This window comes from Numida meleagris, chromosome 19 (assembly GCF_002078875.1).
Source record: "Numida meleagris isolate 19003 breed g44 Domestic line chromosome 19, NumMel1.0, whole genome shotgun sequence".
Classification (NCBI taxonomy): Eukaryota; Metazoa; Chordata; class Aves; order Galliformes; family Numididae; genus Numida; species Numida meleagris.
The window spans coordinates 3063514-3135602 of record NC_034427.1 but is presented as its reverse complement, the minus strand read 5'-3'; the positions used below and the strand labels follow the sequence as shown (position 1 = coordinate 3135602).

General features: G+C 43.6%; 3 long non-coding RNA genes across 5 annotated transcripts in view; all 3 read right to left on the bottom strand.

Moving 5' to 3' along the window:
• The window catches only part of LOC110408433, a 15961-nt gene extending 9082 nt beyond the window's left edge, over positions 1-6879 (bottom strand). The window contains exon 1 of the long non-coding RNA XR_002444339.1: positions 6802-6879. This is a non-coding gene — a long non-coding RNA (uncharacterized LOC110408433). The remainder of the gene's footprint in view (positions 1-6801) is intronic.
• On the bottom strand, positions 15352-22711 carry LOC110408246. 2 transcript variants are annotated; one of them, XR_002444237.1, is made up of 5 exons: positions 22627-22711; positions 20399-20535; positions 18316-18356; positions 17136-17227; positions 15352-16768 (listed from the first exon to the last, which is right to left on the bottom strand). It is a non-coding gene; the product is annotated as an uncharacterized LOC110408246 (long non-coding RNA). The 2 variants fall into 2 exon arrangements; XR_002444238.1 differs by lacking the exons at positions 20399-20535; positions 22627-22711 and adding an exon at positions 18582-18724.
• Positions 33665-64472, bottom strand: LOC110408476. 2 transcript variants are annotated; one of them, XR_002444360.1, is made up of 5 exons: positions 64285-64472; positions 62927-63073; positions 62061-62248; positions 53132-53327; positions 33665-33890 (listed from the first exon to the last, which is right to left on the bottom strand). It is a non-coding gene; the product is annotated as an uncharacterized LOC110408476 (long non-coding RNA). The 2 variants fall into 2 exon arrangements; XR_002444361.1 differs by lacking the exons at positions 33665-33890; positions 53132-53327 and adding an exon at positions 60303-61021.

Genomic DNA, 72089 nt, shown 5'->3' with positions numbered 1-72089 from the left:
TAACTTGATTAGGCTCAGCAAGTGCAAGACAAACTCCAGAGCACGCTCGCCCCAAATTTTACTTTCCGCTGATGAATCCAACCTGACATAACTTGAAAACTCATAGAATAGTTTTGGTCCTACATGCACAGCACTGTTGCAAGCTAGCAAAAAATACATTAACTTTCCTTGTGGGCTTTTATAAGTAAGTGCTATCCACAGAGCCAACATTATGGCAGGGAAAAGCCCTGCAGCAGGGAGCTCTGGTCTTAAATCCAAAACTGAGGTTGTGCCCCTTTGTGCACCACGGTAATGCGGAATGGCCCTCCGAGCACTCATTAAAGTAAAGCCCAGTGGATAACGGAGAGAACGAGGCAATAAATCCCCTCTGGAGCCTGTGGAGCCCAGTGAAAAGGAAAGAGTGAGTCAGAAAATGATGCTCCCTCCTGACAACATTTCCTGAGGTTCAGAGCCAGCTCAGAGGTGTCACTGCGTGTGCGTCCCTTCGCAGAGTGCAAATGGGAGGAAAGCAAAGCCCCAAACATGAGCTGACTCTTCTTCGCTGAGATTTATTGCATGCAGGGAGTGGGAATGAGGATGAACCAAGGGGTGCTGAAAAGAGAGATGGATGTAAATAAGGCTGTTCTCAGCCAGGCTGGGCTGTCACAACCCAAAGGGGAGGGAAAAAAAGTTGTTTTCACATCCTCCCTGTAAACCCCAACTGGCTTCATCTGAAGGCTCACACCTGGCAGCATTTTCCACCCACTTTCCCATCAATTTGCACTGAGGCGAGCGGAACATGATAGAGATACACTGGGCTGCTCCCTGAGAAGTGCAACAGCTTGAGAAACATTTTTCTCGAGTTTAACAGAGTGGGGACATTATTTTCACCTAACTTGCATCGACTTCATGGGACAAGCAGTCATTGCTTCTGCTGCAGAGTCCCGGGGCACCTGGCCAGCAGCAGAGGGACTGAGCAGCAGAAGGCTGTGCGACTGCAGAGTGCAGTGCTAGCAGTGCCTTGCAGCAGATGCCGTGGCCTGTCACTACATATTAGCATGAGGAAACAAGACTTCATAAGGTGCAAATTGGCTGCAATAAGCAAAGTGCTCTCTGACTTTTCTGCAGCCTGAAATATCCCAAGTATACACAAGGGAGAGCAGGAAGATATAGAAAAGCAACTGAAATGCAGTGGCTTATTTGAATTGAATTACTGTACTAAATCACCTGTTTACACCTACAGCTACTCTCCAATGGAACCAACAACCCCAGCCCATGGGAAAGCCCCCTGATGAATGAAATCCCACGTGTCCCAGCATGAAAGTCTGGTCACTGGTGCCCTGTGGACTCACCTGGGTGGTTGGTTTCTCCAACAGCGATGGGGATAAAGGCAGTTCTCCTCTAATGCTATTTTACATTAAAAAACACTGGTGTGAGGTACAATCTTTATCCCTTTTACAGGTGTCTGTAAGTACCATATTTCTAAAACTAAGTGGGCTCTGGAGGGAGGTTCAGCTTTGGCTGTGAGGTGTGGCTCACAGTTGTCTCTACAAGATCAAGGAACAAACAAAACACAAAAAAAATGAAATTTAATCTGTTTTCTATCTTGTGCTTTGCTGACAGCTCCATAGGGGACCTCAGGAGCAGAGTAGCAGAGATATTGCAGGTACAGCTGTGAGTGTAATGGATTTTTTAGTTCATTTGGAAAATAAACCAGAGCTGGTCTGTGTTGACCTGAAACATTTTTCCACTATAATGATGGAAAAGGAGCGAAAATTCACCTTCAATCAACTGCAACATCCCATTTGACCCAAAATGAAAGCTTTCATTTTGTTTTTGTGGCACTCAACCATTTCTTAATTCAAGTTAAATTCAAAAAAACTTGTCAAGCAAAATGTTTTGCCTTTATCTAAGTAGATTTCCTTACCCCTCCCTCCCACTCAGAGCACTCTGCACTAAATGCAAGTTGAGTTGGTGAACTATTCTGATTTCCTTTTGAGCTACGTGGAAAGTGAAGGGAAGTTGTACTGCAGATCATACCTCGGTTGGAGCTAGCGGAGCATCAATGGCACTGCAGGTTCCTCCTTGTGCAACGCCTGCTGTCCTCACCAGGGATGCAATAACAGGAGCAGCTCCCACAAATAATCAGTTTTAGCCTCCTTTCCTGCTCCATCCAACTACGTGTAATGAAGCCAATTCTCAGCTCAAGAAAGGTGCACTCTCCTTCCCACTGATGGCTACCTGCTAATCAACTGCAGGAGTGCCCCTGATCTGCATCTTAAAATGTGTTATTAATGGGTTGGTGTCCCCTGGAGAACAGCGGGAGGACTGAAAGTAAACCATCAGGATATGTCAGGATTTGAGGCGCAGAGCAGTTCTAATTGAAATCTTCTCCGTCATTTGCTCATCAGGAATGTAGAGCTTCTTCTTTGAATGAAACATTAGACACTGGCCTGACAGCTCCAGGTGGAAGATTATTCGGCAGCTTAATCGCTCCCTGACAGCCCCAGTTACTCCCACATCAGCATCTATTAACCTCCGTTTTATTCAGTCCCATTTATGCCTTTTTAATTTGTGGCTCCGGATGCTTTGGAGCGAGAGCTGGCTGAACCCCACCTTGGATGGGCTCGTGAAGCACCGCTATGGTGCCTGTCAGGTCAGCTCCTCTGGGATGGAGGAAATTGGATGGAGGATTCAGGAAAGAAGTTGCCTTGTGAAACCATTAATCTGATTGAGAAGTGGTAATGTTATCAAAACGATTCGCATTTTGGGGGTGTACAGTTTAAAGCCCCAACTTGCAGATGAACAAGTCACTGTGAAAAATTCAGCTTTAATTTAATTTAGTTTTTGTGATAAGATGGTAGTGAGCCTTTATGTTTGCAGAGAAAACCTCAAAGCCAGATGTGAGCGCACCCCCAAGGCTCAGACATTGGAAGACAGATAAAAAGAACCCAAAGTTTATCCTCTCTAAATCAAGAGTGGATGTCTCTTGAAAATTGATGCTATAACTCAAAGAAAAGTTATGGGCTTGATGCAGAAATTATTAGCTGAGGTCTCCTAAGCTGTATTATGCAGGAAGTCAGACTAGATGATGATAATAGGCCCTCCTGGTCCTCAGCTCCATGAATCCTTCTCCTGAGTGCTTTGCAATTGTCCCCGAACCGTCCTTCACTGTGTTATATGCTTGGCTCAAGATCTTCTGTGGTGCTCAGATGTCTAGCAGCAGGCAGGGATGCTCCAGGAGGAATTCAAGGCAACTGAGCCCCTCTGTAACTTCTTCCTCACCTGCTTGGGTTCTTATTGTTCCCTCTGAGCCCCCGGGGAGGGCTAAGGCAGCAAGCGAGCCAGGGCACTGAAGCACCAACCCAGCGACACTGGTGATTGGCACCATTGCGCTGCTCAGCCCCTCCTCACTGATCCCCAACTCCTGCCGGCTTCTCCACAGAGGTCCCCGAGCAGAGGGGCAGCAGAGCAGCCATTGGGAGCTCTACAAAACGGCTCTTCCTTCTGGCGGCCATCTTGGTCCCTGCAGGCCCTACACTCCTCCCTCGGTGCTGCCCCACCAAGCAGCTACACACCCGCTACTCCTCTCGGCCCTGCCTGAGCTGTGTCCCCACACCATCCCTGTGCCCAGATGCCCAGAGATTCAATGCTCCTTTCTCATGCCATTCTGGCACGTTTCGCTTCAGCCTTGGCCCAGATTGCCATTGCTGGCTCCAGTTTGGTTCAGTAATGCAACAGTGGAACAATCTCCACAGTAAATCTCTCTCTTGTGGAGGGACAGGCTCAGACCTCCCCTGCTCACATGTGTGCTATGCTGTGCTGTTTTCCCCAGGACTCAGTACCGATGAAATGCACCTGAAGTCATCTGGATGGGGAGAAGACATAGCCTTCAAGCAGTGACGCTGTACTTCCGCAAGGCAGCGCTGGAAACGTGGAATTCAGCCTCCCACCAGGGGTTCCCAGCCCCATTAATAATCTGAAATAAGATTGAGCCTGTGCCCAGCAGAGCCTCCAGCAAAGACAGATGAGCCAAAGCAGAATGTAGATAATAGTTGAGTGTTGGAAGGGGTGAGGAGGCCTGGGTAAAGGGAAAGAGATGGAAAGGATGGCTGGAGGGAATGTGTGGAAGCTGGATCTGATGGAGGAGAGAAAAGGCTGCCTGATGACAAGGAGAGGGATGTACAAAGAAGGGGCAGCACGACTGGGGGTCTAACAGCAAGAATGATGAAAGTGAGGGAATAGGAGAACAAAAGGGCTGTGAATTATAATAAGTAGACAGAGGAACAGCAAAGATGTGAAAGCTCTGTTTTGGAAAGCAGATTGAACTAACTGAGTATAAGAAGCACACAAAAAAACAACGATGACTGCATTCAGGAATGATATAGTTAAAGGAAAATTAAAACAGATAATTTTGTGGCTTATAAGCTTTTTCATACTGAAGACAGGTAAAAGAGATGTGAATATGACTAATGAGAGGCAAGTTTGAGCTTCAGTACATACATATGTGTGTCTAGATATAAAGGTATTCTACTGCCAAGACAAAAGAAAGAATACTCCCTCCACAAAGAAGGTGATACCTTTCTGCTGTGCTGAGGATCCATCACTGTCCATCCAGGCACTGAGATACCTGAGCTCTTTGATGACCCAGTGTCAGGTGAGGGAGAAGAGAAGGGCAGCAAGATGCAGAAATGAGACTGCGACATGCAAACAGCAAAGTTAACCCTTAATCCAACTCTTCACAAAAAGATTTTGAAGATTTTTTGTCTTCCAGACTTGTATATTTATTAGGTAGAGGTTATAGAGTGCAATTTAAGCAGGACAGTATGGGATAGAAAGCAAATACATTGCTTTATGGATTGCAGATATGTTTCTTGTGGTACACAATTGCCACTTCCCCTTTCATCTCCCATTTCCCTAAAGGGAAGAAGCTAAATATAAAAAAAAGCATTAAGCTATTCCTTTTTAGACACCACCATATCAGATATCTATATATCTATATATGAGTTGTTTCATGGGAAATTTGCAGATCTTTCACTGTTAAAATGTCTCAGTAAGTTCATGAACGGCACTGGAAGATTTTAATCATTGGCTTTGTCTTCATTTAATAGAGTTTATTTAATGATGTCTGCGAATCTGCTGAAATCAAAGTCTTCCAGCTTGTAAAACAGCACAAAGGAAACTGGGCTTTCTTATGCCAATTAAACATCCATAACCCTGGATTTGGAGGTCTTCTCCCACGCTGCAAGACACAGTTGGATTTTGGCTATGCAGCTAGTGAATAATCGCACCAACTCAGTCGCACCCCCAAACAAAGAAGCTCTGCTTCACCAATAAACCAAACTGCACAAGATACCACAATCAAGTAGAGCCCCACATTTTCCCAAATGTCAGTGGTGCTTATCAGTTTGAATTTAATCCCAGCTGACTCCTAATAAAAAAAGAAAGGATATTGAGAGTACACGCCTGGGTTTAGGAGGGATGGCAGCATACTTGTTGTTGGAGGAGGGTGGAGATCCTCCTGAGAACTACGAAGGGCATGTGTTAAGCATGTGCATCAGGCACATGCTGACTGCAGAGGATTATTTCCCTGCTTTCAGTGATGGTGATCCTGGCTCTGCCTCCTTCATATGTTTAGAGAAAGGATGAATATGTTCGCTGGCTATCGATGCGGAGTTCTGAATCATGGGAATTTGACATGCTAGGACCCTCTGCTGAATAGTAAACCTAGAAACAGGTCAGGAGTGCTTACTGCCAGGTGACTTTATCACTGCTGATTCTGTCTGCATAGTAAGCATTAAGTTTATAATCATTATTTATAGTCCCCACAACACAGCTCACCTGAGGAATGCAAGTAAAGAAAAAGCTTGGAAAGACAACTATTGCAGCTTATTTACAATGGCTCCATTGGATCACAGCACTCTCCAGATGCATGTTAAAATGGCAATAAAGAAAGCAAAAGCATTTTTAAAATCTGCCGTTACAGCTTTGCATTGGTGACATGTATTTAAATCATCTGCATGCCATCAAACTCTGGTTCCAATTTAAATGTCACTGTGGAAGCTTTTTCTCATCCCTTCACGAAGTCATTTGTCACCTTCCAGTTCATGGCAATGAAAGGAAGTGAACAGAAGATTAGATAAACAAATGAAAAATCTTTGTTTTTAATGTAAAACGCAACCTTTGAAACCTCTTATCACCATTCAGCAATAGAAAGAAAACAAACCAAACCAAAAGGAACCACTACTACCATTAGAGGAAACAACAGACAAAGCAAAAACCTTTCTTTTTGTTTAAATGCTGGAACTAATAATCAAATGAAACAGCCATTGAAGTTGATCACCTGGCTGCCCAAATGCATATTTACCTTTCCATTTATCACCATATTGTGATTAATTTGAATAAGTTATGAGGGAAAAAAAAAATCAGTGATAGAGGTTTTTCCATACTCTTTAATATTAACATCAAGAAAACAGCCTCCTTCTCCCAAGTACAGAAATGCATCCTTACTTTCTGGTAATCTGAAAAAGTATCTCATTCAGTCCAACATTTTTTCCAACAATTCCCAGTCTATGCTGCCCCAAATTAGAACATTCCTCTAAATATGAAAATCTTTGACACCCTAACGCTTCTACGAACAGTAATCTTATTTTTGTCTTAGGCAAAATATTATGAGCATAATCTGTAAGTAATACAATATGGTCTCCATAACAGAAGACACTATTAAACCATTATTTCATTTTTACTTTGCAATGACAACGACAGTACACCCATACAACCATGGACTATATGATAGCAATGATAAAAATCATGGTTACTTACAGTCATGGGCGAAATGTAGGAGTCCTAAGTCGTCCAATATTGCTCCTGATGTCAGAATATAAGCTTTTCCCTTTTTATCTATGGAGTGAAGATATTTCAAGTCAAAATAATTTTAAGACTGGTTTCTGGTAGACACAACATTTCTGATTACAGTCCATCAAATGTATATTTGGTTTGCCTTAGCGGAGTGAAAGTTTTGAATTTTTCCACAAAAGCCCAGCTTCTGCAGTCTTGTGATTGATATGAGAGTCACTATTCTTGCATAAGAATAATCAAAACTGCAAGCTGGACCCAGAGAAAATGCCTTGAAAATGTACAGCTCAGATTATAATACCAAAAGATGCATTAAAAGGACTCAGAATGTTCTTTTCAGGAGTCTCATCACTTGATGCCAAACTCAGGCTTGGACAGAATTTGAATCATGGGCATACTCACAAAGTCTGGTCATTTGAGTCAAATTACTTATGAGCTTGAATTCAAAATTCACTCAAACTAGGACGTTTTTATTCTACTGATGTTTCCAGGCTTTGGGTCAAAACTAATTTGCAGACAAAGTAAAACACACATTTCACCACCAGAATAAATCATGAAGTCAAAGTCAGTACTGGAAAGGGGATGGGGACCATCCCACCCAGCAAATGAATTCTGACACTGGCACAAAGGCAGAAGGTGCAGAACTGTCCTTACACTGATTATTAAACTGCACCCAAACACTTCGTTTTACAGTATTTCATCTAGACTTGTTAGCACATGCTTATAGCTCAATCTGCCCAAAGCTGTTTATCTCAATTTACAGTCTCCAGGGCACACCTCAATAGTGACAGCATCCATACCCACTGACTTCAGCCTTGCTTTGCTTTCCTACTCCTAGCACTGAGGTAGCTGCTACTTTAGTACCTGCATGAGACATGTTAAAAGTATATTCAGTGTCACCTTGATAATTTCTGCAGGTCTACCTTTAATTTTTTTCAGTGCAGCTCTTGGGTTTGGTTTGGTTTGCTGTTTTTTTTTGTTTGGTTGGTTGGGTTTTTTTTTGTTGTTGTTTTTTGCATCAAGGAACTACATTTTAACACTTAAATGAAGAAATCAGTTGCTTAAATGTACAATTGCCAAGTTGGCATATCTGTCTTTTGTCATTTCTGCACCAGTTACAGTTTGTAACAACAGAATAGCAAATGGCACTGACATTAGAATATATTTTTTCTACAGTCCATAAATTAAAAATTCTCACCAGTAACCTGAATGTATGTGAACACACTGGTTAGCTTAAGAATACAGTTTTAGTTCTTTGCAATCTGCTAACATACTTATAGGTGAATTTGGCATTCATAGAAACAAAAGATTACATGCTCTAGATCAAAGCCTATCATGAGCAGGTCCCATTCAGAAATCCCAACAGAGCTGGATGAATAATCTGCTCTGTGAATTTGGCCTCTTGTTCTGCTCCCCAATTATCCACGGGCAGATGGTGATTTTGTAGTACTTACTATTTAAATTATTTGCTGGATAACCACAGTGAACAATTCTCTCTTAGCTCGTTGCCATTAAGCAGCTTCCAAAGGATGCTCAGTACTCACTCTGGTTCAGTAGGAGGCGAAGATCACCTGAAATGACTGCAGTCTCTGCTGGATGAGCAGAAGCCTTAGAGCATGGCTGTCCAACCTTTTGGCTTGCCTGGGCTGTATTGAGTGAAGAAGAATAGTTTTGGGCCACATAGACATTGGTCGCTCCAAAATGCCTCCTATCTATTTTCATGGAGACTACAACTGATGCAAAGAGCACAATAACATTATTTGATAGAGCAAATTCTCAGCTACAAAACACTCTTTTTCAGCATCATCACCACCATTCGCTGCACATTTTTGCTGGAGATGAACATGAGCCTGCGTATCGTGCTCATAAAAATCTGCACCAGCAGAGGTGACTCACTGTCGCCACTGTTGATAAGCACCACCCAATGCCTCACAGGGCTCACATCCACTGTTTGGTCTCCTTAAACACCCAGCAAGTGCCAATGAATGTCAGTGGGTGACATTTTTTCCACATGGAGGAATTCAGTTCCACCTCTTTGCTTCATCTGCACTTCAGTGTCAGATGCCATTCTGTCAGACTGCCCCTCTGCTGCTATCTGTCACATGGCAACAGAATGGAACAGGATATTGGTGGGAACGTTCAACCTCTTCTGTCATCCCACCAACATCTGTCTATGATGTTGTGGGCCAACATCATAAAATAGGAGGCATTACTTTCAGAGCGACTCTTATCAAATATATAGTACAGTTAATAAATAAGTAACAAAAGATTTTAATATTTGATATTTTTATCAAAACATTTTTTAAAAGCGAGAGAAAACCAAAACTAACAGGCTATTTGACCTTGTTTTTGCGAAACTAACGCATCAGTCTGGTTCAGTGGCAGTGGCTGCCATTCTCAGTGAGCTCTCAAGGTGTTCATCAGTGATTTTTGATGGAATTTTACTCTTCCTGTGCTTCATCACTGAGAATAGTCGTTCACAAATGTACGTACGGCCAAAAAGCGATGACATGAATAAGGCATGACTGTGAAGCGAGGGATCTCTTTCTCTTGTAAGAGAGGGCTTATAACAGCCTGATAAAGAGACACGATCACATTTGTAGTTGCACATCTGCAACTTTGTACATTCCATTTGAAAATTTGCAGGTAATGTATTTATGTTGACTGAAGAAGGAGTTGCAAACATAAATTATTTTTTTTTTTACAATCTTGAAACCTATTCTCAAATTCCTGAATTAAAACAGAAGGCAAGGCTGCACATTTGTCACTATTCTCAGGTCTGTGTATAGGCAACATATCATAACCAAAACGTTTCATCAAAACGCATACAATGATTTGCCATAACTTGAGTCAGCGTTGCCTTCCCCGTGTCCTGGTTTCAGCCCAGACAGTGCTGATCGCACACCCGTGTTTGGCTGCGGTGAGCAATGGGAGCACGCCCAGGACCCGGCTGGGCTGCTCGGTGGGGCAGAGCTGCTGCCAAGGAGCAGGCCGCACTGCGAGCTGTGCTGGGCCGCGTGCAGCCCGCAAGTCACACATTGGACATGCCTGCCGTAGAGACTGGTTTACAATGCAAAAGGCTGTGATTTGAATTTCCTTTCTAGGAATATTTTGTAAAATGGACTTTTTCTCAAGAGCGTGGATGCTCCTTTGACCTCTAGGTTCTCCACTTCAGAAAGCCCACACTTGCTACTTACGGCTTCCCAGGATTAAAAGGCAGATGCAGCTCCATGAATCTGGAAGGTTATCCATTGTCTGTCAAGCAGATGGCTGAATAGATAATATTTGAGAAGCTGTTTAGTTTCACGCTTGAATTCCACTGCATCTGAGTATCTGCAAAACATTATAAATACTCCAGTGCTGCAAGATAAGCTAAATCAATAAAGTCATAGAAAAATTCCCATTGGGTGTAACAGCTCATATAATAACTGTAGCTGTCTAACCAGGCAACCTAAAATATCCATAAAATTACTTTATTTGTACATTTTGGGATTATTTACCTAACCTGGAAGACTCTGCTGATCACAAGGATTCTTTGAAAATGTGCACACCTACTAATAAAAATATTTTACAGTTTGATTTCATACTATGTAAGCTCCCCAGTGCCTGCCAATGAATTCTGAGTCTACCCACCTTTTCCAGATATGGATTTCCATCAGGAAGAAAAAAAGTAAAAAATGGTATTAGAGCAGGTTTTTCTTATTTTATGGGCCATGAGAAAAATCACTGATCTCAGGTCTTAAATGCTGGCCAGGAAAGCAAATGACCATTCAAAGCAGAATTATAGAAGTGGAAAGCATCGCCAGTAAATAACGCCAATACTGAAAGCACAGAGATATACCAAGTACATCAGAGGAAAAAACATTCTTACCACTGAGATCCTAAACAACCCTGGCAGCATCGTCTAAGAGGACAAAACTATATATTCCAGTGACTCTGAGAAGGGCATTCAGGCTCCTTCATGAATAGCCTTGAAATCATCATACATATACAAGTGTGGAAACCTCGGATGAAGCCAGGAGCTGAGACGGAGCTTGTTGAGGGTGCTTGTTGAGCTCCAAAGGAACAAAGAGGTGGGCTGTACTGGAACTTTCCAGTGTAGTGCAGGACAAGAACTGGACTGGTTGAACTGGTGGAAATTCAGGATTTGCAGCTCTGTGTTGCTTAAGTGTGGGTGTTGAGTGGGAACAACAAAGTTACTTCTCCTGAAAGTCTTGGATCCTCTCATGCTTGTGCCTGGCGTAGCGAGCTGCAGAGGAAGGTGGCATATATTATGGAAGGAGGACTTGACTGAAGTCTGTTCTCATTTTGATGCTAAAGGTAAGTATATGAAAGCAGGAATTCACACTGCCCGTTTTTAGATGACTAACTAGTCTAATTTGACTTTCTCTGTAATTAAAGGAGAAACAGCCTGCTATGAAGCAGCATTTCAAACAGGTACCTGATTTAGCTGCTCTAAGCCACAACATAGAGCAGCTCTCTCCCTGCTACCCACTGATTATAGAGGGAACCAGAGGAGATCAGGTAGCTAACTTAATTGAATAAATTAGATGCCTGAAGATGTGTGATACAAATGCCTTGCAGAAAGCCCAAGAACAGAAAGGTTAGCAAGACTTCTAGTACCACGTGGAAGACCTTGAATTGTATCCAGCACAAATTGCACAACCTTTCCAACAACTCCTGCTCTTTGATTGCTGATGCTGACAACGATTCACTGCATGAAATATTGTTTAAGTGCTGTAGAATGGCTTTGTATTGAAGCAAAATACGACGTCACAATTAACTTTGAAATCTTGGATAAAGTTTTTTTTTTTCTTAGTGGTACTAGAATCACCAGAGAGTGACAGAGCAGCCTAACAGATGTGCAATAAGGGAGAACTTCTCCTGGTAAGTGTTTGCAATGGAAAATTTGACTTTAGAAGAAAACTTTCTAACTCCGTTGGAAGACGAATTCCTCTTTCAAGGATAACAGACTTGATGAAACAAAGAGTAAATAAATACAATTCTAAATAAAAATAATAAGCACAATGATTAAGCTTTCAGCTTCTATCGCAGCCTGACAACTGATCTGACAAGTAAACACATGGGTTGGAAAACAAAAAACTTGGGTTTTTTTTTCTTAAAGGAAGAGGGGGAAAAAAATCCTGATTTTGAAAAAAAGCTGATTTTGAAAACACTGATAAGACTCCTATTGATTTCAGTGGTACTAGCTCACATGCAGCCTTTGGGTAAGAACTTCTGGATGTAGCTTTATGATTTTAAAGTTTATCACTCCTTCAGAAGATGTAAAATCAACGGATGTTTCCTTCCATAAGTAGATGCCATATAGCAGCCCTCCTCTTTTTATTTGGTGTAAACAGCTGAGGCAATAGTTCCAGGTTCAGCTTGATGAGTTCCTACAGATAAAAGTCCTGGATTCTTATGCATTTTGAGACATGTACCAGCCTGCATTAGAGCAGAGACTCTTTAGATGAAATGCTTTAGCTGTTTGGGCTAATCGAGGTCCCTTGGCACTGCAGGGACTCCATGTCCTAGAAAAATCATCCCAAGACAGCCTTGCATTCATGGCTCTTCTGTTCTTGTTCCATCCCCGTAGAGCAGCAGCTTACAGAGATTCATTTTATAAAACAACTCTCAGTTGACATCTGTGGCCACCACATCGTCCCTGATCACCGGAGCAGAAGCATTTTGCTGCCTTCTCCCAGTCCTCCAAGTCCTGTTATTGGAAATGAAGTTTAGATGTCTGAGGCACTGAAGCAATCGCTCCTGCCCATGGAAGATGGAAGCACTAAACTGTTAAATTAACAGCTGCAAACAGCTCATGGAATTGGGATAAAAACAAATGAATGTGACTCCAGTTCATTCCCTCTGAGCAAGGCACAGCCTGGGGCAGATCCATGTGCTCAGAGCACTCAGCCTGGCGGGGGCTGCAGCTCCATGCAAACACAGCCTCCGCTTCTGCCGCCAATCAGTTTGGATAAAAACACTTAAAAGGAGAAAAAAACATCCTGCAACTGATGGAGAAACCTTAAAAAAGCACAGGGAAGTGAGATTTTTAAGCCCCACATTGCTGCTCAGCTGGGGGCATTTTTTTCTGGACTGTTTCACCCATCCCTACGCGGTGATATAAAAGTCAGTGCTTCACTGAACTTTCTAATAGCCAGGACATATTTCCTGCGCAGCCCCAATGCTCACTCTCACTATGAGCTTTCTTCTAAGCAGCATGACACAACATATTGTAAAGGGAAAATGATAATTAGAAGGAACATTCGAGCAGAGGAACTTGTCTGGAAAAATGCTTTAGTTAAATGAAGCGATAAAGATTGTTTTTAACTTAATCCGTTAAACACACACACTCACGCACTCAGACACAGATCTATCCCAGTATGACAGGGTCTGTTCCCCACAGAATCGGGGATCGGAGATGGAGGACAAACGCAGCAGAGGACAGCAAAGAATTCATGGTTTGATTTTACAGAGGTTAAATGGAGGTGCAGGGACACAAAGGCGCACCAAGCACCCATGCTCAGGAGCAACACTTTGCATAAGATGCACATGTCCCCACGGTGTCCCCAGCACTGTCACACAGTCTTAGTGCCCAAGTCGCCAGCCCAGGAAGCTCTGCAGGCTGTACAGCTGCACACAGCTCCCCCAGGGAAACCTGCATCACCAGGAGCTCAGCGCAGCTCAGATGTTGGAATCTCATCTACATCACAAAGCTCTCCTCCTCTAGGGCTACTGTTAAAACTTTCAGCATTTTCAGACTAGGAATGGAAGATGAAGAAACGTCCAAAATAAATTACAAATACTGGAGAGATAAATAAATATAAAATAGTGTGCTGAAGGGAAGAAAAACAATCTATTGCCCTGACAGTCAATTTCTGTTTGAGTCTTTGGCTAATGGGAGGGATGGCAGGAGATAACAGCAATCAGAAATATCCCATTTTTCAATTAAAAAACATTTCCAATCATATTCTTATTTCTCCCCACAACATGTTGTGAAAATGCATAGAAAGATAATAAAATTTTACATAAATTTGTGTCTAAGTAGGAAAGCAGGAAAAACTTCTTCTCTGAAAGAGTGGTGAGGCAACGGCACAGGCTGCCCAGGGAGGCAGTGCAGTTTCCATCCCTGGAGTTGTTCAAGAACCATGGAGGGGCATGATTAGTGGGTGTGGTGGGGATGGGTTGGGGTTGGACTAGATGATCTTAGAGGTCTTTTCCAACCTTAAAGCTTCTATGATTCTATGCTTCTATGCATACATAGCCTGTCAAGATAATGCCAGGGCCTTAAAAATCTTCAGCCCAACCATAACAGCCTCTGAGTCACAAAAATATATATTTGGTTCTTGATATGCATGTAGAATCACCTGTTTGCTCTCTCCACCACACTCTGTGCTGACAGCTGAGCATCATTTGTGCTGGGGCTGCCCAAATCTGCCTCTGTGGCATAGCCTCAAGCAGGACAAGCCCTCTCTTCCTGCTGCATACTATCAGCAGTCGCAGGGCCAAGCTGCTCCCCCCAAAAAACCCTGGCATTTGGTCAAAGCTTCTTGAAACAAAGACAAGAAGAGCTTGCTGCTGAAAGACCATCTTTGTTCAAGAGCTTGTTCAAGAGCACTCTCAAATGACAGAATCATCTAGATTGGAAAAGACTTTCAAGATCAAGTTCAAGCACCAACTGGACCTACTGGGTCACATCACTGAGTCATGTTCCTTAGTGCCACATCCATACATCCCTTAAGTTTTACGCCTCCTTGGACGGAGAATTCACCACTGCTCTGGGCAGCCCCTTCCAAAGCTTGACCACCCTCTACATGAAGAAATTCTTCCTGATACCCAATCCAAACCTCTGCTGGTGAAACTTAACATCATTTCTTCACATCTTATTGTTTGTCACCCAAGAAAAGACCAACACCCTCCTAACTGTACGAGTCAGGAAGGTTCTCACTGTGGAGCCTCAGGAGTAAGACAGTGGGGCAATTCATGAGAGATCACAATGAACAAAAGCTAGCAAGTAGAATGGAAATTGAAGTGAGAGGGCACGGGAGAGGGAGTTTTCCTGCTGCCTATAGCTCTTCTTGAGCCTGCAAGCGTAGCGCAAGAAGGGATTTATACAGCCACATACACATCTCTCCAGAATAGAGATTTTTTTTTTTTTCTCTTTTCTGCATGAATGTAAGATTTCTGGTGGCTGTCTGCTTTCCTCTTTCAGCCCTTGGTTTCCTTTCGTCTTCAGAAAGACAGAAAAAAGAATGGAAAGCAGAACTGGATTGCAGCCCTTTGCTGGGAGGCACGGGGCAGAGCAGTACAGCTTGTCTGTACTCAGGCTCCTTTCAGTAATGCTGAAAGTCAAGCTGGGACAGGACAGCTGTGGGGCAGTGTTGCCGTTGCTCTGTCTCTCATCAGTAGTCCAAGTCTTTCTGACTAACATTAAAATTGCCAGCATGAAGAAGAGCCGGTGACCATTTAACCTAGTGACTTATCTCAGAAAATGATCAAAGCAGCAGCTTCCTGGGAAAATACAAAAAGCTACCACCCAGGAAAATAATTTAACAAATCCTTAGTGTAATATGAAATAAGTCTAAAGAGGAATCGTGAAACTCTTAACACATTCAGAAGCGCTCTTAATGACTGTTACCATTTTGGATATTTTAACGGTCCTCTTTGAGTCTGTCTCAAAACCACGTCCAGGAGATGAAATGAACCTGGTGTCCTGGCCAAACCTTGCCTGAGATTGGGTATTGTCCACTTACCATAATGCAAGAGGACAACATGGCCGCGTGGGTATGGACCCTGATTAACCAGTCTTTCTGGATGGGAAGAGTAGAGGTGATCCCGCACGAGGAGGAAACGAGTGATGAGAGGTAATTTTCCCAGCAGAATCTCTGTAGTAGACTATCAGCACAAATGATACATTTCTCCTTGTTGGATTTTATGTTTCCAGTAAATTTTGTGCAGGTGGAAAGTGCCACCCCCACAGCCCTGGAGGCCCAGGCATTGTTGCGGAGGTTATTTCTTTTCCTGACACCGCCTATAAACAAGTGTTTGTTTTTCCTCCTTTTTTTCCCCTCTCCATTCTTTTACAGGCTTTCCCATCACAGAGGTGCCCAACATCTCTCTTTATGCAGGCAAAGCATGTTCATATGTGACAGGGAGAAACACTGCCTCTGTTCAATGACAAATTCCAGGTATCTTCAGTTATTCAATAATTCTGTGAGTTGCGGTCCCACTTACATGGGTTTAGTTGTTATAGGGCATGAATATCCAAGTTAAAAAAATATATACTTCCCCACAAATGGAGCATCTGGTTACTGCTGGTTGCTTGATTATGGTATTCTTTGTCCTTCCCAAATGAACTTTTTTCCTAGAAGAATCAGTTGCAGGAGGTGCTGTAGCTGCACCCACTGCCAGCATTGCACAGCCCTCGTTTTTCAGGGCAGTGTATCAGCCAGGCAGGCTGAGTAAAACACTATTCTGAAAATGTGTCTAGTAGTGTGGATACCAGGTTGCCTCTGAAGGCTGAGAAAGTCCATTTTCTGCATCAGTGACAAAAAGACAGAGCACGGAATGGTCTCTGACTTTAATAGCAGCAGGACAGGCTGTAGCTTAAAAGGAACCTGCTCCAGATGATCAGTCTCAGCTTGTGATTTATTATTACTTCTGCAACACCGGTGTTGTCGCAGATACTGCTTTTGGGTGAAAGTCTGTGGGCTGTCAGAGAGTTGTTTCTTGTGTGCATTCTCTTACATAACTGAAGTAAACAATCTGACATGCTCTACCTGAGAATATTTACTGCTGCAGCCATGGAGAACAGTAAATCTGCATTTTGCAACAAAGGTAAGCTTCCTCCTGTCCTGTTACAGCATTACAGGCTTGCTCTACCACACTTACAGAAGTTCAGGCTCTCAGTGTTCATTGTTAGTTTGGATTTCTGGGTAAAAAAGATAAAAATAAAATTCAAGTTCAATAACCATTCTCCTTGCAAAACATGTGTCACCTATAAATATCCATCACATATGGCTATGTGCTAAAGCTCTCTCGTTTACACTTTGTCTGCAGGTGGCAAACTAAACCCAGGAAATAAATATACTCCAACAGAAAAGTTAAATGTTAAAGAAAAATTAAAAGTTAGAAACGCATTTTCACATCAGAGGAAATTTGACTTTACTATCTTTTTACTACTATCTCCTCCGCCAGACTACCATACAGAGAATCTTCAAAAGGATTTCAGCCCACAATGATCCCAGTCAGCTGACCATGAAATTTCATCCTACTCTTCAAAATATCTTTTCCCCTACCTCTATCTCCACGATGCCAGTGTAAGTAACTGCATTGCTATCTGTATTTCTGCTTGTGCGAGAGTCCTGGCTGCTCTTTCTACTTCCTACTCCTTGAAAGACAGGAATGGCAAACAGAAAAACAGAGTGCGTTAATTTGAGATGTGCTTTCCTGAGAACATCACTCATCTTAAATTTAAAGGATGTTGACTACCCTCTTCCATCCCATTCTTTCTCTTTTATTAAGGAAATAATTGTCTGTACTGGAAGATTTATAGAAGGATAATGTAGGAAAGAAAAAGTAGGTGTGTGAATAAATGGAATGAGTCAACATAGCTTTTGTTGAGTCAAGTTGTGATCACAAATCTACTGGAGTTCTTTGAGAGTGTTTATGACCTTGTATATAGAAAGGCTTTGTCAATGTAGTGTAGCTGGATTTCAAGGAAGATTTCATTGAAGTTGCTCACCAGGGGTCTTAAAGAAGCAAGACCATCCTGGCATAGGAGAACTTCTCCTTTTGTAGATTAAAGACTGATTATACAATAAAAAACAAAAGGGTAAGGATGGCTTTCACTGGTTACCAGCGAGATCTTAAAATGATGCCTGCTGGAGCTTGTTTTGTTCAGCAACGCTACGTAACTTCAACATGGGGAAGAACAATAATAAGGCAAACTGATGATGACAGAAAAAGATTTGCAATAACTAAAACTGAAGTTCATTTCAAAGAGATTTAAAAGCCTCCCATGACACTGCATGATAAAAATGGCAGGAGAAATTTTCTGGGAGGGAATCTATGACTTCATAGGTTCTGGAAATTTGGTATTCTAGGTGAAATAGACTAGGCTTATTCAGCTGGGGTGGATGAAGAAGGGTAGAAGGTGAGATAAACCTGTAAAATTATCGATTATGTGGAGAAGGTGAACAAAGAGTGATTATTTACAGTTTCTTAAAAAATGAAATCAGAGAAGTACCTAATGAAACGTGTTGGCAACAGGGTCAAAACAAATGAAAATGCTTAGTACGTATTAAATAACTGAGGCACTCACTGTCACAGGATATTTTAGAGGCTGAAACCAAGAACACATTGGAACAAGAATCATTGAGATAAGTTGCTATTGTATATCATCATTGCATATACTACACATCAACTTTAGAAAGTACTGAAATCCAGAAACTGGGTAAAAGATAAATTTATATTTACCTGTTTTCTTGTAAATCCTTTCCCTGTTGGCCAAATGCTGGCTGCAAAGAAAGGTTAAGAATGCTACTTTAATAAGATTGCCCGTCTGATTATCTATATATATCTATCCTTATTTTAGTAGTGCTGTTGGTGTGAGCTAGATAGTTGTTCTTAGCTGTAAGGAAGACACTGTGGTAAGGTCAAACATGGGAGAATAAGGAAGGTTGCCTATACAGAGGTGTGGAGCAAAAGAAAAGAAAATGAACGAAGGAGTCCATGCAGTCTACCTTTTTCTGATCTTGTAAGAGCATTAGGAGTTTAGGGAAAGATGCTGGGCTGTGAAAGGCATCCAGAAAATGTCCATCTCCTATTCAAAGACCTCTGAAGCCAAAGTGGCTCTGTTCTGTAGCATTTGGGTTTGGGCTTCAATTCCCAGAATAGATCATCCACAGAAGATAACTACCAGTGAAGCAGTGCCGTGCTCTCTTTCTCAGCTGTTAATTGCAGATCAGAATCAGCTGCTCAGATACCAAAGACAAGAAGCACTTGACATTCTCTGGGGCTGGGTTAGTCCTTGCACTGAAATCTGCACACAGCCACGTGATGCCCTCCTCCCTGCCACCCCCTCAGCACAGCCAAGCCGATCAAACTCAGGCCAGTTCTTCAAAGTTTCAAATTTCCTGGTATCTGCTGAAACCCACTCCCCTGATGGCTGTCACTTGTACATTATTAACGAACAAAGATACCATTGTTATGCATGCTAGCTATCCACTTCATCCCATAGAGGCTTTTATTTTTTCTGGAGTTATTTAGGAGTGTGTGGGTTGCTTTGTCACATTGGTTGGGTAATGAAAGGGTATAGGAAACAGCCTGAGACCTGGTAGTACTGGAGAAATGTAATTATTTCTGATATCAAGAGATATTTCAAGTTGGATTTTTTTTTTTATTATTACTTCTGCTATGACAATTGCATCTGAGTGTTTACCTTTCAGCCTTATCCCATATTTAACAAGCTAAAAAGAAGGATGCATTAGCAGGGTTTATAAAGGGAAAAGAGCATAATAAGGTTTTTAGATCCCTTTGCAGCTATGGGAATGATTCTAAAAGCATAGGACACAGATGCTTGCAGTTAGCCTGAGTGACTGCTGAAGCTTGTTTCTATCCTGTTGGTTTTTTTCTTTTTTTTTTTTTTGTGGTGCTGAATATCATGTAACAAGCACATTGTGGCACAAGGCTATGGTCTGACAGGGCCCTTTTTATGCAGCAGATTCAATTCTATATTAATGGCTAACGTGGCTTATGTAGGAACATACACCTTTAAATTCCAAATACATCTCCACTTTCATTTAACCATAGCAAAACAGAAGATCAGATAACTCTCAAGCCAGACAAGAGCACTCCAGGTACCAGAGGCCATGTGTTTCCCACCAGATAATTGAAATCCTCACTGTGGGCTGGGGTGAGAGCCAACCTCTCTGCTAGGAATTATTAGGAGCAAGATATCAGTGTTGATCTACAAATGTACATTAGAAATAACAGTGATTTCTACAATACAGATAATACTACTCCATATATCCACTTAAAGGGAAGAGCTGAGTAAAGCTTTAAGCTTTACCCTGCGTCCCCATAAGCCTAGCTGGTGTTCATTTTGGATTTCAAGGGAAACATCGCAACAGCATCAATCAGAAAATGTTTCCTGCAGCGTGAAACCCAAGGAAGAACTCAAGACTTTCTTTTTTCTTCATGAGTTTCCTATACCTTGAGACAGACCCAAGTTATTAAACATAGAAATGTACTTATGCACTGTTACCAAAACACAGTCTGACTTCCATTCTTAAGAAAAAAGAAAAAAAGACATGTGATGCTGGGAAATTGATGCATTGTGAAGGCATACGGCTTTTTAATTTGCGGGAAAATACAGCAGAGCACGGGGCTGATCACTCAGATTTTGTTACTGAAGAGCAGAAGCTATTCCAGACATTGACCAGTAGGAAGCAAAGGGTGAAGAAGGCCTCCGAGTAGAGAAAAAAGCAGATTATGTGACTAAACAGGGGTGAAAATGAGCTGTGATCCATCGGGAGCGAGAGTCTGGCACTTGCCTCACCTACACCGTGCTGTTTCCTCTCCTGCTGCTTGAAGATAGCCAAGAGCTTCCTTTTTAATCAAGGACCATTGGAAAGTACCAGCGGGCTCCCACTCACAACGCGTTGATTGGCTTCCAACTGCAGTGACAATTGCATCCTGTAATCAAAATAGCAATCATTAATGGCACAATTATTCCCCCCTAACACGCATGCACGCACTCTTGTACCACTGAGTAATGACTCCAAAATGCAGACTACAAACAATGTAAAATGCCTGGCTCTGGGAAAGCTGCGCATCCCTGGCCTCACAATGGGCAGCCTGGGGTTTCTGGAGTGCCAGGCGCTGCAGGAGAGCAGGTGTTGATGGCAGTCTGCGGATCCAGGGCGTGACTGGAAATCTAAAGGAATGGAGATGGGAATCCAAGCTGATGGAACTGTTGTTTTCAGGCAGCATCCTGCCCTGCATACACACGAGCATCCCTTCTCAGGTGTCGTTCCCTCTGGCAGCTTCCCTTCTCCTGCTGATGGTGCCCTGTGGCCATTGGAAAGAAATCCTTTTGTAGGTGAATGATTTTCTGACTGTTCTGATCACAGAGTTGGGGCAGTTTATTCTGGAGATGCCTCCCTGTGCTCTCAGCTTTTCCTTTTTGTTTTAATTCCTGACCTTCTTTCTGCTCCCTGATACTTCGCTGGTGGCCAGCAGGGTGGCCATGAGCCAGCAGTGTGTCCTTGTGGCCAAGAAGGCCAGTGGTATCCTGGGTGCATTAAAAAGAGAGTGGCCAGCAGGGTGAGGGAGGTGATCCACCCCCTCTACGCTGCCTTGGTCAGGCCACATCTGGAGTACTATGTCCAGTTCTGCATTCCCCGTTTCAAAAAAGACAGGGATCTCCTAGAAGGAATCCAGCGGAGGGCAACAAAGATGATCAAGGGCCTGGAGCATCTCATATCAGGAAAGGCTGAGAGCTAGGACTGTTCAGCATAGAGAAGAGAAGGCTGAGAGAAGATCTTATCAACCTTTATAAACATCTGAAGGGTGGGAATCAAGTGGATGGGGCCAAGCTCTTTCCATTGGAGTGCAGTGACAGGACAAGGACACCACTTCTAGTATGGGCACATACGGGAATACTGGAAGTTCCATGTGCACAAACTTCTTAATTTTGGGGTGACAGAGCACTGAAACAGGGTGTCCAGACAGACTGTAGAGTTTCCTTCTCTGGAGATATTCAAAACCTGCCTGGATGTTTTCCAATGTAATCTACTGTAGAGAACCTGCTTTAGCAGGTGGGTTGAACTTGATAATCTCCAAAGATCCCTTCCAATCCCTATGATTCTGTGATTCCATGATCACTACATAGACTCCTCCCTATTTACATCTACACACAGGCAGGGTCTCTTCTCCCACTCTGGACCATGTGCTATCTTCTTTGGATATCTTTCTCCATCAGTGGCTCAGGACTCTGCTATTTTAGCCTATTCCCCACCTTTTGAGAGTGAAACACATTTCTGCAGAAGCATATTCAACTGAATGATGAATTCTTTTAACTTTAATACTTGCAAACTAGAAGAAAAAAAGAGGTATTAAAGAATCAATTAAATGTCACCTTCCCTTTTCAATTTCAATTTGAATTTGTGCTGGGTGCACAACGTACTTCACAGTTTACTAATAAAGACAGTTTTTTTTTGTTGTTGTTAAAAAGATGTAGATGAAATGTATATGGATTTTACAGTGGGTTGTATTTGATGAAATACAATTTCAAAAGAACTTTATTGCCAGCCAATATCTAACATTTCTTTTGAAATGTATTTTCATTTCACTCTTGGATTATTTTACTTTAATAATATTTACAATGAAGGTTAATTTTCAGAAGTTGCTATTTTAACACAAAGAGGTTGCAAAGTAACACTGTGAAATGTCAAAACAGAAAACGACAGTCTCAAAATCCCCTTCTAGCTTCTTTCTCCCCAACTAAAATGAGCACTGAGCTGAAGCCTATTTTGTGCATAATCTCACCCCTATAATTTTCAGCTTAGATTTTCAGTTTTACTCCTTAGAACCGCCATTCATTCCTAGCACGCCATTTTTTCTCCCTTTGTAAGCATCCTTAAACAGCCTTGAGCAAATCAAAGTTAGTTGGAGTCCAGCTTAGAGCAATTAATATATTTTCTATAAATACAAATTGGATCTGTTTGTGCTGTAGAGAAGTTCCCACAAGTAAAAGATACCATTTCCAGTAGACATGGGTCTTACCACTTAAGGTCTTCCACATAAGTTTGGTGCTTTTGTTGAGAACATGAGAGCAGCTGACCAGGTGTTGAGTCAACGGACCTTCTTTGCTGACCTGTGAAGAAGCTGGAATTGGGACATACAGATAGGCAATGTGTAGGTAACTAGAGGACATGAATCTATGGCCACAACATTTAACCAGCACTGAACCAGCTTTATACGCACCTTTATAGAAAAATAGGAAGAAATACATCTTCATTTTCCTTTTCTCAGAAATAATGAAGCACATCCCAGATCTGGAGTGAGATGGAGAGTTTATGAAATGTTACCCATGAATAAATCTTTGAACAATAAATTCATGGATTCTGTTAGTTTTCTGCAAAGCATTCTGTGGAAATGCTCACAAGCATCATATTTTGGTTCTCTCTTCCCCTACTCACCTGATTTGTAGATGCCTACTGGTAAAGAAGATACTTCGTAAAGTAATCAGTACAAGATGCAAACACGGGTCCCTCATGTTGGGAAATGTATTTTTTGTCAGCCTGCATCAGTCTGACTTATTAGCAAATCATTAGCAACAAGTAAATCTCAAGAGTTAGGAATTTCATTCCTTTCATTCCAGATAAATATTTAAATGTGTTTGTCTTTAGTACTTTTCTCTGGGTATATTTGATCTGGAAATCAGACTGGGAGTCTGAATCAGCTTGACAGATCCCACAAACAAAACGTGGAATAATTCAGTGATGCCCAGTGGCCGCACTGGGCAGGTTGTCAATGCATGGTAGGATTGGATTTAGGACCTACAGTGGCAAAAAGTAGGAAGAGAGAACTTGTTTGTACCAACAGTAACAGCACATACAGGCTCATTAGGTCCAATTACATTTTGCTTGAGGTTCATTTGCACCTCATGGTCATTTGAAGTCAGTTTGAGGGTTGTTTTTATTGCCAGAGAGAGGCAAAGCAGCCCTGGTGCTAAGAAGTAGCCCCATGGCTCACCCATAACTGCACAGGGACAGTGAGGCAGGGTTCAGTGCAGGACATGGACATCTCCTTTCCATCCACACCTTTGCCCCTTCCACCAGGCAGCACTGCTTATGGCGATGGGCACTTTGCTTCCGAGTGAGACAAGTGCAGGAAAACCCAAACTAACTTTTTAAACCTCAATAACAGTTCAGGTCACTTTTAAGAGGCTCTTTTGTCACAGCTTACCCAGTTGTCTTTACAGCCTCGGAGCAGAAAGGAAAAGCTAATGTTTAAGAAAATTCTTTCCCTGCTTGATTTTATTAATAAGTACTTCTTTTTCCAGGCATAGACACTTTTTATTGTTAAGAACTACTTCTGACCTATATCAGAGATTTCAGCCAACAATGGCTATCACTCAGGGCACATACCAACTCTCACAGAGCATAACAGCTCCCTAAGCCACAATTTTCCAGCAGCTGGGCCGGTGGAAAGAAGGCCAGCATCTTCACAAAAGCAAACAGCGTCTTGCAGAGGCTTTGCCTTTAGGAGAACTGCGTGCTGCTACAGCCACTTCAGTCACAGGGTTCAAGGCAATTCCCAGGGCAGGAAAATAAATAAATAGATAAATAAATCGGCTGGTTCCTCTACTTCATAAACAGACACAAAAGCACAAACATGTGCATCACCGCCTTTTCTTAAAGTGCTTTATTATTAACTGGAAATAGCAGCCAGATCCATCATGTTCAGCATGCCCCACATCACCGCTTCACTAAACACCACAGATTATTTCCCTATAATTGCCTTCCTGAGCTGTCTAGCAGCTTCTATTCATTTCCATTAAGGCTCAGGAGAATGAGATCATTTAATATTTCTCCATTCTCCCTTTATATTTCCCCCATTTTTGTAAATTTGGCAATTATGTGCTCACTCCATCCCCTCAGTTACACAAGTTCAAGTGCCGTGGTTGATGTTGCCGTGGAACAGCTGAAACGACAGTGAAGTAAAGACTGAAATTTTCACTATGTGAGCTTCCCCCTTAACCTGAGAGGGAAATCTATTTGTGCCCAACCAAATGAGGCACACAACAGCCACAACTGTGCTTGCTTTGCGCAGAACTGCCCTATGGGCCAGTGGGGGGAGTGAAGGAACCTGCAGGAGAACATAGGCCTGTGTCATCCTAGAACTACCAAACAGATGAGTTTGTGTTCAAGAAACGTGTCGATGTTGCACTAAGGGATATGGTTTAATGGGAAATATTGGTGATAGGTGGACAATTGGACTGGATGGCCTTGGAGGTCTTTTCCAACCTTGGTGGCTCTATGATTATATTATTCTGTCTTCTTTTTGGCTGTGGTGGCTGCAGAGCTCCACCTGCTCACATGGCCGGGAACACTTGGGTGGATTGGGATACTATCAGATTTGATGCCAGCATCATTTCCTCATAGAAACACACACATTAAGTGAGCAATCCCCCCATTAGCCACGCACAAATCCCAGAATTTCTGCCAGCCTGGAAGGATTCTGGTGGCTGTGTTACAGTGTCAGAGCTGGCTTTGTCTCCACACAGACACTGTTGTTCTGTATTTGAGAATGGGACCCAAAAATGCCATGTTGCCATTCCTCTTCCTTTCCTTCATTTTCTGCACATGAGTTTTTTAATTCCAATTTTTTTTCCATTCTGATAACTGGTAATCTCATAAAAGAGCTATCAGATATTTCAAATCTCTCCTGTTCTGGCAATTATTACCCTTTGATGCAGCGATCTTTTGATGTTGCCACAACCTCATTTTTCCATTCACTCCGCATGCCCTCGCTGTCAGAGCCTGTCCTGATGTGACCCCATGCTCCCCCAGCACGAGCAGGAGCTCGGCAGGGTCAGGTTGGGCTTGACCTGCCTGTGACAGCACCAGGTCAAACCCAGGCACACATATCTCTAAGCTCTGCCATCCCAGGGAGCCAGCTGGGAAGTGTCAAGAAGTCAAAGCCCAATAGAAGCATGTTGGGACAGCTCAGAGAACCCCACAGCACTCCAAGGATCCCCATAAGTGCAGAAATGCATGGTCCATATTAACAACTCCATGGGGATATGAGCAGCAAAACTTTATGCAATTTTTGTACAAAAGAAAGCACAGAACAGAAAATGTGAGCACCATGAAGGACAACTCATACAGCAGAGGGATTCTGTATGATTTGCCACCAAAAATAATTAATAAAAATAAATGGCCTAACGCGGTCTTATGCAACACTTGGCAAGCTCCTAATTTTGACTTCAATGGAATGTGATTTACATCAGCTGGATGCCTGTCACTATAAAGACATAGATCTGACAGAGAATTATCAGTTTGCCTGTGCTTAAAATACTCTGGGGATGAGGAGGAATTCAGGTAGAACAGAGCTGAAGCATTAAACTGCCTCTTTGAAACTCCAGAATGGAAAGCCACCCTCTGAGGGCAGAGTTGCACATCATCTGGGGAGCAGCTGAGTGAAGCATCCAGGAGATCCCCCTGGCTTCAGGTCACTAACAGAGGTGTGAGGGCATCATTTAATTTAATCCAGGTCCTTACCTAGAGGTGAGGGTCTGCTTTCTGTACTCAGAGAATGAGACGACCCAGATCCCTTCTCAGCAGAGAAGGGACATCTCTTCCCAAGGGTAGACAAGAAGGAGGCAGAACAAGACAAATATACAGGAGAAGGCACACTGGCATTTATCAACATGTTTGCTAGAGAGAAGAAAAGCAAGATGCGTTCATAGAACAAGAGCCATGGAGATAGGGCAAACCCAGCTCAGGGGCTGCCCTAGGACCCCAGATAATTGCAGCAGCAGCAGAGAGCTCTGCAGCTCCATAGAATCATGGCAACGGACCTTGGTGGCCCTTGAAAGCCACCTCCAGCCCTGCAGCAGGACCCCCACCCACAGAGAGTCCAGGACCTCTGCAAACCACCACATTGTTTCCTTTGGGGGGTAAATGGGCTCAGGAGATGCAGGAGATCTAAAAAGGTTGGAAAAGTTCCTGTTGCCCCACGGATACAAAGGGAAATAAAAGGAAAAACATGATCAGCATGTCACCAAGACAGTGATGTTGCCCAGGGTCTGCTGAAACCCAAGAAGCAGCTCTGAGAGGCACAAAGGAGCTTCCCTCCCTCAGGGAACCTGGAGGATCGTGAACATACCTTAAACATTTGGCTGCAGGTCAGAGCAGGCTGAGGTGTGGATGTGCAGTTTGCCTGTGCTTCTTGCCCACATCACATAGCATCCACAGCTCAGGCCAAAGTGGGGAGCTGAGGAAGGGCAAGGGTCACTCCTGTGCCAGGATCCAGAGCCTCACAGCTCCACAGTCCTCTGTATCCCCGGGGCACAAGGTGCTTGCTGTCTGACCACCGAAGCTTCCCCACAGCTGAAGGAACTCTGGGCTTTGCTCCTGGGAAGCTTTCCTGCAGCCCTCTGCTGCCTCCAGCCTCAGTGCAGCACCACGGCTCCACGGGCTCAGGACACCCAAGCTGTGTCAGTGACTCATCTAATGGCTAACAAGATGACTACATTTCCACCACATAAAACCTTTTTATTTAATTTTTTTAAGGCAATCAATAAGGCCCTAATTATAATGTTCCTTTCCTTGCCCTTGTTCAGATCTGTGTCAGCCCAATAATGTCACCAAGTGGAATAGATAAAAGTTTTACTAGTCCTTCAGGGCTATTATGCCAAATGAGGAATTGCTACATATTCACTCGCAAACAGCTGCTAATGTTTAATTTTTTACGTAAAATGCTTTGGAAATGGAGATGCAACACACTGAGCAGCTGTTAATGCTCTGTTTTGCTTGTGCATGAGCTGTAGAGTGGAGGGCAATGCTTATCTCCAGCATTATTGCTGCCACGCTGGATTGAATACAACAGCATAGGGTGAAGCCTCATCTAAACCCTTGTTCATATCAACGCCAGCTGCTGGGCTTTCAAAGAGTCCTGGAGCTTGGTCTCACACTGCTGAGAAATTCCAATCTTAAATCTACTGTCAAAAAAAAAAACAACAACCCAACTCCAAACAAAATCACTTCCAAGCAGGGAATGTTTTTTTCCTGTCTTTTGTTTCTGCATATCAAAAAGAGATGGATTTAGTTCCCCATATCATAGGAAGCCAAACTGCTTTTTTTTTTTTCTGCTTTCCCACATGATGTTTGATGTCTTCTGATTTCACTTCAGAGCTTTCCAGGTGGGGAGCAATGGCTGAATGAAGCTGGACATTGCCAGCAGTCTCCAGGCACACCTGGCTTTCACCTGTTTCCCCAGCAGTGTATACAAAATCGAACCATCAAAAAGGCGAGCAGCAAACTGCACGTCTCAGGAGGAGAGAGAAAGTGGAATTAGTCACCCTTTGAAATATGGAGGCTGTGGCAAATGAGAATAGATGGGCTTTGATGTCAGGAGGAGAAGCTGGCAGCTGAGCTCAGACTCTGATAGCTCCTTCCTAAGCCCAGCTCGGATGCTTTCATCTCTCAGGGTCTGGAACAGCTCTGGGCTTCAAAGAAGCCTCTGAGGAATCTCTTCATTGAGAAGTCACACCAAGTCCAGCCTTGCTCAGCCTGGGAACTGACACCATCCAGGAGCTGCCACGTGTGCTAAGGGAAGAGCTGGAGTTAGGAAGCTCAGGTTTAGAAATGGCTGCTGATGCCTGCGACAAGGAAACAGCTCTTCTTGCTATCGTCTTGACACTATTTGAGCACCTTAAAGTACATGGCAAACAGATTAATTGAGCCTCCAGTAAATAAACCTATAGGGAAGGTTTATCAAATGCAGGCACAGAGCGACTAAGTGATTTGTGCAAGGCTATCGCTAAGGCCAGGCCCCTGCGCCCAACAAAACAATGCTTTATGTCAAGAGCACTGCCACCATCGCTTCCCTTTGTACTGCAAAGCCCACAGGATGGAGTGAACCAGGCCAGTAAGCGCCTGGACCGCTTCCTGCTGGGCTTCTTCAGCTAAGAGAGCAGAGTTCGGCTTTAATGCCTCGGGGCAAACGTCTCTGAGTGTATGTGCGTGTGCATGAGACAGAATAAATTTGATCAGATTTGGTGTGACAAAATTATCAAGGAAACATTTGCATTGCCATTTATGCAGCAGGCTGCACGATGCAAAGCAGAAAGAGAACATGTTCAGGGTGTCAGCAGCTGCACGCCACGGCTAATGGGAAGAGACGGGTGAGCCGGAGAATAATCACACTCATTAACAGTGACATCCAAAACTAACATGGACAGTGCCTTCTCACCAAGGGCAACTAATGTGTGTGAGGCTGCTCTGACTGGAGCCATCGCTGCGGTGAGTCTCAGGGCTGTTGAGATGCTGCAGATATGCCCCAGCATCATCTCCAGCTCGCTACAGCACAGAGGATAAGGACACCTGGATCCTCTCCTTTCTTTGTGCCCACCTGGGACCAGGATAGCAGAAGAAGAACTGCAGCCTATGCATTCCCCTAGCAGTTTAAAAAGCACCTGGAAGTCAGAGTAACTAATTTACTCCCTTTTCAAGCAAGCCCTCCCTGAGACCAAAGGTGATCATTTTAGGATGTGACATGCTCTAGTGGTTCTAGGAAATTTTAAATGCATTGCCTTTTTTTCGTTCTACGTTTGCACTCAATTAGCAGACTGAAGAGAGTGGTTTATATTACATGCAAGAGAACTTTTGAATGAAGAAAAAGGAGAATTAAATCATTTTATGTGTCTCTACATTGGTTTGCTGTTGGTATAAGAGCTCTCTTTATAGAGGGACCATCAGACCTCAAAAACTGAGCATTTTGTATGAGTATATGTGTGTGTGTGTTTAGTGGCTTCTTTATCTTCAATCAGTTCTTGCTTTTTATTCCTATAAATACACAAGGATTTGGCAGGGAGAACTGCACGAGGTGGAACTGAGTAATGGCTTTTGGGCTTTCTATAAATTAAGAACACCCAACTTGACAATGTACATGTCGTCTTTATCAATTTACTCCCCAAGCCCATGCCAAGCGTTCTGCCATAAACTTCCTCTCCATTTCACACCTAATCATGCGTAGCATAAATCCCACAGATCACAGGCTGCTCACAGGGCCGAGGAAGGATCAGCTTGGGGTGGTTATCCTCAGATGGGATCAAGCTGAGGCAGCAGTTCTCCATTCCTCATCCTCAATCATAGCAAAGGAACGTCAATCCAGTGAATAATCAGGGTCTGGGTTATTTTCTAATCCATATGCAAGGCATCTGGACACCCTTGTTTGCTATGCTGTCTGCCACCTTTCTTTCTGCTTTGCTTGTAAACAAGCTGCAGGTGAAGAGTGCTGCTCAGCACTTTTCAGACTTTATCCCACTATTTTTAAACACAGCATAAATGTGATTAACACATCAGTCTGATTATCTCCAAAAGGATTCCAGAGGGAGGCTGCCAGACAGCTTCAAGTCTCTGAAAATCCTATTAAGGCTGAAGAAAGCAAGTGTTGATAGAAGTGAGTGGGGATGTGGAGGATTACCACTATAGTTCAGGAGAGGTGTGGGGAAGGCAGAGCCGCACCTTCATACTCTGCCTCTTCATGGCACCCCAACAGCATATGTTATCAAAGAGAACCATTAAATCCGTCCCTTTCTCTGACGTCAAAAGTAGATGCACTAGAAACTCACTGAAATCCCTGCTCTTGACTTCATGGGCCATATTCTTTCCTTTTCTCACTTTTCACAAGCAGTTGACTTCCTTTCTGAGCAGAAAGCCGCTTGTCTGTCTTTTTCAGGAAGCCAATAACCCAAGCAGAATCATTGCTCTTGACCATCCTGGACAAATGGGCAGGGCTCATGAGCATCCTCTGACAACACACAAGTACTTCCATTTGGGTATCTCCAGACCCAGAACATGCCTTTCTTGGAGTTATGGGCTGAGTCTGCAAACGCAGCACAGCATCTGCACCTCCATCTGGGAAGCGAGGTAGAAATCTGGACTGACATATGGAAATCAATGTTTTTTAAATTTCTGACATTGATAGATCCACATCTGAATTTTCAATAGCAGCATCCTTGGCTTGAAGGGTGAACTGCATTTGCCCTTTCTCTGTGGGATATAATGGGATTTCAGACCAGTGCTCCATTGATGGAGAGCCAAAGCCCCTCTATGGCAGGAGAAGCTGTGTGTGCACTGCCAGGGGTACACGGTGCTGCTGGGGCTCAGGGCTGTCCTGGTACACTGTGTGAGAGCTGGGACAAGAAACAGCACAGAAACGATCAGTGCTGTAGTCATGTGGAGAGTGAGATTTTGAAAACCAGGTTGTTCCCTATGCGCTCTATTTTCAAATCAGTTCCTCTTTGTTGACCTTTGGAAAAGTTTTTTCTTGTCCTTTTCTTGCCCCATACCCATTTCATATTCATTTTCTTCATAAGTCTAGATTAATCCATTTTGCTGTTAGCTACATGCAGCTGTAGATACATAGACTCACATCGGTAAGTATATGTATGCATCTGTACTTACACATGTATAGATGTGTACATATATGTACGCATTCAATTATAAAATTTTGACACCCTTGCAATCCTCTAGAAAATTCCTCAGCGAGCATTAGAAGGCAGAAATCTCCAGAAAGCCTGATAAATCATTCTAAGTATGATGTTGGTAGGGGAAGACATTTTAGAGACGATAAAAAGGAGCACATTTTCAAAATGTCAATGAACCCACAGAAATGGCGTGCCGCCTTTCAGAGGTCTGCCTGCTTATTAGAGATGGGCAAAGTCAGGCACCTATAATATTTGACTGGGAAAAGTTAGAGTACGAATGACAACATAGCCTTTGCAAGCCTCTAAAAAGGGAGGCACGGATCGGAAATGACTGGTGGGGAAAAAAATGAGTTTCCCACAAGCCTGTTTTTCAGAATCTGGAGTTCAGTTTGTCCCTGAGAACTGCAGGAAGTAATTGCTGATGACAAATTCTTTTTGAATACATAGGACAGCATTGCCGGGCAGTCAGGTAACAGGAAGCACAAACACCTTACTCGCCCGCTACTCAGGAAGCTGTTTGTGTCAATTTCTGCATTCCCGCAGATTTCTGTTATATAAATTAATACTGGGAGGAACGTCACCAAAGTCAAGGGCTCAGTGTGTCTGTTTAGACTTTCTGAATCCCAGTATCTCATATGCACGTACATGGGAGGCGTAAGAAATGCTGAACATAAACACAAGTGTAAGACATAATTGCAGGAATGAGATGTCACGATGTGCTGCTGCTGATCATTCATTATGTTTCTGCTTTTGTGCTATAGGGAATAGGAAGCCCACTTCCCTCCACACTACCACAATTACAGAGCATTTTACAGTAGCATCCTTGCTCTTTTTTTTTTTCTTACGATTGGTAGAGTAACCATTTGTAAATGAAACTCCTGCAACCTTTCATTAAAGAAGATAGGAAGCCAAGAAGGTAGCATTATATATGGCATTTTTATGAAACATTAGGCACAAAGTGATAGCCATATTACTGCATATTAGAGAGCCCTGAAGGATGCTCAGCCAACATGATAGCTTGATTGCATGAACATTCAAATACATCTTTTTTAGAAAGGAGATATGAGCTAATGGAACAGCTAAAGGGCCACGTTCTGGCAGGTGAAGGGTCGATTTTTTAAGCAGAGCTATGACTGATAGCTTTAGCTTCCCAAAAATATGGCTCAGTTTTTAAGACAATTGAAATATTCAGTGCTATTTTCTAATACACCGGGAACCTGCTTCTCCTCCCACACATAGTACTGGTCTCAGTGAACTTATGTCTGACTCATATCCATGTAAAAGAAGAGAAACCCCAGCTGCATGTCTCTTTACACAAGGTATTTAAGCACAATTTTAAATCAGTCTCTATTCAGTGAAGACACAAGCAGATCTTAGGCTTTCAGCAGAGACACATGCTTAAGGGCTTTGCTTAATAGGAACCAGCTACAAGCCAGGGCTTTGGCAGCTGCTTCAGATTTTAGTACCTGCACCTTTTCTGAAGAACCTTACTTCAGAATAAGTCATTATTTCAAAAAGAAGGTGTTTGTGGCATGAAGTTAAACATAGGATTAGCCTGCAGGAAGGTTCATTATTTGTCTGCAGCACCTCAACAGAAAAAATATTTGATAATAAAAGAAAGCAACAGATGAGATCACATTTTTAGCAGGTTTTCCTAACTGCATCTGCAAAAACTGTAAGACTCCCTGTCCTGTGAAATGACAGCCTCATGGAAGCATATGCAGCAGGAGCACACACACACACGAGCTCCAGAGCCTATGACGTGGTATTCCTGTAAGCCCAGACACAAGCGTGCCCATCTTTTGCACAGCCAGGGTATGCTTGCGCATTTTATAGATGCTGCTAAAAAAGCCAGCTGGAAACTTAATTCACCATGTTTCACATGAAGAGTATGTTGACTGTAATTAAAATAATTTATATTTGGAGAGGGCAGTGTTGTAACGCTCTTCCTTCCATCCAGGGCCGTGAACTGTGGCAGCAATTAGTGAGAGACATGACTGATAGAAGCTACAGTCTCAAAAGGTCAGAGGCACGTTTCCATGCTCACAGTGGCTGAATACAACATTAGGTATGAAAGGAGCTGAAATGGGCTCATGTTTGTAACTGTCAGGTTCGACCCACGTACATCGTAGTGACAGACCCCATGTTCCCACAGAATATCCAGGCCCACAGGCTCCCAGATCCTGCTGACAAAGCCCCTTGCAAGGCTAAAGCTGGGCAGATGTCTGCAGAACCACCCATGCCCTGGTCCTGCTGAGATGCTGGGAGTGCTCCCTAACCAGCACAGCAAACACAGCAGCATCCATAAATAGACACTTCAAGAGTTTATATTTTTAAGAACGAAACACTTGTAAACTAGATTTGTTGCACTGGTAGGTACCTCAGGCTTAGAACAATTTACAGTATCCAAAGCTCCATTAGGATCACAGTTAACTAGGGTTGACTGAGATTTCTGAAATTATACTCAGATCTGAACTTCCTTGTTCTGAAAATCACATAAGAATTAGCAAAATAGCAAAAGAAGCGTGCAAGAAAGTGAATATATGAAGTTTCTAGTTCTGTGGTTCTGAAGGTAAGCCTGACAATGGCACATACCTGAAGGAATCGCTGGGGGTACTGCAGAATGCTGCAGTGGTGCAGTGCTAGGGGGTCCACCAGGAACACTCCAACAAGGGCAGCAATAAATCTCACAGCTCCTGATGTTCCCTGGCTGATGAGACAAGCAGGAGTGGATGCGGGCTGGAGGAGGCAGACCCATACCCCAGGGCAGCACCATGGCCTGTTTCTGGATCATGGAGCACAGTGGACTGTTACCACCCATTCACGGCTGAAAAGATAGGCATAGGTGTTATTACAGAAGTCACTGGCCATCTACCTTCCATAGATTTTTTGATAGAATCCTTATTCATTTGGCATCATTGCTCATGCTTAGTAATGACCAACACAAATTCTGCTTTCTGGCACAGTTGCTTTGAAATCAGAAGAAATCCTTTATGAGATTTCTTGGCTGGGTAAGAGTGCATCAGGCAGAAAGCACAACTACTTTACTCCTTTCCCTGTTGCTCTCTAAGCAAAGCAGCAGAGAAAGTCAGCATAAAAAGCTGTCAACATTTCTGATGTTTCTTTATTTACTTCTATTGGAAGCAAAGCTTTTCCCGTTGAAATCTCAATTTTCTTTCTCCATCTGCAATCGGGACTGCCACGGCAGGGGTGAGGGCAGCATCTATCTGGCTACATACAACAGACACCAGGCCAGCAGAGATAAAAGAAAGCGCTCGACACATAACTGTAATTGTTAGAGCAGAAATGCACCGACCTAAATGGAATTTCACCTTGGGAGTTTTGGCTGAATTGAGTCTAAACAGAGGTGAAATTCCCCAGGCATATGGCAAGTCCTCGGGCTGGTGTCGGCAGAGCCCCACATCGCTTCATCAGCCCTCAGAGGCCACCATTAACTCTACAGAGTGCTGTTATTAGGGAGACGAGAACAGCTGTAAGTGTCTCTTAATGCCAGTGGGGAGCTGGGGAGTGCTAAACTACTGAATGTATAATAGAAAAGGAAGAGGAATATAGCTCTGCTGAATTAGTTCAGGCCACAGAGGTCTGTTTGTTTCAATTATCACCGGTACAGTCAAGTCCCCTGAAATCCCCCATTAGCTCCCCTTGTGTTCATTTATATGGAGGCGCACAGGTCCAGGCTGACTGGATCAAATGCCTCTTGCTTTAATGAAGCTTTTTTTTTGTCTTTTTCTTTTTTTTTTTTATATACAGCACACATTGGAACAGATATCAAAAAGAGAGTGTGAGCACTTAAAAAGTAATGAGTCAAAGGCATCACTGGTGTACCACGATGGGATGTACTCATACTTTGTTTAGATCTAAGCTGCTGGGCAAGAAAAATGGCAGAAAAAAAAAAAAAAAGAAAATAACAAAGAATTGGTCTAAAAAGGAGAAAATAACAAAGAAATGGTCTAAAAAAGAGCTGCCTTGCCTCTCCTCCTGGATTCCCTTCCACAGAAGGCTGGTGTGTGATGCTTCTGCTTCGCAGCGAGGCATTTAGAGAGAACTTGCATCATTTTCTGCCAGCTAATGCTATTTACCAAACCCTTTCTAGGAAAAGGGTTAAATTCATGCCCGGTGCCTCCCTCCCAGCCTCCATTCATGCCACTTAAATACTTAAATATATGAAAAAAGTTAGTCTCCAAAGAGTTGCATAGTTTCCTGTTTCTTTTGCCTGGTTGTTGCAACCACCTGGGGAGAGATTTGAATTTCTTTAAAAAGCCCAGGGCTGCACCTCAATTAAAGTTCAAAAACCATCAAAGAAAGGCAAGAAGGCAGAGTTCAAGCGTCCTGCTCCCCTCCTGCAGCCAACAGCCAGAGCCCTACTCCCTGCCCTGGGGAGCAGTGGCCACGCAAGCACAACCCGCAGTGCGGGGCTGGTGCCGAGGGGCTGCAGCTCTCACATCCGATGGCAACATGAGCGAGCCAGGCTCCCCAGCACTGACACATGGGGAAGAGAACTTCACACTAAAATTGGCAGGAAATTCTTGTCTTTTAAGATACCGAATCTCATTATACACAATTTGCTTGCAAGCCCACAGCGCGCTCTGCTCAGCCTGAAATGCTGTCTTATTTCTCCATGCTTGGCCTGCCAGCCTTCTTGTTAGGCTCTATTTTGCAAGGTCAAAAGGCCCTTGACTCTCAAGACTCCTCTCCAGGAACATGTTCTTAAAATGAGCAGTAAAATCTCCTCTCCATCTTCCAATGAGCTAATGAATAGAGTTCTCCGTGCCGTGGTTTTCCCAGCACCTGAGTCATTCTCACAACCTTCTTTTGAGAGCTGTGTAGGTTCTTCATGTCACTCGCTGAGAGGCAGTGCTGGAAGGTGACACAATCCTCCAGCAGCCATCAGCACCTCGAGGACAGAGGTTGCTTCCCTCGTTCCACCTGATGCCTTCTGTTCATGTGCACACAGTGCTGCCCTTCTGCAGCAAAGTTAAGAGTTCACGTTGCAGCCATTACCCATGATGACCCCAAATCCATCAGAGACATCGTCTTTCAACTCGGTCTCTTCCATTCAATGGATCCCTCCTGCCGTTTTCCTTCCATCAGCAGAACTCTGATGGTATTGAGCTTTACATCACGTGGCACTTGAACACAAGTTCTTGGGCTGTCACCACGGAGCTGAGCACTGTGACCACTTCTGCAGGGGCATCTCTGCATGACACGGTGGGCAGCAGGTAAGGAACCATCACAAGTTTAAAGGTTGGATTATTTTGGTGAACCAGAGCATTGCAGATTTCTCTAACATGGATTGAGGCATTTCAGTGAAATTTTCATGAAAACTGAAAGAGGAAAGCTTATGCTAATGACCAGCCTTCTTCCTAACAAGAAGGTGGGAGGCTTCAGTGCAGGGGGGCTTTGGTGCTCCAAGTCTGCAGCACCTTAAACCAATACAAATGCATCAAATATCCAGTAATTCTAAAGAGAATTTTAGCAAACATTTCCCTTTTCCAGAGTCTTTTTCGAAGAGACAAGAAGAACAATCTTGTCCTTCTAAGAAGATATATTCCAGTGAACAGACTATTTTTTACAGTAGCTGGTGCCCCTGCCAGCCCACAGGAAAGCAAATTGAGTGATTAGAAGCATCTAAAGACTATTGCCGCAAGTGAAAAAGGACATGGAGCAAGGACAGCTATTTTTAAGCCATGCAGCAGTGCTGCCTGCTGATTCCACAGCACCAAAGTTATAATTTCTTGTTGATCACGCAGTTACTTTTTCCTCTCTTCAATCCCATAGCCAAACTTGTAATCTGTGCCCTGTGAACTGCTGCAGTGGCTTCTGAAGAGAAAAAAACACAAGTTTGGGAGCAAGATTCATGCACTGGCCTTTAAACTGCAGAGGCTTGGATCAGTTTCTGAGAGCAAATTGTATTTGTGGATCTTAATGATGAATGGAAGGAAGTCCTAGGCTGTATTGGCACAAAAGGCCAGATGATTTTGGACTGACAGGGGATTCAGAGGCGAGGTGAGTACATACATGTGCCCCAGTCAATGCAAATTTGTGGCAGGCACTCCCTGGTGACAGAACAGGGGTTCTGTTCACAACCCCAGATTCTCAAGCCAAGTACAGAGGCCAGGGAAGAATCAAAAGGCAGATTTCAGAAGAAGGTTGGAAACAAGTCCTCATTCCACGGGTGCTGTTGGGGTAATCCCATGAAACCCTGCCAAGTGGAGGGGGAGCTGGGTGCTGGTCTGCTGCATTCCCTATCAGTTCTGAACTGCAGGCAGCTCCCCTCAGCCTGCAGTAAATGCAGAAGATATCTCATTAGCCCAGTTTAAAGAGAAGGAGGTAAGAGAAGATATATCCACTGCTGCTAAGTGGAATAAAGAATTATATGCAAACAGTGCAAGTGTACAGCAGCTGCAGTCAAGCAAACAAATCAACCATTTATTACTTCTCTTTCAGTGTTTTTAAACATTTATGGAGTGTCATCAATAACCAAGTTAATTGTGAACGGCTGCTCATCTATTCACAAAGCCTTCTTCAACCTGCAAGTATCAGAACTGCTGTGAAAGGGACTTTTCATCAATGACAATAATTATACGGCCGTTTAACTGCTCTCTGCACATCTCATGGCATGATCCCACTCAGTGCATTGCACCGGGGTTTATTATTAATGACCAAGGCTGAAGGACGTTAGCAAATGGGAACAAGTTATTTCTGTGTGCATGTGCACGCAGGGTGGGAGCCCTCTCCGAAGGAAGGAACCAGCCACCATTTTGCCAGGCAGAGACTTGCCCAAGCATTCACAAATAAGCATGCCTCATGCTCCTGCTGTTTGCCAAGGAAGGAATTAATCCTGAGTGACCTCGTTACTGCCTGTGGCACCTTTCTCAGCTAACGAAACAAATAATAATAAAAAAAAAAATGAAACAACCTGCAGTGACCTAGTGTCAGGAATGAAGAATTTGTCTCCAGACTGATTTAATCATATCAGAAAGACGGATGCCAGCATTCATTACTGTGACAAAATGCTTATTGTTTAATCGCATTACCCGCCAGCTTCCAGCTAGGCTGAGCTGAGTTTGTCTGACACCGACCTGCAGTGGGGATCCCACGGAGCTGCCCCAGGAGCTCGGTTCCACTGGGACATTTCTGGGGGCCCCAAGGCTGCACTGTGTACATCCCTTCATGCTCAGCCGGTTGCCTTCATTTACCTATTCCCTCCCTTTTGGGTGGCTGGCCCTAATGGTCACGGCCTTTTCATGAAAAAGGGTTTCTGATCCCCCCTCGGACACACATTTTTTTGTGAAACCTGCTTACTTCTCAAAGATAAAATCCAAAGAATTTTGTTATTTCCACCAGTTCCCCACTTTAGCAGACTAACCCCACTGAGGTCGACCAGACTTCCTCCAGTCAAAAGAAGAGTTCACAGAACAGGAAAAATAATATGTGTATATATATATAACATCTACGTAAGGTATTTCTGAAATGTTTTCCACATCAGTGACATTTAGCAGCTTTGAGTGTTCTGCTCAACACTTGAGAGAAATGTGAGAACAACACAAGCTCATGCTCCGCCTGGATGACTTCACTGTGGGCAGCAGATAGGGGAGACTTCCCCAAAAGTGCCCGAGTGCCAGCTCCTGTCCCCAGTCAGCAGGAGAACTGTGTCTCACCCATCATTTCTGTAACCAGTACACAGACCATGAATAACTCTCCTGCATACCCTGCTCAGTGGAGCTGTAAATACATAAACGTGTCCTACAGACTGCCCATCCTCAAGCTTATAGCTTCTGCTGGAGCTATGACATATCTTTTACAAAGACATTTAGCCTCAAGCTAAGGACTTCAAATGATGAAGAACCCACCTTGCCGCTGGGTAATTTATTTCAGTGGTTAATTACTCTCACTAAAAAATGTGCACCATATTTCTAGTCTGCATCCGTCTAGCTACTGCTCTAGTGCAAGTTTTTAAATGAGTCCAAATGCATGCTGGAACAGGACTTTGGGAGTTAATTAATACTGTTTGGATAGCCAGACAGTGGAGACATGTTCAATAAAGCTGACATTTATGTATCACTATCAATTCACAAAGATGAAACACACTGAGCTCCCTGCAAAGCAACAGGCTCGTGCATTTTTGGACATCCTTGTAGAATTTCAATAAAGTCATAAGGAATAATCTACTTAATTTCCACTGAAGCCTGCTCTCAATAATATCAGGGTAGAACAGTTTTATTTCTCATCGTTTAGGGGAAAATATTCAATCCATAGTCCCTTGCAAGGCTGAGCTGAGAAACATTTATCTTACCATTTTCCTTTTTTCTCTGTGATTTATAAATTCTGGTGTCCTTCCCTAGAGATGGGCATGAGTTTTGGATTCCTGACATTGATTGATTCAAGGGGAAAAAGTATGTAACTGGATCTGACAAGACAAACATATGCAATGGCTGGACAGATGTACCACGGAGAGACGTAATATCTAGAGCCTTACAGAGTTCTGTCCAAGCATTACCCAAGTTCAGATGCTGCAGGAAATTGTGAATACGCAAAGAGAAATGAAGTGCTGGGAGAAAAAAAAATCTCCCCAGATACTGCATGAGCTGAATAGCTGTGGCCAATTCATTTATTGCAATTCTTCTTGTTATTCATACCATGCCTAAAGTGAACGGACAGGATTTTTGCTCAGATTGCAAACCGGGTCAGACCAGCACGTCTAGGACACCACCTACAAAATGCTAAGACATGCAAACGTTCTTTAAGCAGTGCTAAAGCAAATCTGCTTTTCCTCCCCCTACCAACATGCAAGCCATTGGAAAAATAAGATTTCACACTTGCAGAAGGAAAAAAGAAATCACAAATGCCTCCTGCTTGCTGGCAGTCAGTGCTGAGGTAAGCACTGAAAAGGGAACTGACTTTCCTACCTCCTGAAAACTGATGGGACACGCCAGCGTTTTCCCTCTGTTCAGATCACACCGTACAGCTTCAAACTCAAGTCAGTTTTGAAACTCCATGTTCAGAGGAAAAATTCTAACTTTTTTGGTTTGGGTCAGTTCAAATAGGTTAATTTAATTAGAATCAGTTTGGTTCGCTCTGTTCCTCTCTTGTTTTGCTTTTTTCGCTATAATAAAATCATGGTTAAAGATGAATGGATAAAAATACATCATTTTGTCCCAGAAAAACAAAACAAAAACAAAGCCTAAAAATTTGCACTTAGGTTATTAAAAAAAAAAAGTCAATACCAATTTCTTTCTGTGAATGCCTTCACTCACGTTTAATGAACAGACACATTCCAGACAAAAAGGTTTATTCAAAACATTCCCTGCCAAGCCCAGCAAATATTTCTTCCTGTGATTCTAAAATTCTTTGCTGACGTCCGCAAATGCCTGATGTAGTTCCACGACAGCCTCTGCTCTCATCTCGTACATTCAATATGCCCATCACCAATTTGGAAGAAGGGCAGCATGCAAACACACTTCCAAGTGAAAATGAGTTCCACAAGCACTTCCCTTCTATTTTACTGACAGTAACCTGGCAAACCTTACACAGAACTGCAGCAAAACTGGCACGTGTTGCCTTGTAACCCCTACATCTTCATCTTAAATATAGTGTTCCTAGAAGAAGTGCAAGTGCAATGGGGCCTGGGAAAGCCACAGTTTCCTCCAGCTACACCCTCAAAGTAAATCAAGGGCATCAAGTTCAGAGGAACAAATTCTATTTTGCTTGCTTTCAATAAAAAGGAGAGTCGTCTCTCCTCCCCTTCTCACCCCAAACAACAGTCTTGGCAGCAACGCATATTTTTTTCACGAAGGATAATGCAGGAGCAGCTCTCATTCACTCCAGCAAATCCTCTTTAATCCCTGGACTTGTATCGTTTGCTGACTAGACTGAGAAATTTGGCTGCATCTAATCCTTCGGCTTCTGAAGAAAAATGGCTTATTTAAATATTTAGCTGCACTTTGTCAATATCAGTGGGGCAGGGGTGATGGATGACAGCAATTATGCTGGGTGCATCTCCATTAACATGCCACTTTTTCCAGGTACGGAGTCTGCCTCTCGTATGGTTTGTTTAATGATCAGGACTGAAAAGGAATTTTAATGACCCCTGAGCAGCTCACATTGGTTTGAGGATGGACGTTATTTAGTGGTGTGCAAGCTGGTGAGTCGGGATGAGAACTGCATTAGACATCTACTCTGCAAGCAAGTTTTCTCCATACTTCCTGACCCCTAATTTAGAGGTCCAATTAGAGGTTCAGCCATGAAAATTTAAGTAGCTCCCAGTGCTATTCAACAGAGCTGTGCAGCAGACACAAGGCTGGGCAGGTGCAAGCACTCATGGCTTTTCTGCATGCCAGAGGAAGTGAGCTAAGCACAAATTTGAAGCCCTCCCTTATTTTCCATCCTGGTCATTATCACCATTGACTTTTATTATATTTATTTATGTTATAGTGGATCTAGTCCTACCTCACTGACTATTGTAACGGTAAATACAGAAGAGACCACGGAACAATGACAACAGTTGTCACACTAACTTGAGTCTGACATGCAGTTCTCTTTCCCAAGACCCAACTCATTTGCCTTCCTGTCAGGGCCAGGGGTCCAGTTCCTGCTACCTCTCTCTATTTGCTATTCATAAGCTTTTTCCGTGCAGGTGAATTTATTTCACTGCTATTTGGGAGATTAATTTTTGCTTTTTCATAAGCTCCTGTGTGTACATAGGCCCCACAAGAACTTTTCCCTCTTGGCCAGAACAGCACACAAGAAAGAAATGATTGTTCTGGATGGATTCGTGCATGTTAAAATTACTGCGCAATCCATCAGGTAAAGTGTGCTAATCTGGTAAGCCCCAGATCCCTTCTGTGCTTTGGGTGCATGTGGCATAAACCAAGTGAGTTCGGCTGGATGCCCAGAGGACAGATAAAAGCAAGTGATATCCTTGCATATAATAGCATTATCTATGGGCAACCTTTTAAAAATGCATATTATTAAATTGAAATAGTGAGAGCGCTCCTGACCGCTAATAGGGCAGTAATGAGGGATGCCCACAGAAATGTGCCCTCCTCCCTCAGCACTCCTTGGGGCTGGAGCAAGGAAGGGCAGCTCAGTGTCCCCTCTGTCTTTTGGATGGGGGAAAAAGAAATGCTTTTACCCAAGGGCAGAAAAAAATAAAGAAATCTATTCAAAAACTGCTTCCTCACAAATACAGGCTGCACCGACACGTTTTTCCTATCTGTTTCTTCTGCTGTGAGACATTATTTGCATTGGAAAGACCCCGGTACAGAAGGTGTGATGGGCATCTTTAATCAGTCAGCCCACAGACCTGACCTCTGTTCTCCGTTACAGCCTTCGCTGAAAGAAACATACAGAGGCCAGCTTAAAAATAATTAAAGGCAGATCACAGAAGGGATCCACACAGCACTGCCATCTATTAGCAGAAATGATGGATGCTTTGTATTAACCTTGTCATAGTTGTAGCTCTCCTCGCAGCCTAAGAAGCAGCTGTGTGAGTGATCCAGTGAGGTTACCTCCTGCAAATTGCATTAATAATTCACTTGTCTGAGTGAGCAAATCTCTCCTCGCCAGGCTGAGGGCTGGGCTGATCTCATGCTTCAGGGTTCAGCCACATGCTCCTCCAGACAAAGCTGGAGAAGATAACGTGGGGGAAAGCCATCACCTTTCCTGGGCTGAGTACAGCATCCCAGTGCTGCCCATCTCATGGGATGGCAGAAACCAAAGCCATCCACAGCCCCAGGGATTTGCAGCCTGCGGATGCGCCGGAGCTGGCAGTCATTACATTTCAGGAGCAGGAGATGGACCACTCAGCCCTGACAGCACCAGGCCTCACAGCTGGCAATAGCATGCAGCTTGTGAATGCTTTGTTGACCACAGAATAGAGCAGAAGAGCAAAGGGATGTAGGACTGACAGATCTATTAGTTTCACCTCTCACCACCTATTAATTGCCTATGAGCAGATCGCCAAACCCTCAGGCTTGTTTGTTACTCTGAAGTATTCAAGTATTTTCTACAATCTGGCTCTGCCCGTGCAGTTACAGCTGCCTGGTGCCACGTCACGGACACCCAGTAGGGTCAGTAGCATGTCCCCCACGCCAGCCTTACTGCAAACCCAAGAATGCCCACTAAAAAGCCACATTTATTGTGTTAATACATAGGCAAGCATATAGTTAGTAAGTATTCCTGGTCAGAACCCCCCTCAGGTTCACTGCTGCAGGCACTAATGGTGACAGCATCATGGTGCTGTGCAAACGCTATCAAGACTGTGATGCTGTTTCAAATGTATGCACTCCTCTGCTGAATGTTAGCACTTTTCTGTTCACGGCAATCTGTAAAGTGTTAAATTTCCTTGTCTTTCGCCTACCTACACAGTCCAATTTGGAGTTACCTGCTAGCAGTAATTTAATACACGACTGAGATTTCGTACCTTTTTTTACGTCTGGAGCAGTCATTTGACAGCATGTGAGGTGGGAGCTGAGCACAGCTGAGACTGAGCAGTGCTGAGGTCCGAGTTAAACGGGGGTGGCAGCAGCAGGGAATCTGGGAAGATTCAGAAGCAGTTGCAATTACACAAGCACAGGGATATCTGACACAAACGCGGTTTCTTATCATCCCACACCAAGTCTCCCTGCTGGGTTTGCCCTGCAAGCACAGAGACACTCAGGGATCAGGGAGCACAGATTTGGAGTTTTAACACCAAAGAGGAAGAATCGCATGGCTTTAACCAGTAACAGCTTAGCATGACTGGAACTGCAACTGCTGAGGCATTCCAGTGGCACCATACAGCTGTGACACCACCCAACCAAGGCATGACACTGAGTTCTCCATACAACAGCAAATCCAGAGCAGAATCTGATCCAATTTCTCATGGTGAGAGTAAGTCCAGTGAAATACCTCCTGCTTCTGAAGCACATAAAGCAGGCAGTGGGGGAGCAGGTGGCTTTTCCCAGCAGTTCCAAAGCCATCCAGCAACTCATTTGTTCAGGCTCTCTGAGTTTGAAGGACACAGGGAGTGAAGACAAACCTGCACGTCTGTTTATTCAGCAAGGCAAGCATCGAAGCCATGGTGGAACTCTTCAACGCAGAAAGGCTCCAAAGCTACACATTCCTCATTTCTAGCTTTGCTAGGAACTTACTGGACTGATGGAGTCCTTGCCCACAGCTGGCCAAATCTGGGCAACTCTGAAAATGGGCATCTATTTTTGCTCAGTCTTGTTAAAAGATCTGCACCTCAATATGAGTGTTGTGGACTTGGGAATCTATTTTCTACAGCTTCTTATTTGAAGGAAACTATGCTCACTCTCATCTCTCTTTAGAATAAACTTTTTTTTTTATAGGGGAGAACTCCTTCAAAGGTTTCCTATTCAGCCAACAGTTTGGAGCACCAGCTTCCTGTTCATTTGTAACACAGATCATGAGCCACTGTCATCTTGGTACCAATAACTTTGCACAGTTTTATTGTACAGAGCTCTTGACCCTATTGAACTTAGCTCCAGATTCATCATATGAAGGAAAGTATAAGACAACAGCTTAAAAGGGAGCTCAAGAACTGCCAGCATATTATTCATTCACTGAAATGAAAATACTAATGACTTTTTTTCCAAGAAAGCCTGATGGTTACTTACAGGTACACTTAAAAGGGAGAGTGAGGTGAAAAGCCAGCAGAACTTATGGTCCTGTCGACATCAGTGGGAAAATAGCACCAAGTAGAACTGCCCAAAGCTCTTCAGCAAAAGCAGTTTCAGGAATAGGCATTCACATTACAAACACTGCAGCAATGACAGAAGGATCTCACAGACGTGGTGTTCGTAATTTGAATTGTGGTGCGAGCACGGCGTATGAAGGCTTCAACAAATACATGTCAGAGCTCTAATTTAGACCTTTCATTCTCACTTGGAAATCAAGAAAAAAATGATGTTTGTTCTCTCTCCGGCTGCTCCCAGGTACCTTGCAACCAGCCCGCTATTTTTAATAAGCAAACGTACATTTTTGGCACAGGAAGTTCTGAATGGAGCGCTGTTCAGAATAGCAAACAAATACAAGCATCTTCTGCAATAACCAGAGGGAAAGTTTAGCAACCACCAGTCTGACTTCAAGCATCTTTAACAGCCAGAGTAACCTCTGTAGCACAGGGTTGACTTTCGAGGGGCAGAAAGAAGGCTGCTAACTATTTCAGAGCTACTTGTCTGGTGGAAACAAGAAACAGAGGCATCCAGAAGCAGGTGGGCAGGTTCCCTGATTGTGTAGCGAACATGAAGTCTCATTCCTCACCATTAAGACCAAGCACCACCAACAGCCAAGCCCCCTCCTCCACAGCCATTTCCTCTGTCCACTAGGAGATGACCATGGCTTTCCAAACCATGGAAGAAATCCCACTGGAACATGCTCAATGGCTGCAAGCGTCTCCTATCATCTAGCAGAGCAGCATGAGGAGCTTTTAGGCCTGGCTGCCCCTACTTAGTTGACTGCTGAATCATTTCCATGAAGGATAATCTGGCCTTGCACACATGGGATGGCTGCAGGCAGAATTCCATCTGCATCTGTAGGGAGAAGCTACGCATTCCTGCTGCATATGATTTTCTAGCATGTGTTGGCTTCTTCTTCAGTGGTAGATGTGCATGAGCTCAAGCTCACCTGCAATCCCAAGTAAATGTGCTGGAAGAAAATCTGGGCACAAACTTGGGCTGGGCTGTGTGAAGCAAGGCTGCATATGAATAAAACAAACCCATTTGTTGTCCTGCATTAAACTCTAGGCGATTTCAGTGGAGCTTGACTCAATATGGGGCTTCATCAAACCCACAGTTCAGGGCAAGTGTGGCAGAAATACATACAAGGAAGCCTGCAAGGCAGAATGATGGACTTTGTCTTGGGTAAGAAATACACAGGGTGCACTCTGCAGAGGAATGGATGTAAATTATTATTAGAAAACACTACCAGCTTGTTTACAAGGAATGTTACCTAGATTAAGTCAATATTTCTCTTTTTTTGTCAAGCTCTCCTATAAATGCAAACAAATCCGTTTTCTATCCCTTAGCTTTCAAAAAAAGCAACCAGATAGCATCTGAAAGTGCCAGTTTTCAAAGCGCAAATGCAAAAAATAAAACATCCCTTATTTTGTTGTTGAAATGAATGCAAAACAAAAATTCTGTAGCCTCAGACCGTCCTTCGTGTTTCACCAGAAACACAAGGTTGGCCTCCACTCGTCACAAATGACAACTGCTCTGCAGCAAAGCCTGCCTGGGTTAGCACAGGGGAGCTCTCACAGCTTGATGTGCAGAAGGGTTAATTAATGCTCTCTGTGATCTGTGATTAAATTTATCCTAGAGAATCACTCTACCTGACATGAGTAGGGCCATTTTTTATGCAGTCTCATGTAAGGGAACAGAATTACAATGGATACCTTCCTTTTGCTTCAGTAAGGTAAGGTAAGTAATGAAGGGAGTTGTTTTTTGTTAGACAATCAGGAGGTGCAGCAATAACTCTTGTCAGCAGCCAGAAAGTTCTGGAGGTATATTGGTTTCCTGAGCCATCTGAAATAAATCCTGGGGGGTAATTACAGAACAGAGAGGTACGACATAAATCCTGTTTAATTGACAAGAAGAAGAAAAAAAGAAATGTGACTGAGTTTTGTTCCTCCTGCTGCTCTCCACAGGTTGTTCTTAATGTCTTTGGGACGTCTGGAAACCAGAGAGGGCCAGAGGCAGAAATCAACATCTTAACATGGAGCTACCTCAATGCAAAGCTCACGTGGGAAAGCCTCCATCTCAATCTTCTCTAATGAACTCTCAAGGAAGGCTGGCAGAGTAGAAAACTGCTATCAGCCTAGATCGTGCTTCTATGATTCTATGATCGTCCCACCCCAGCACAGCCCCACTGACATGCACACTGTCCTCCAGATCAGTGAGTTTTCCAGCTGTGCCCTCCAGGCATGAAGGGGGCTGGAAGGAAATGGCTTGAGATCTGTTTCATTTTGCTGTGCAGAAATCAGCATTTTAAGACAAACTCCTCGGAAGCAGGAAAAAGCCATGTGCCACCTCCCCTCATCCATCAGTTTGTAGTTAATTTAATGCTGGAAGGAGCAGCACACCCTGGGAGCAGGACAGCTAACTCCATCCTTGCTGCCGCCACTAACTTCTTTTGCATGCTACCCTTTAGGGAAGCTGGCAATATCACTACTTCTGGAGCTTGCTGAAGGTGGGCTCAGCAAACAGGGGACCTGAGGTCAGCATCCGTCTGCAGTGAGCACAACCACTGTGCCAGCTGCCAGCTGTTGAAGCAGCGCATTGTCACCTTGCTGGAGAAGCCCAGGATGAGCGATAGCAGGGGCCGAGTCTATGACCCCCAGCACAGTAAAATGTCTCCATCCTGAGATATAGAAGTTGCTCACAGTAACCAGGCTGTAGCCTTGGAGCTGAAGAAAATGGGATTGCATTTATTAAGCCAGTGTAATCCACTAAGATTGATTTGACACAAACCTGGTAGAGAAGCAGCAAGCTGCAACAAGCCTCCTATGTAGGCACCACAGTTTGGGTTCAGCTCCTTTCAACCAAGGGAGCAGAATGGGACTGGAGACACACAGCAAGGTCCCAGGGCACAGCTGCCATGGCTGTGAGGCGGTGGTTCTGCTTTCTGTGAAGCTTCGAGAAGCTTCTTTGCATACAGACTGCTGATGCACCTCCATGAGGTGCTCAGAGCATGCTGCCCACATATCTCCACTTTGGTGGTGCAACAGCTGCCCATTTGTCAGTCATGCTCTAATCTGATCCTTTTGATTACTGCTATTTGCTGTACAGCTCTGCCAGCGGCTGGCTGTGATGATAAGCTGTTACCCTGTGCTGTCCTGTGGACAAAGCAGTGAGGGCAGGGTGATGAAGGGCCCCTTTGCCCTCTGCTTGCTCTCTCTGCTCCCGCCTCCATCCCTTCCTTCCCCATCTGACCTACAAAGATTGGTCAGACACAAAGGATAGGAATGCACATTTCCATTGCTGCCATACAGGCTCCATTTACAGACATACAAAGCAGAAAAAGTCCTTTAAATACATCACCATGGAAGCTGGGATAAGAAATAAAACCTGCTGACACTGGTACTGACCTGTAACCACTGGGACCCAGCAGAGCCCTCTACTCAACTTGCAGCTCAGCAGCCCATGGAAAACCATCCAGCTTTAAATGGCAGCCTAGCACTGGGCTCATACAAATGTGTTTTAACCAGCTTGGTTCCATAGGCAGTTTATTAGAGAAGAGACTGCATAATGACAGTTATACTTCCCTAAGCACTACAGAGATGGATCCAGCGGCATGCTAGAGAGCAATGCAGCGTGCCTCATAGCCCTCAGCTGCTGATGGGCACACTAAGGCAGAAAGAGAGACAGCCACGTGATTATATCCATCCAAATCATTTGAGAAGGAAAGAGGGGTTTCTGCATAGGCCCATCAAATGTGCAAGCCGTGGGATTGCTCTTCTTCATCAGGCCACTTCACACCACTCTGAATCACACTGAAACTATGAACCAGAAAGCTGATCTGCGGAGAGAATTAGTAATCAGTGAATACGGGTCTGAGAATTACCACCTGAGGCTTCAAGACCATCCCTGGCAGTCACTGGCACTTGTGTAATCAATCATTTAAATCCATCAAGGTTTGCTAAATATCCACTCTCCTGAGCAAGACAGAAAAGAGATTTCAGAGGACCCTCCATCCTGTGCATGACTTTCTGGAGCCAACCCTGCAGACATGCAACATTCAGTTTGCTGCAGCACAGCACCACAAAGCTGCAAAGCAAAATGTCACCACACCTTGATGCCACACTGCTTGCAACTGTCCTTGCCTCTTCCCTTCTCCCCCTGAGAGATGCAAGCCAGGTATCCATAAATCCAGATCTGTGTGTTGTTACAACATAGACATGTGAGCAGACTTCTTTCTCCAGGGCTGTGCAGAGAAGTGCTAGGAACAGCTGCCACTCGTTTTTGTTACTTCTACCAAGGAAGGTTTACTTGTGGAGCTTAAGAAGAAGAGAAAACAAATGGCAGGAAGAAAACGTCTGGAGCAGCAACCATTAAATCCTCCCCATATATTTTTTTCTTTTGTTCTTTGATGGCCAGATTTGAAACTGCAACATAAAGGGGAAATCTTGTATCCTTTCCACCAAAGTCAGTGGGAATACTTAGGAGCTTAAGTGCTAAACAGAAGAGGGATGGAGCCCAGCAAGGGCCGCAGAGCTAGCACATCAATTCTGCCCCTCTCTGTTTCTCCTCTTGGTGTGACGCAGTGAGACAAGAATGTGCTTACTGTGGCAACCCCAGTTCTCTTCCGCCTTTCACTTACAGACCCCAGTTCACAACAAGCAGATTCATTTTAGTTTCCCCACGTGGGTTGACTCTTTTTCCTCTCATTTGCATTTTCAGACCCGGCATCAGCTGCTGCTGGGTTTAGAGGAGGATCTGATTCCCAGCGCAGCCATGGCACCCAGGGACAGAAGCTCCTGTCTGGGAACCTGGAGGGAAATCCCACCCCCTGCACCCAACCTCGAATCAGACAGATCTGCGACAGCACTGGCCTCAGGGTTTTCATTACAAGCCATTGTCAGATTAAAACCATTCCACCCACTCTCATTTTCCTTTAGTTGTATATATATTGCTGTATCTAGACTGTGCCAACGTAGTTCTGTCTTCTTTTGTGAACAGACACAAGTTTCATCTTCTGCTGATTCCTGTAGCACCCTCGTTCCTTTTCAGTTTGCTCTCTCCCATCTTTCCTTTCATCTCAGCTTTATTCACTTCTCTATTCCCTTTTCACTGTACTTTCATTTTTTTTATGTGCCTTCCTCGGTGAGAGCCTTGTTCTGAAAGCACACTCCTGACGCTGTGTACTCTGGGAAGTTATATTAGCCTGCATTCTTTTGGTAATGCCAATGCTTTTAAAGAGGCAGCCTCATTTTCATTAAAGCAATTTGCATTGCATTACCTACATTTGCATTCAAATGCGCTTATCTGGATCCTAAAACATAGGTGTATTTGGGAGCAGATTAACAGTATGTTTGTAAGTACTTTAAAATACAGCAATCATAAAAATTCCAGCAGCTTTGGGAAATAGTCTTGCTGGCTTCTGCTGCCTGGGCTCTGCGCTCCTCTGTGCACCAGGGGTCCCAAACTGTTTGTGATAATGGAACGAGCCATTTAAAAGAGCTGTAGCAGTGGTGATCATATGGTTTCCAGTGAATTAAGCAGAGTCACTTAAATTTGATTATCCCTCTCTCAGTTAGTGTACCTAAAAGTGTTGGGGAAATGTTATCCGGCATCCTGCTCCTCCCATTAAAGCATTTTGTGAGTCCAGCTTTCAAACATGGTTGACAAAATTAGAGCCTTTATTGCTGCCTTTATATGTCCTCCCTCCATTCCTAGGCTATCGAGAATGGAGCTTACAATGGCCATACTTGTTTTAGTCATTCCTATTTACATGCAACAACCAAAACCTTTCAAAACATCAACAACAACAAAGGATAGCAAGACCAATTTCCTAGATATTATCATCTGTCAAATTTTGTACAAGTCAAAAGAGACAATTAAGTCTAAATGCCAACCTATTCTCAGCACTCCAGCTGAGCTGTAACTCCTTTTGAGCATCCCTTAAAAATACACATCTCTAAGGCCCAGACACAAAAATTTAAACAAATAGCAAGTTTGGGATGCTTCAGAGAAAGACAAGACTACACAAGCAATGCTGTTATCTGTACAGGGGCCAAGGAGTTTAACACATGGACCTTCTAACCACCAACAGGTAAGCTTGCATGATGCTGAACATAGTTTAATGGGAACCCAGCTTGGTATGGGGTCTCAGACAGCATGACTGCTTTCTCTGGTTTAAGAACATCTATGAGATTGCTGCAGTCAATTACATTATTTTGTTGATGAGTGGAAAGGTGACAGTGCTTCTCTTTGCTGTTCTGTGCTTTTCATGCCAGAAGCAGAGGGGATAAAAATATAATAAAAGACAGAGGAGGGAGTCCAGTGTGTGTGTGCTGCATGAAGCAAGCACAGCATGGATGCTCAGAGCTCTGTCCCCACATCCCCAGCCACGCTCACAGTGTGCTGGAGATGCTGGGCAGTGCTGGGACAAGGACACACACACACAGCCACTGGAAAGTGCTGCGGGACAGGGAGCAGACAGGAGAACATGGGAAGGCAGAAAGCTGGAGCGTAACCAATTTCAAACTGAGATGGATGATGCTCTCTGCTTGTGCAAGGCACAAGGAAAAAAATATCAAAGATTAATTTGTGAAGGCCCAGCAGGAACTGTTCATGCTGAGGATTGGGGTGGAAATAAAGCATGTAAAAGTACAGTTTTACTGTGATAAAGGAAAGCCAATAAATCAAAGCATATTAGCAAATATCAGATGTATGAATAAATTGGCAGAGCCATTACATTATACCAGTTCCACGTAGATGAATGCAGATTGAGCAAAGTTCTTTTCTGCAAGGGATTTGCCGGTCACCAAGTTTAAGTCACATGTTTTCCCGAGGGGGAAAAAACCAAACAGCTTTCATCCCTTAGCCAGCAAGCACGTGAAGCTGTGGTGGGCCAGAGGAAATGGCTGAAGGTCACCAACCCCCCCGGCTGTGCTGTGCCATGTCCAGTGGCTGAGATCAGGTGCTGCAGCCACAGCACACGGCTTTTTCCCAGGAGCAAGCAGGCAGAGACAGAAACAGTGCAGGAATACAAAGCTCCTGCTGCAGCTGAATGAGACAAAGCCATCTTCCCTTCAACTTCCTGTTAAAGAATCAACTATCTAAAGCATAGGTGTGTGGCATCTGTGAGGAGAAGCTGTTTAAGGGTATCTTTTTCTAGAAGCAAAACTACTACAGAGACAATGCAAAACGAAGCATTTAGAAGTCCCTGTTCTACCCTTTCACAGTATTGTTTATTTAAGGTTGATTTTTGTTTCCAAAAATGCTGACTCTCTTCTTATGGGAGTTCTATTAATTATGCTTATAATGTTATTTTAGGAGGAACATCATCTTTCCTATAATAAAAAACCACTTGATCAAATAAAGGTGTTTCAATCCTCCATAGGCTGAACTGATAAAGAGAAGATGCTCCATCCATGCCTTGTTTTAGACAGAGGGAGTGAAAAACATGTGAACTTCCAGCTGCTTTTTTGCTATCTATTTCAATAACGATAATGAGTGGGAACTTTCAGAAGAGGTAGTGTTCTGTCCTTTGGGAGAAGAGAAAGACTGAAGTTTGCTACTTCTTGGATTTATTTTGTAAGCCCCAAGGTACCAGAATATGGTAGTCACTTCTCAAAATCTCAGCTTTGAACTCCTGCCAAAGCATCTCCAAGGGGAGCGTGCTGCAAACAGGATAAGGAGAAGTGCTGTGAAGTCTTGCTAACTTTTATTAGGAAACATGCAGAGCTCTACAGCCTTGTCCCAGAATGCTACAGAAGGGAGCTCAGTGGTTAGGGAACAACGCTGGGACTCGAGACTAATTTCCAGGTTTCTCAGAATCCTCACGTAACCCAATAGAAGCCACGCAGCTCACTGAGCCTCAGTTTCCATTACAGAAGCGTCTCAAGAACAACTAAGAAGTTTATGAGCTGTTCAAAAGCTGTATTGAAAAAGACCTTGTACAAAGTTAATTGGAAGCGTCACTGTAACTGCGTGCTGGTGTTACTGCAGAACACCAACATACTTCTCAACGGGAAAAAGACAAAATTTCCTTCCTCCTCGAGCAGCAGTCAGGAGTATTTCTGGACCTCCTTCTGCACCGTGGCCTGGCCCCTAGAGACAGCCTGAGCTGACCCATTCAGAACCGAGGGCAGTGTTCCACAACGTGTTAGCAGTACAATCACACACAAAACCATAGGATTTCAGCGCAGTGTTGTAGGGAGAATAGGGTAAACCTTTTCCCCTGTGCACAAAATGCAGATGATTGCTCCTGTCTGCAAAAAGCAACTGTGAATATATCATCCCAGAAGGTTGTATTTATTTTCTGATAGCCCGGAAGAGAGCTCAGGAAAGCTATCGAGAGCTCCCCAGGGCCCAGACTCACCTCACGTGATATCAGCCTTGTGAATTGTTGGTGAAAACCACTCAGGCTCCTTCAGCAGTCAGTGCAGGAGAGGCACACACCTGCCTGGCCATGCTCACGTTGCCCCAGCATCAGGAGGGGCTTGAAGCTGGTGCCTGACCTGGGCTTCCTGATGTCTCTCACACAGGGCAGCCTCCTTTTCCATTCTACGCCATTCCTGTGACAAAGATGAGGAAATGAGAGCTCGGGGTAAGAATACTGCAAATTTCCCTTTTCCAGCTACGTGAGTTACACGGGAGGCTGAGTTGCCTGCAGCAAGCCTGTCTGAGTTGATATCCACAGGTATGGTCGGGGAACACTGCAGTTCAACTTGCTTCTGTTTCTTTTAGTGCTGACATTCAGCACAGGAAGAGTTCAGACTATTTACGGCACTTTTAAACAAATTTTGGCAGGATTCACATGTAAATCTCTCCTGAAAGCAAGTTCAGTTTGTAGTTAACACTACCTGTGAGCTGAGCTTGTTTTCAAGGACTTTACTGCAGCCTGTTCACTTCCAAGGCCATTTCAGAGAATTCACCTTTGAACATCTGACACAAAGTGGTGTAACACCATAGGATCAAGAGTTATTCAGCTGAGATGAGCATCCTCTTCATTTGCAAAGAATCATTGCATTTCCAGCTCTGTGCATGCACTAAAATATCTTTCTTCCCTCGGTATTTACCACTTGGCCTGCACCATTTAACTTGCTGGCAGAGAGAAACAACCCTTAATACCCAGAATGGAATCTTCTCCTTGGAGATCAATAAATGGGAAAATAGAGATTGAGACTGAGACACGGGTGGGTGCCTGGTAAGCCCCCTGCAGCCCTTACCCACCATCACAGGACGATGTCATGCATCGGCAGGGCTTGGGAGTGCTCCTGTGGGAAGGCAACTGCTCACTTGCACAACAGCCCTGCTTTATTGCTGCTTCCTCCCCCTCCTTTTATATCTCTCTAAAGCACCACTTCAGCCTTTAGAACAAACAAGTATATTTTTAAAATAGCCAGTGCACTTTGCCTTCACCCAGTGGCTCTCATTTGTTGTGCAGTAAACTTTGCAGATCGTTCGTAATTTCCTCAGAGAAAATGTAATTCCTGCTTTCAAATGTTTCCTGTTATTTTTTTTTCACTGGACTTAGGGCTGCTTGGGCAAAATGGCATCCAGACCTGTGGCCTTACAGAGGTTGGGTGGGGAGGAGGAAGCTGTTCACCTGGGATCAGTACCGGGAAAGGCATCTTCCCAGAAACTGCCTTGGATGGAGCCAATTACATTTTCCTTGCACTGGGCATATGCTCACTGCATATTAAGAAGTGTGCTCACGATTCTTCATCCTATCCATCCCCCCTGTCACTGCAGGCAGCTGTGGTTATCTCATCCCATCCCATACCTTGTGTCTGCAGCTTGAATTTCAGCCTCTGGTACCTCCCACTATCCTCAGCAAATCCTACCCAGCTGGATTCAACCCTCAGATCAGCTTCTTTTGGTATGTGATACATCACGATCACTGCCAAAACAGGGATGCTGATTTAACCAAAGTCAGGGCTCTCTGTGGACACACAAGGTGCCCATCACCACGCTGAGCGCAGCCCAGTTCAGAAAGTTTTGCTGAGCCAACAATTGCTGCAGAGCAGAGGGCAGGTCCTGTCCTGGTGGCCCTGAAAGCATCTGTGATCTAAAATAGCCAAAAATGGATTTTCTCAAGCTTCCACTGAATGAAACTAAACATTGTTCTTAAGGACAACTGTTGCTCAAATCAAAAGCTGCACAATTTGGGAAATGCAGGAACTTCCTACAGGAATACTGTTACCACAATTGCTTGTAGGCATGCTATCCATTTTTAATCATCTTTGTCATGCTGCCTACTTCACAAACCTCACACAGTGGAACTGAGGCCATGGCAGAGCCCATCTGGAGAGCCTCAGACACTTGCACCTCATCCATTCTGTTCTTCTGGAAGCACCCTGGGTTGAGGAGAAGCCCCATAACCAAACCTCAGCAGTGTTGTGTTTTTAACAAAACCCCTCAGATGTGAGGACTTCTCCTTTTTACTGCCTTGGCCAAAGCTGAGTTGGTACAGAGAGAAGGAGTTAATGCCTCCTGGCTCTGAAGGTCAAATATCAAGACAATAACTTCCTTAGTATCTCCACATTTGAGAGACAATTATGGATTATTTTTTTTTTAGGAATTAAAGAAAAAAAGTTTCTAACCAAAGCAAAAACATTATATTTTTAAGAAGTCCCAAAATCTAAAATACGCAGAGGAGAGAGTAGATTTTTTTTTTTCCCCTCCATTTTGGTGTTGGCTCAATGCTATTTGTACTGCCTCATTTAAAAGATCAAGCAGAAAAAAATAAATCACTTTGAGGGAAAGTTCAAAACAGTAAAGCATTTTAAAACATCAGAATATTCTGATTTCTAATGAATAATTCTGCATCAATTGAATAGTTTGGCACAGATTTTTAAAGCATCAGCTTCTGCAGAAATGGAAATCTGCTTTATTTTTTTTGTGCGTTCTGAATAAAAAAAATGTTCAGTTGCCAGCTAAGGACACTGCTCTCAGTGCTCCAGTACATACTGTCATTCTTCACAGGACACCAATCTTCTTGCTACACATTTTAGATCGTACACACTTCATAAATGAACAAAAACCTGTAGTGTTGTTTCCAAAGTCTGCTTCACAGGGACTTATCATTTGCAAGAAATGAACTTTATACGTTTCAAACCTCACATAGGCATCACCCCCATAGGGTGGGCAGCAAAGCCTCCAAGAGGGCAAGACTATGAGCAAATGGAAGCACAACACTGATATTCCAGTATTGTATCAAAAGTGATCTCTCTCCCATGAGATATCATCCTGAAGTTGGCCTCTTAATACTCTAAGAGATCTTATGGTCAAAGTGGCCAACTTGGAACAAAATGGTTCTGAACCATGGGCTCCCAACCAAATTCCAGTTGTGCCTTATTGCATTCTACTTTTCTATAGCACGTTGTTCCGTTAAGTCAAAGAAATTTGTTTTCATTCTTTGTCCTAAATTGCTTATCATGCTTCTAAGTGATCTTAGATAATTGCTATGATTCCTCTTAGCCATGCTCCAGAGGGAAGATAACCAATTCTTGTATATTTTTAGTGTAAATCATGAGTAATTCCCCTGAAGTCAAGAGTGCATAAAAGCAAAGTGAGAAGACAATTAAGTCCTGCTGTTTCCAAAGTGCTTTGGAATCTCTGGGAATAAGAAGGTGCTATATAAATCTGAGATATTATTATATTATTTATTACTGTATAACAAATCCGTGTAGCAGAGTAACACGTGTACACAGTCTAAATAGCAGACACAGGTCGGTAGGTTCTCCATATGTCTATTTGTTCTCTCTCTAGAGAGCTATGCCCTGTATAACAAGAAATGAGTAGCAAAATAAAAATGTATAAGGGCCAATAAAAATAAGCTGTTTTTTAGCCCTTATAACTGAACAGTTTGTTACAATGGCATCTTCAGTTAATACTTCAATTTTTTTTCTTGCTTCACAAGTCCACAGAGTAATGATGAACCACAACAGAAAGCTTTGGTGCTAATTTCCAAACGCCTGAGTCAGCCACTTATCTTCATTTATCCCCTTCTGCCGGAATCTTGTTTAAGAACTAAATAACAACCATAAGAACAACGAAAAACCACTGCAATTTTATAATCCTAAAATAAATAGATCCCCCCTCTCTCCCTGAGTTTTGCTGGAAATTAAACCATGTCACACTATTCTCATGCATTTTCCTATTATTGCCTTTATCCTTGGCTACAGTTAGTGCCAGCAGTCATATTGGTTTTAACGTTAAAGTAATAAGAGCTCATATTAAAGAAACTAAATTATGCTTTGTTTAAAGATTACAGAATGCCAAGCCCAACAGATCATTCCTTTCACAGTAGCTTGCAGATCACTGCCTGTCCCTGTGGTATCAAGTCTCATTTTCTAGAGCAGAAACCAACCTGTAACTCTGCTTTCCTATGGAACATCCACCATCCAGCCCAGGACTTCTCAGTGCTCTGAGCTGGCAGCAGACACTGTGGGTGCCCTGTGTTATCGCTGGGGGATGGTTGGAAGCCTTCCATCACGCTGCTCAGGGACCTGATGACTTTTCAATGTTTCAAAGAACAAGGGTTCTAAAACTTTATGACTCTCTTGATGTCCTCCACCAAACTCATACCACTATGTCAATGTCTTTCACATGCTGAGGCTCAGTAACCTGTCCTTTGTTAAGACAGTTTATGCAAATGATCTTGGTCATTCAAATTGCCAAAAAAGCCAACCTGGGTGCCAGAGACACTGATGTGCAGATGAGACAGTGCAGACACCCCAGCTTTCTGGATGATGCAGGCACTGAGCCAAACAAATATAAGAGAAATGCTGATGTACAAAGGCTATGAGACACACAAGTGATTAACTTTGTGTAACAAAACAGCTCAGATTCTGTCTGATTATTTGGAGCAGTCTGAATCCAGTGAATATTTGGCCTGCCACACTATATTCAGGAGAGTCAAATAACCTCTGGGATGTTTTTTCCCTGTGCCCTGCACTTCTGCATGTCTTAATATGAGCTGTGCTTTCTGGAAATAGCTTCAATTTTGCATTCTGTTCAGATAACAGCAGAGGAGACATACGCTGTGCTGACAGGAAAGAGATTGTTGGAGTCACTCTCAAAGCTGGAAAAGAAAACAGCAGCAGCAGAAGAGGAAGATGGTCCCCTAAGAAGAACTTGCCCCATTAGAGCCTGAACAGATATGTAATATTCTTGGTTACAATTTGTTCCTCATTTGAAATCATAAAGCACAAGTTTTATGCTACTGTCCATCACTGTACCATCTCATCCCCTGCCTCTCTACACAGAGGCAGCTTTCAAAGCCCTGTCTCCAGTGGTGCTCCTTCCCACTGGAATCTCTCCAGCCTGGTGCAGCTCTGGACATGTTGTGCAGGAGTGAAAAATTCATCAATGGCTCCATTAGTCTCCAGTATTTTCTGATCTCTCCTGTGTGATATGTCATTGGACAGCTTCTTCTGAAGAGGAATAATTTTCTCCTCTCCTCTACATAACATGTTTTGTTACGCAGTGCTGCCTGAGTTCAGAAGAACTGACGTCCCAGCGGCACTGAGCCACCTAAACCTTCAATCGAATTTGTATATCAAAGTGATGGCCAAGTACAACACTGGCCAATTGTCGTCACAACCTTTCCACCAAGGAACTATGTGCTCCACATACCTTGAATATTGAATAAGAGGAACTTGGAAATAAGTCAAAGGATGGATCACTAAGTCACCAGCATTTGAGACAACAGCTATTGCGTGGAAATGGTAAGACAGAGAAGCATGCTGGCATTAACAGAAAAGTTCAAAGGATTTTCAATCTGGCCCAATGTGAACTTTATCATGTTTCCAGAGGTGACCTCTCAAAGTTTCTTGTTTCCTGATCGTTTTCATTCCACTGGAAAAAAACTGAGGCTCAAATATTCCTGTTTTTTTTTTTTTTTAAAAAAAAAAAAGCAGCTGCACCAGGTTTGGCTACCCAATGAAAAGGGAATTTAAATTTGAACTGTTTTAAATACCGCATTTTATGATATGTCTCTGACAACGCACTGTCTTTCTACAGAGTCTTCTGAGTGTGATCCTTAAATCCCTTTTCATAAATAAAGCCATCTGTCTCTTTTGAACTATAGTAGCTCTAATTTAAAAAGTCAGTATTTGCCAATGTCTACAACTCATTAGCCCCAAAGCTGTGAAAAACTTCCATGTCTGATGCACCATTCAGTAGAGTCTGGCAATTGCTATGCTTTTAATATTGTGCCCATCAGCTGTAAACACCTGATTTATGAAAGATGAGTTGAGCTGTGGATGTAAGATAAAAAAAACCTTAACTCAACCACTTGTCCTCTAATGAAAAAAAAAAAAAAAGAATCACACTCAAGGATCTACCTGAATATAAGTGCTATAGCAGATAAATATTTACTTCACTTCTACGCATGCTGTTAGCTTCTCTTACAATAAGAAACAGATAGAGAGAATAATCCTAAATAAAAGAGATTTGCCTCTGACTACACCGTACTGACAGGGCTTCTGGAGGCACGGCAGGTTCTGTAGAAGAGAGGACTCTGGAAGAGGTGGCTGGTTGGCAGCAGGAAGCTTGGCAGATGGAGAACAAAGGAAAATGTCTAACTGGGAGCAATTTTCTTCCATTAAGTTGCATTTTTCCAACAATACATACCCCAAATCACTGCGATGCTTAATTGTCAAAATCAAAATGGATAAGGACGTTTTGGTGACAGAAATATTCTCTGGTGTAAGACATTCTCTGAGGAGCTGAAGCACTGACTGTCACGCAAGGCACCTTCCCCCTGCCTGCTCACCGCTCTTTGAAGTAAAGCAGCAACCCAATCTGCATTTCTTTGAACCAAAGTAGCTGCGCAAAGAGGATCGCAGAGCTAATGCTTTTGCAGACCAGACAAGATGACTGAAAATAAGAAAAATAGGTGGGAGGAAAAGACACATATGCAATGATTTTAATATATTATATGTAGCGGAGAACTCTTCTAAAATGAGATTTCAGCAACATGACTCTGTGACATAAATTCACAAGACCCTGCACACTTACAACTTAGAAGCAAGTTTCAAAAAACCTTGGTAAATGTGTTGAAAGAGAAAATAAATCCGAACCCTCCTGCTGGGGGAGCGGGAGCCAGAAGGTCTGTGTTTTGATGAAATACAACAAAATATGGAACAGATTCCCAGCGAGATTAACAAGATCTGAACACATTAATGAGTGGTCTGCTGAGCTGGACTATGTTATGCGAGTTTTTAAGAGAAATAGCTTTTTCCTTCTTAACTTCCCAAACATCTGCAGCTTGGAATTGATGCTGACATACAATAGCATCGTCGTCCCAGGAAGAGGCCTGAGGTGTAGATATCATTTCTTTCACCTCTTCTGAAAAGTTGCAGAGGAATTTCTTAAGTAGAAAATAAACCTGCTCTGAAATAGGGATAATCCCAACAGCCAAAGCCCACTGGAAGATAAAGAAAGACCCTTCTTGATTTCAAAGGACTTCGAATGATACCCTAAATGGGCTTATGAAGGCTCTCTGAAGACGTGGAGAATCACAAAAGGAGCACATGCACATGGTACATGCAGGGAGGAGATTAGCTATCAGCTCCCTCTAATAGACAACTGCCAGCAGCCCTGGTGGACCTTATGGAGGCTTAAAGCAATCCTTATCATGCTGCCAGGATGCAGCTGGGCAGAGCTGCTCCTGCCTTGGAGATGGGCAGGTTTTAGCAGAGAAGAAAGGTGTTCAAAATAGTCTCCCTTCTTAACCTCCTCTCACTCACTGCTCTCCGTTTTCCCATTCTCTTTAACACCTATTAGATTAGATTCCCTTTTTCACCAGGAAACAAAGGTTTTTAATCAGGAAATTTGGAATTCAAAAAGCAACTGCATGTCCACATTCTTTCTCAGCAAGCCATCCCAACTCCAGGGCTGACCATGTATGCAATGACAGGCTTCTAAGAAAGGAAGGGAGCGTACTGAGTGTATTACAAAAGGTTACAGGCCTCAATTTAGCACCAGATTTCTGGGCTAGATCCTCTTTATTTTGATTAACTAAGATTACTTTCCTAGCACTGGGTAAAATACTGACATGAGTTAAACCTCATTGAAACCAAATTGTACAACCCGATTTAAGGCAGTCGCAGTGGACCTGTGGTTGGCCAAAGCTGCCCCATGTTACAGCCACATGGGCTGATTCATGAAGGAACTGAGGAATGGACCTGAAGGACATCACCAAGGGTGCAGTAAGGTTACAGACGGTGACCAGTGGGATTGGCACTTGCTGGAGAATCTAAAAGCAAAATATGAGAAAGCAAAGAAGCATCAGAGACAATCAGAAAAATACCAGGGAGGGAGACCTCAAAAATATCTGGAAGGGAAGCTGGTACTGTGGGGATTCAGGCTCATAAACTGTCAGATACCGCTGATCTGTATGGTTATTACAAATAAGAATACCAGGGTCACCTTGTTACAAGCCAACTGTCTCAGAGTCAAAGAAGAAGGAAACTAACTTGTAAAAAGCAAAATGTTTCTTTCCCTAGATTTGGTAAAAATCTTTTTATCTGGCATTGCTGTTAGCAAGGGAAAAGATGAGGTGTGGATGAGCCTCCTGGTTGCTGAACCCACAAGTCCAGGACAGATAAGCAAAGTACCACTCATCCATCACTTACAGCACAACAGCAAGGAAGGGGGGCTCGAGCTGCCCACCCATGCTGTGCCTCTTCTGTATGTCTCCCTATCTCTAGGGCTGTTAATAGAGCACCTTTCAAAGGCAGAGGATTCTCCTCAGAAATAGGAAGATAATGAGCCTTTTTCCACTCAACATTGCATTTAGATAGAAAAACAAAATAAATAATGCTGTCAAGATTTCTAACAAATACATTATAAAGGGCACTAGGACATTTGTATAAAGAACAGAAACGGACCTGCAGTAGAAAACACACTTTACTTTTATGACTTCAACTTTAAGACATGAAAGGCACCTCATTAGTGATTAGAGGGATACAGATGAGCCATAACAGTCTCTATATCCTTATAAATTATATACAAGGAGAGCTAAAAGACAGCAAATTACAGGCTCTGGGTTTGTGCTACTTCTTTCCTCTTCACCTCTTTCTTTCTCAGTTTTCCAGCTCTGAGAAGGCACTTAAAACTTGTATTGACCAGCTTAGTCAAATAACTAGCTAATTCAAGTGCATGGTGCAGACAGTTGGCCTGGTCTGGAGTGCGATACCCAGCCCCAAAGACCTGCAAGGAGCCTGACATTCGCAGGGGGCTGGCACCATTAGCACCAGAGTGCTGCCAGTCCCATTGGTGTGGTGCTGGCTTACCTCTCTTGAAGGGCCCCCACTTGGACAGTTTTCTACCACCTGAAAAATGGTTTCATTATGGAGCTGGCAGCCTGGGAACACGATGCACTGTATTCCTCCGAGACGTCCTGCTGCAAGACAAGCTCCAACCACTGCCTCACTGAGCTCTGCTGCAACGGGGATGTGTGCTGGGACACTGGGGTTGCACTCTGAAAAAAAAAAAAAGTTTTATGCTTTCTATAAGCATTTTAATTCTGGGGTGGCTTTGTTCCTCCTGCTTTATTTCCTAATTTCTAATGCAGAAGACTATTAGCTGAAGTAATTCTATTTATGGCATTCTAAACCAACGCTTGTATTTCCTGGCAGAGGCAGCAAAGAGCGCACGTACAGCCTGTTACTTCTGACAGACAAGTGATGTAATTAACTCATTAAGTCACAGTAACTCAGTCTCCTTGGATCATTTGTTCTTATGCAAAAAGACAGCTTAGTCCTCAAAGAATTCACCTCCCTGTGTACAGGAAGGAAGTGAAGAAGGAAGAGGGGCAGATGAGGAGGTGAAGCAAAATGAAACAGCTTCCTCAAGGTCACAAGAAGTGTGCAGGACCACACAGCTGAGCTCAGCACTGGATGCCATCTCAGGGACCTGGTGCCAAGCAAACACTGCCTCCCATAATCAGACAACCACACACTGCACATCAGGAGGCAAACCACCAGTTCCTTTCAAGTTAGGAAAAAGGTGGCGGTGACTTCTGGCCCTGGCTGCTCCAACAGCTGAAATTTTGACTTGCCTCTTCAGAACAGGGCTCACAGAGAAGTTTTTGTGATTTCTTTGTGGTGATTTCTGCCTCCAGCAGAGCAGCTGAGGAAGGAGCAGGTCTCATACTCACCCTATTGCTGTGATGAAGCAGGAGGAGAGCAGCTGAGCACTTCCCACCAGCTGTGGGGCCCTGACTCAAGAGCAGGAGCCCCATCCCCCGGAGGCTCTATCATCCTTCTCCCTTCTCATGGTACTTCAAGTGCACAGGTTCTCCAGACTGAGTGAAAAAAACAAGGGGTCAAAAAGGAAACAAATACATTAAGCATATTGCTGAGTTGCCACAGCAATTAATTTGACTGGTAATTAAAGAAGAAAGCAATTTTCTTTGTTCTTCACATGGTTTCCTCGACAGGTGAAGGAGAGGGAGGAAGAGGCAAAACGACCTCCTGTAGAAAGTGCCAGGGTGTCTCGTTTTGCCCCTAAGCACATCATGGTCATCCCAGCCCTGCTGCAGCCCACTGCCAGCACCCCTGCACTTGCAGCCTATTTTGTCTCCACCCCAGAGGCTGTGCAGGGTGAGGAACAGGAGTCTCATGGTTAACCTGCATCTCTGGAGGCAGCTCAGTGCTCATCTGAGTCCCTGCTGCAAGATAAAGGGAAACAGCACAGAAAGAGAAAGCTCTTCCCAATCCAGGGGCTTTGCCTAAGGTTCAGAGACAAGCGATTGCTGCTGAAGAGTGGGCAAACCCAGTAAGAAAGCCAGGGTGGGTAAATCTAGGAATATTACCCAGAACATTCTTTCTAACCATGGCGGCTCAAAGTAGAGAAGCAGCACGCACACTTATGCATCAGTCACCAGCTGTGTTTTTTGGGAGGTCCTGTGACTATTAACCATGTTACAGAAGTCCTGAGGCCAATGTAATACAGCACAGCAAGGCAGTCTGGAAAACCTCACAATCTCGCATTACATTCTGCAGTTTCCTTGGGCTGCAGATGACACACAGGCACCCAGACTAAGGTCAATGGATCTCCAGGGCTTCTCAAAAGCCGCCGTTCAATAGGCACCTCTTGATTTTGGAGCCGCCTTGTTCACTGTCTTGCTGTGCAATGCTCTCTTTATAGAGTTCTTACCTTGGGGGAAACAGGTTTTATTGCAAAGTCAAAAGGTAATTTTTACATAGACTCCATTACCTGTTTATAATTAAAACCATAAAATCCCTTTGTAGGAGGCTTAATAACTTCCCCCCACACCAGAAGAGGTTTTCATAAAAAGACTCATTAGAAGTACTCATAGCTAATGCTGAAAAATGAGGAGAAATATGTAAAGTTATTAGGACTTATTTCAGCATTTTAAAAAAGGCATTTTTTCCCCATTCACTTTTATAGCTCAAAGGGATACAAAAATGGCAGCCAGCCTTAGCTTTTGTGGTCCTCCTCCCCTCCCTTTTCTCTGTTCCAGAAGTTGGCGTGCCTACATTTGAGGCTTACCAGCACCATGAGGAGCAGTTGTGATGTCTGGCCACGAGACAGCTCCAGGAGGTTTGAGTCCAGCAGTTCCCAGCAGCTGCTCCATGCCCACTTTGCTCATCTTGATCCCAACAGCACAAAGCAGCACAAAGGGAATGTGAGCAGCATGCGCAATTTCTCTGAAGCCTTCCATCAGCTGGTACCTTGCAGCTGAAAGATAGTTTTGGTATCTGAAGGCTACCAATATTTATACATATATAACACAACAAAAAGCACAGTAATGACAGCAGAGCAACATGGTCCTAGGCAGCAGCAAGCGAGGATTTGCTCAAATGCAAAAGCTGTGGGCACAGAAATAAAGGAAAGAAGCTGCTTGCCTTCAGAAGGCCTTGGGTACTCAGGGATCTCCAGCAAGATACCCTTGTCTCCACTGCCAACCCTTAAATGAGGTCTGGGAAGGGGTGGATTCTGGCTCTACCCCTTCATCACTGCATGCACCTGAGCTCCCCTGGGTTGGCCCTGCCTTCCCACCAGGTGCTCAATCACTGGTTCAAGCTATGACTTAGTATTTCTGCTACATATGTATACCCTTGAAGGGATTTAAAATATACAGATGTAGATCAAAATTGCTGGTTTGTCTTTGTGATAACAACTGAATCATAGGAATGAGGATGCAGAGGGTTACCATAGCTTGGCTATCAACTGATCACATGCTAAGCTGCATAACTCAAATGTCTGAAAGAGAATGCTTCTTCCTTCCTTCCTTAGGTAAGCCCACAGAAAATTTCAGAGCCTTTCTGCATGGTCACTGACTGCACTTGCAGCTGTCACTCTCTTCAATGCAAGATCTGTTCATCTGCGTGATAGAACAAAAGCAGGTTCACTGTGCATTTTCTTGAGTAAAATCAGCCTAATGGTTATAGAGAAGATTATTCTCCAGGCATCCTCAAGCTGCATCCAGGCAAGATTCTTGCTCATTGCGTGAGTAAGAAATGCTGCCACATCAGCCAAACTCAGGTTTCTGCAGCCTCCTGCTCCTCGGTACTTCCCATTATGGTGGGAAGAAAAAGAAGCAAAAAGATGAGAAATTTTTTAACATGCAAGAATTGCCCCAAAGAGTCAAGACTTTTGTGGTTGTAACAATAAGTCAGAAGGATCTTAGTACAGGAATTAGAAAAAAAACAATTTGATTACACTCTCATTCCGAACTGATCCTGAGCCAGCCCTTGTCCTTGGAGAGTGCTGTTGGTCCTTCTCCATCTTTGAAGAATAAAAAGCAAGGAAAACTACAACAAAAACTTAGAAACTATATGGCAGAAAGAAATCTAAGAGAAACCTCAAGCAAGGATTCTAAGAACACTCGTGGATATCACACAAGCAGTTTGAGCCACATGCATCATGACCTACAGGTATCTCAAACAGAGACTGAACAAGCCCTACCCCACAATTATCTTTAGGTTTTCTGTTTCATTGTCCCTTCAAACAACCTTATCTCCAGCTCAGATTTCCAGCTCATGTTTTTTCTTTTTCCCTTGCCCTAAATAACACATCCTCATCACCACAAGCACTTGGTAATGTCACCTTGGCAGCAAATTATGTGTGCAAATGAGATAAAATTGGATAACTTAAGTGCTAGCACAGTGGAGGTCAGTCCCTGCTCATGCCAAGTTCATGGGTTAATAGGCAAGTGTCACTGTTCTACCCTCCCACACAGGAGTGGATCTATTTAGAGTCTGAGGAAGCCCAGTCTCTTGGGAGCCTGGCATAAAACATACACTGCCTTTAATAGAAACAGAATGAGCAGAGCCACTCTTGAAACTCAGGGTGTTTGAAACCATCATCTGGGGAACAACAAGCTCTGAATTCTTCCCCTGCTCACAGGCCAATCACTATATAGCCCTATTTAACTACGGAATTGTATCTTTTTTCATCCTTCCTAGGTAATCACTGATTTTCTTAAATTTGCCTTCTCTGCTTGCAATCATGTCCAATCTCTCTCTCTCTTTTTTTTTTTTTTTTTTTGTAAGTCATTTCCAGCCAGAAGTGCTGGCTCATGGAGGAACTGAGGTTAAAGAAACTTTATTTATGTCAAAGAGATTGATCCCTGATAATTTAAAGCCTTCCTGCACCACTGTTTATCTTATGCCTCTTACTCCAGGTCTTTGTCCCACACCTAGGCCATGGCAGGTGGAGAGCCATGCATCTGTCAGAACAGCAGAGCTGTCTCACTGCTCACTTTTGGCCTGGATGCTCACCTTATTTTATTATCACAGTTCTTCAGAACTTCTGACAAAGCAAAATATTCCCCCCTGATGCTCTTCCTCATTTAATCTAGTGGCACTTCAAATGTCTTTTTCAAGTTGTAGCAACCTCTCACCTCCCTCCTTCTGCCACCTTTTCCTCCCTTTCTTCTTTCTCACTTTTTCCCCAGATGACACTTGAAGCCCACTTCTTGTTTGAGCCTCTGGCCTCTCAGTTTCCTCTCTATGTCACTTTGGCATACAAATAGCCATTGCTATGTTAATTCCAATGGTGGTTTCCTTCCCTTCCGGGCTGGCTTACTTCTAAAGTCCTTCTAAACCATCTTTGTGCAGAATCTCCTACCATGACTGAGATTTTCTTGGTTTTGTACAGTTCTCCTTGATCTCAAGGAGTTTCTACTCCTTGAATGCATACATTTTTGCCACCTTTCACTTTTTAAGGCTTTATTTTCATAGCCAGTACTGCATTGGTCCCATGCTTTCACACTTTGAAGGGAAAGTCAGCCAAACCAATAACTGCTGGCTGTTAGTATCATCCATTCTTTCCCCACAGGATCTCTTTGCTGTGGAATAGCAGAAACATGATCAGAGAACTGCAAGCCCATTAGAGTGGGCGACCCTGAAAGGCAGCAAACCTGTCCCCTCTGCTAACTGATGTAGTAAGTCAGCTGTTCCCAAGCAGCCAGGGGATGCCACAATGATGGCTGTAACAGAATGCTTTCTCTCTCATTTATCTGTCCCTAATATGGGAAGGAGCCTTGTGGTGTTGGTTTGCTGCTTGTTGCTTTTTCTCTATTATTTGGAACTCGCTCTTCTCAAACTTCAAGGCAATCTGCCTTGATGGATTTCTCATCAATTTTTCTTTCCCTATACCTTAACTCTCCTGTGTACGCAGCCTGTGAAGTCTTTGTAGAAGCGGCAGTGTCCTCCTGTTAAAAGTGTATTTCACCCAGTTCAGCAAGGCCTGGATTTGGATAGGGCTCATGAGTAGCAATGGCACAAGTATGATGAAAAGCTCTCTACAGCTGCCCCTGCTCCTGCTGCACTTCAGGTTTCAGGCTTTCCTGGGAAGAACCCTGAAGAATTCATACAGAAATCTGTGATTGATACATTACATTGCAAGAATGGAATTTATCAGCTGTATACAACACAAAAAGCAATCACAGTGGGAAGGAAACAAAAATTAGATTGGCTTAACAAGGCTGGTAATGGGGGGAAGAGACATTCAAAGACAGATTAAACAAACCAGTCATGTTACCACATTGCTTTTGCTCTGCGTTATTTGTAGTTAGGCCATTTATACTTGTTTCTAAAGAAAAGAACATTAAACTGTAATAGAATACAGTAAGCACTAGAGGAAATTCTGAAACTATTTGAAACACTACACAGCTGCTTTTATTAAGAATAGGAGAAAGTCCGACTTGCTGGTGGGAATTCAGAACCTTTTCGTTATGAGCTTGGCTTTAGCAATCTGCCTCCTGCACTGAGCAGCAGGGAAAACTCACGCACATGCTCAATTCAGCTGCAGGCAAGCATCCAAGGATGGACTTAGCTCATCAAATACAGGAGGTATCCACACGTTCAATAAGGCTGATAGATCATTTACAAGATGTTGTGAGACAGAATATGCAGTAATCACAACAGAAGCACAGCAAAATGGAGACAGGACAGGTATGAAAAATTGCAGACAGATTAGTCATTTGTCATAGACTTACAAGGAATTTACTGAAGCTGGAGGTAATGGAGCAACATGTGCTTTCTGTGTCTTCAAACCAAGTCAGAAACTGAGCTCTCCATTTGATTTCAGGAGCCAAACAGCAGTGATAATTGATGAATAGCATTGAGAAGTCTTCCCATGCCTTTCAGTCCTTGATTCTATCCTTCTAGTAGGAAAAAAATTCCCCAACAGTTTATTGATTGTCCATTACACATTTTTTCCTCTGAAATTGTTAGAATGCCCTCCAGATGTCAGATGCAAGATACTAAACTATAAGTTGAACGAGGGAAGAAAGGCAGCTTTCGGATGCAGTGTTGGATCTGACGCTTCAGAGCCAAGAGTTGGTTTCTACATCTGGAACCAACAACTCACATCACATCATTCCACCTGACTGTGCCTCCCCACTCCTATCAGAAAAGTAAGGACAATGCCAGCCTCAAACTTTCATGGCCCTTGATACAAAGAGTGCTTAACAGAAATGAGCAATGTTTTGGGACTGTAGAAATGACTGTAATACAAAACAATAAATAATAATAATAGGCAAAGGGTATTGTAACTTCTATACCGCATCTACAGCCTTGGGCAGCTCCATATTTTTATTTTTTGTGTTTTGCTTTTGTTTTTTTTGTTTTGAAAATGTGTCATACCCTTGCAGTGGATCCTGGCCTGAAAGGGTTCTGCCCCTCTCAGTGCACAGGGAGGGCAGTTCCTGCCAAATAAGCCCCTACCCCATAATCACATAAAAGCTGCATTCGCTACATCCCAGTCTGAGGCCAGCGCCGTCCAACCAGATTGCACTTTTATCCCAGCCTCTCTTATCCCAGCCTCGCAGCCTGGCGCAGCGCCTCATTACTTCTGTTCTTTAAGAAGAATACACACGAAGACAATGGGTAAGAAACATCTCATTTTTCCACACAAAGGAAAGCGAAAGCCCAGAACAAACAGCTTCCGACAGGATCTGCAGTGAGCTAAGGGCGACATGTGCATACAAATGGTGCCTAATTAACTGCTTAAGGACAGATTAGTTGCCATATGTTGCCAAGAATGATGGGTGTACTTCCAGCGCAGAATTAATCGATAACAAATATGCCGTCTCATGAAATACACGCTGGGGAGATGAGCCGTCTGCACCCTGGGGAGCAGAGGAAGGGAGCTGGGGGGTTTTCAGAGCTGCTGAGGCCAAGCATGAGATGAGCAGCATGAGGGGTGTGGGGGGCTGTGGGCACCATGTGCTGGAGCTGCAGGTGCTCAAAGCACTGGCCCCATGGGTTCAGGTGGCATCAGCAGTGACAGCACAGCAAGAGGTTTTGCTCCACTGGTGATAAATGACAATTGCTCTGCAAGCTACGCAGTAATTCAAGGCAAGGCACCAGCTAAGTAGGCTTCTGCATGCCACTTGACATATCAGAAGATGCCAAGAGTGAGAAAGAGCTGGGTCTGCATAATGGCCCATTTCTCCACCCAAGCCTTTAAGAAAGCAAAGCTTCTTGTTTGAATACTGAGGAAGGGACAGGATGTCAGGCACTGCCATCCCTTGGGCAGGAACCTGCTTGCAGTCCTCACCTCCCCCTCCAGCTCCCTTCGCTACACAGAAGCAAACCATGGGCAAATAATGGTGTTGTGCAGCTCAGAAAGCACAATGGGCCACCGTGCGGCAGGGCTGGTGGCCTGTCAGCCGGAAGGAAGGATGGAGAACTATCACACCTCTGAGCAGAAACGAGCCGTTACAGCAGCTGAGCTGCCTTTTCCAGCAGTGCCTTATTCTGCATGTGTTAATCAGGAGAAATCGTTTAATCTTTCTCACCTCCTTTTCTGTAAAGTGGGTTATTGATATATCCCATCTTTGCACGGTTCGGTATGGATAAATCCATAACTGGCACTCTGTTGCCATGGTTACGGGACTTGTGGGACTCCCCGAACGGGTGTGTGCAAGAAAGAAATGCAAACTGTAATTCTCATAGATCCCCCACTTTCTAAAATCCCAAATTGCATCAGTTGAAGGCCTGAAGCAGAGTCCCTGCAAATCAATGCCAAGACTCCACTGTGGTACACATCAGCCTGTTAAAGTCTGAGCTCCAATATTTCCCAAGAGAATTCTCATCACCTGCTAAAACTGGCAGCCCTGAAAGCAAGTAGAGCATTGCCCCAAATGTTGGAGCAGCGGATTATTCTACAAGCACCATACTATTGAAAATGGTATTATAACAAAGAGTAGCTAACAAAGCAGTCACTGCAAGTGACGAAAGCTCATGTGATCCTGTCCTTTTTAGGAGCAAATTACAAAGTGCTTCAATTACATTTGAAATGGAATAATCATGAGTAGAAATTGAGAGCTCTCCTGTTCTTGCCTGGACCTCAGCAGGAGCTGGAAAACCAAGGAGACAACTGCACCTTAGCACCATTCAGCACTTGAAAAATAAGCAGGAACTAGCAGCGACAGCACTGGATGATCCAAAAAGACAAGATACTCCTGGATAAAGATACCTGATGCTGAAAATGCAATATGTCCCACAGAGAACTCTGGCTTTGGTATGGCTCTGGAAAATGTAACTGCAGAACCCTTAGCAGCTAAGAACTGAAAGTTGCTGGGGTACAAAAAAAGATCTACATTAGTGCAGAAAAATGTTAAAGCAACCTTTAAGCCACAGCCAGGAAGCATCTAACTATTGCACTGGAATGGGCCACTGAGCATCACAGCAGCACCAAAAGGAAAGTATCTAGAGTGCGGAGAGGAAAATTGAAAGGTACAGGGGAAATTTCAAGGTAGAAGTCTTTCTTACTCCTGCAAGAGCCAAAGCACATTGTAGATGCACAGAGTGCCTCTGTAACAGAAGGTGACATGATCTGGCTATAAATTTAGCCTTTAAAAACCCACTGCTCTGTACAGAGGCTGCATGGTCTGGAGCAGGCTGGAAGCCAGCCCTACATGTGCAGTATGTTACTTCTCAATTACTGGCACTAATTGTGGTTGCCAGTTTGTCACCACTGGGATCATGTAGTGGATTTAAGTAGACAGAAGCATTAATAAACTGAGCTCCATCAAGCAACATACTAGTCTGAAATACCTTCAAAATTATTGAAGTCAGGCATCCGATTAGCTCCAGAAGGCCGGGGAAAAAGTAATTACAAGATCAGCAAAATCCCACAAAACTGCCGCTTTTTATTCAAATGCAACTCTATCAAGAAGCTTCACACAGCAGACCGGGTGCCATTTAAAACACTCTTTGTGGAAAGAAAAAACAAACTTGTTTTTTAGAAGATAAGCCTTTTAGCAGTCTTCTTTATTATCATTACACTAATTATTCTGGGATAGTCATTCCTTTCTTGTTCAAGAAACATGGAAAATTCAGAAGGAAAATGCAGTATTCTCTCCCTCATCCCTTTTCTTTTGAGAGAACATTTAAAGGCTCTTAGAAGTCTAAAAGTAAGACACTAAATACAGTCAGACAAGAGATTGTCACTTATATTCAGTGTTTTTACAAAATCCAGTAATTTATAGAAAAGCAAAGTTCTTCAGAATGACCTTTTAGGTACTAGACAATTTATTTGAAGTGGGAGAAAGAGGAAAAAAATCAAGAGGACTTTCTCATGATCGTATGAAGTGCACTTAGTAAGAGAAAGCTGTTGAAAACACTTATACACTATTTTAGGCCTTTCTACTGTTGCCCATCACCATGGTATCAGAACATCTGAAATGTAAAGCAAATTAGCGAACTCTGAGTCCCTGTGGAGTTTCTGTCTCTCTCTCATTTTTGGTGCACGCAGAATCCCATGCCAAGTGAGTCCACATGGGCTTATTTCCAATAAGGGAAAAAGCAGGCTGCATTTTTCAGCAGTGCTAGATATGA